The following is a 72,089-nucleotide window of genomic DNA, read 5'->3' on the forward strand; positions in this document are numbered from 1 at the left end:
GAACCATATATTCCCTCCTGGGCTTACTGGAAGGAAGGTAGGAAATAAATATATTAATAAATAAAAGAAATATATTAATAAATCATCCTCTTTGGGTCAGTGGGCACACTTGGAATTTTGAGCCAGTCCTGTGAGCACTCACCCTATGGCTGCCATTTGGGGCTTGGCCATTCATACAAGGGCTGTTATGGTGGGCATGGCTAGTCATAAAAGACTAATTTCCCTGGAGGCAACTGGTAAGACTGAACAAAAAGTAACTTGCCTAAGAACCTGAGCAAAAGGCAGAGATGGGGGCTGAGCTCCAAAACACAAATCCAATGAACCCAAATAAAGATGCTGCTGGAGGACAGTGTTTCTCTTTGTAGCAAGCCAGATTCCCAATTAAAAACAAACAAACAAAGAAATAACAGGAGGAACAGGGAGCCTGGTGTAGGGATACTGGAGAAATCCACAACTGAATCAAATGAGTTTGGATTTTTATAAATCCGACTAACAGATTCTGCAGTGGACTAGATTTCCCCCTGTCCAACTACATTTTTTCAGTGGACAGATGTATTCCACTGACTTGCAGACCATTTGTCTAACTTAGCAGAATTTGTGCGAATTTACTAATAGAAAAATGTGCAAAGTAAAATAATAATAATAATAATAATAATAATAATAATAAGGCAAAAATGAACATTTCCTCCATAGGCTAAAATCTAAAAATGCCGGGGAATTTCCACATTTTTACAAACATGAATTTGCACAAGTGCAAATTTGTGCAAATTTGGAAACTTTTTTTAAAAAAATCTGAATCCAATGCCGAGTGGATGACAAAATGAATGGCACCTGACCATTTGTGAAACAGAGATGGAATAGATTTTACATGATCTGTACATCCATAGCCTAGGGAGTGCCAAGAGCAGTGTCCAGGGGCACTTTGGAACCCAAAGGCACCATGTAGAAGAGCTCAGAGATAAATAATATCCTTAACAAAATTCAGCAAGAGCAGCTGGCTTTGGGCAACTGGTCTGTTGGACACAGATTCCCAAATAGCCTGATTACTGTTCTGGGCAATTTGAGGAGTCCGGGAAGAAATGGCACCAAGTCTGTAAATCATATGCTTATTACAAGCAGCATATTTTGTTTGTTTGTTCTTATTCTGGTCCAGGAAGGTTATGGGATTAGGCAACGTCGGAAGTCTGATGGATCGGGGAAAATGCATGCAGCTGCTGACTTCCATGATTGTAGCTTTTTGTCCCTTTCTGCTCAGATTTGGAGCAGATTTGGAGCAAAATTCAACCTCTTTCCCAAAGAGAACAAGGAGGGGGCATTCCTCATATATGTGTGTGTATGTGTGTGTGTGTGTGGGGGGGCTTCTCTGTGAAATTCTCTGCCACGTTTGGGGGGTGGGGAGAGAGGGGAGGGGGTCAGTTTCCTTTCTTCTTTCTTTTCAGTGCAAAAATAAAGAAATGCTGCCCTTTAGAAAATAGTGATCCTCATAGAATCATAGAATAGTAGGGTTGGAAGGGCCCTATAAGACCATCGAGTCCAACCCCTGCTCAATGCAGGAATACAAGTCAGAGCATCCCCGACAGATGGCTGTCCAGCTTCATCTTGAATGCCTCCAGTGTGGGAGAGCCCACCACCTATCTAGGTAATTGGTTCCATTGTTGTATCACTCTCACAGTCAGGAAGTTTTCCCTAGGGATGGCGGAGAATTCTACCATGGACTCCAATGAGGCCGGATTCTTTAGACGCCTTGAGGCTAAATGCCTGGAGTCCATGGTGGAACAGCCCCTTACCTCCACCACTCCGTGAAGTTTGACGTGGATGGACCCTACCTGCTGCCGGCTGGGTCCGGGTCCATCCGCTGAGTCCACAGCCACATACGCTGCTGGTCTGTGGACGCAAATGGCGTCTGGCATAGCAGACACCATTTATGTCCCTGCTCTTTGTCGTGATAGGCTGTGTAAATCTTTATGTAGCCTATCATGAAAAGAGCAGGGATGCAAATGGTGTCCGCAGACCAGCAGCGAACGGAGGTCCAGCTGCAGACAGGCCTAGCCAGCGGCTCTGCGGACTCACTGTGGAGCGGAGCCAGCTGGGGAGGATTCCAGGGGGAGGGATGGATCGCCTCCCCACTCGTGGACCCCCAGGCAGAATGGTGAGTGGGTTTTGTACAACCCTAGTTTTTCCTGTTGTTCATCTGGAATCTGGCGTCCCATAACTTTAGCCCATTATTCCATGTCCTGCATTCTGGGATTTAGGGATGTATGAAACTCAATTACCTTTTCGCGGAATTTTTTGCGGTGGGGGGGAGGCGCTCTGTTCCTCCCCCCAGAATCCTCAATGGGGGGGATGCGATCCAGTCCTCCCCCTCGGAATCCTGCCTGGCCAGCTCCGCTCCACGGCCAGGCTGCAGAACTGCCGGCCAGGGCCGTTCGCAGCCTGATTTCCGGCTGCGGACAGGCTGCTGCGGACACAAATGGCGGCCGCCGTAGCAGCCGCCATTTGCGTCCAGCCAGGCTGCCAAGATAGGCTATGTAAGTATTTACGTAGCCTATCATGGCAAGCCAATCCAAAAAAAAAGGGCGTATGCAAATGGCGGCGGCTACGGTGGCCGCCATTTGCGTTCCCTATTTTTCGCCATTTTAGTCTATGTTAGGGGTGGACGAAAGTCACTGACCTGTCATCGAAGCTTGTTCGCGGTGGGGGGGAGGCGCTTCGCTGCTCCCCCCGTGAAGTTCAGGCCAGGGGGGGAGGCTTCCCGCCTCACACGGCCGAAATTCAGGCCGGGGGGGAGGCTTCCCACCTCGCTCGGCCGCGAACTCCAAAGTTAAAAAAAAAAAACGCCCCTGTGATAGGCCACGTGACGATTAACTTAGCCTATCATGGCTAGATCTGCAAAGTCAGCCATGATAGGCTACGTTAATCATCACGTAGCCTATCACGGGTGACTTAAAAAAAAAAAAGCGTGTACGTTAATGGCGGCCCCCATAGGGAGCCGCCATTCGCGTTCCTTATTTGGTCGCTGTAGTCTACGTAAATCTTTACGTAGACTACAGCGACCAAATAAGGAATGGGAATGGCGGCTCCCTATGGGGGCTGCCATTATCCATACGCGCTTTTTTTTTTTTTTAAGTCACCCGTGATAGGCTACGTGATGATTTATGTAGCCTATCACGGCTGACTTTGCAAATCTAGCTGTGATAGGCTACGTTAATCGTCACGTAGCCTATCACGGGGGCATTTTTTTTTTCTTTGATTGGAATGGCGGCGGTGGCAGCCGGTTGAAAGACCGGCTGCTGCTCCCTCCCCACACGAACACCCGCCAAACCGCCGGCTGGACCCGCCACCGGGAGGGACATTCGGCAAAGGTAAGTCCCATCCCGGGAGGGGTGCGTGGGGGTGCGGAGAATTTCTCCCCGAAACTTGTTTGGGGGGCCGAACACGCTGGCGCTCGGCCCCCCGAAGTTTCGGGGAGAAATTCTCCGCCATCCCTAGTCTACGTAAATATTTACGTAGGCTATTATGCCAAAAAAAAGGGGAATGCAAATCGCGTAGTGGGTGCTATTTGCGTTCCTTTCCCCCCCCGCCGTAATAGTTTACGTAAATATTTATGTGGGCTAAAACGGCAAAAGATAAGGAACACAAATAGCGCCCACTACACTATTTGCGTCCCCCTTTTTTTCACCGTAATAGCCTACATAAATATTTACGTAGACTAAAACGGCGAAAAATAGGGAATGCAAATGGCAGCCGCCGTAGCCGCTGCCATTTGCTTATGCTGTTTTTTTTGGGGGGGGGGATTGGCTTGCCGTGATAGGCTATGTATATACTTACATAGCCCATCACGGCAAAGAGAAAGACCAGGATGCTAATGGCGGCTGTGGCAGCGGGTTGAAAGACCAGCCGCCGCTGCCGCCGCCAGAGCCGCCAGAGCCACCAGAGCCACCGCCAGAGCTGCCGCCGTCCAGAACATCTGCCCCAGGTAAACCTCATTCCAGGGGGAATCCGCAGGGGGGGACAGGCCGTTCCACCATGGACTTTGGGGGGCTGAATGCCAGTGCATTCAGCCCCCCAAATCCATGGCGGAATTCTCCACCATCCCTAGGGATGATCGAGAAGAGAACCTGGCCTTCATCTCTGTGACAACCTTTCAAGTACTTGAAGAGCACTATCATCTCTCTCTTCAGTCTTCTCTTCTCAAGGCTAAACATGCCCAGTTCTTTCAGTCTCTCTTCATAGGGATTTCTTTCCAGTCTCCTGATCATCTTTGTTGCCCTCCTCTGAACCCTCTCCAGTTTGTCTGCATCCTTCTTAAAGTGTGGTACCCAGAACTGGACACAGGACTCCAGATGAGGCCTAACTAGTGCTGAGTAGAGGGGAACTAGTACTTCCCAGGACTTGGAAGCTATGCTTCATTAATGCAGCTCAAAATAGCATTTGCCTTTTTTGCAGCCACTTCACATTATTGGCTCATATTCAGCCTGTGGTCTACAATTACAAGATCCTTCTCACTTGTAGTGTTGTTGAGCCAAGTATCCCCCATCTTGTAACTGTGCATTTGGTTTCTTTTTCCTAGGTGCAGAACTTGGCATTCATCCCTGTTAAATTTCATTCTGTTATTTTCTGCCCAGCGCTCCAGCCTACCAAGATCACTTTGAATTCTGTTTTTGTCTTCCAGCAGTATTAGCTATCCTGCCTAATTTTGTGTCATCTGCAAATTTGATAAGCATGCCTTGCACCTCCTTCCACAATGCATTGCTTTCCCCTCCCCACAACTCCCCCCCCCCAAGAGAAATTAGAAATGAAGCACCAGATTTTTTGGCAGGGGGGATTTAGCAACTTCCCAAGCTAGTAGAAAAGGTTTGCTAGGCTTAAATTATGATGGGGGGGGGAGGTAAGTGGATGGGAGAAGAAACAGAAGTGCTTGATCCTAGACTGCAGAGCTAGCATCGATAACTAGATCTACACCTTGTGTCATAGTGATACGATCCCATCATGGTGACGCTATATCCCTCTTTCAGATTTATACCTTGTAGGACACACAATAACATCTGTTATTTGGATAATAATAGAAATGATGCTAGAAAAGTGGAATACGGAATCCATAATATGCCCCCAAAAGTTTTCAGTGCACCTCAATGCCAATTAAAAAACACTAGTGTGGATCTAGCTCAGGACATACTGCCCTTTATCTAGCGAATGGGCCAGCTCTTTATCTAAATTCTCTTCTGAGAGCAAATCCCAATATGATCTTTATAGAATGGTGTCAGTGGTCTCAAGGACATCCTTTGGCTCAGGTATATATCTATTGTTTGTGACTTGGTCCCATCTGGTAACTTGAAAAGAACATGGCTTTCTCCGCTATGTGAACTACAATAAATTTGCAAGGTTTTTGTAAGTGAGCTTGAAGGGCTTGTTCACCAGAGCTTGAATTATCAGTCAGTTCCAAAAATTAGTTGTCATCTCTGGGAAGGGGAGAGATTCCAACGAGTCTTTCTATAAATCGCTTTCTGTCTAGTACATCCCAAACATCCAAAGTAGAGGGCCATTAGTATTTTGATTTGAATTTTCAGCATTTTATCATGCATGTCTAAGGGTAATTTCTTCCCCTCCTTTTCTTTCTCTACCCCCCCCCCCCAAGTTAGCTGGAGCAATTGCAAATACATTTTCAGAGATGATGTGCCTTAGCATGTGTAAAGATTAGAAGTCACCCAGAGTGGCCATTTCATCATTTGCAAATGAGTTCATATTTGACTTTCATTCCTGACTGGAAGGAAAGTGCAGATTGGGATCAAGCAAAGATTCTGCAGTATTTATAATGTATTTATAAATCACATTATCAGGTTGTTGTTGTTTTAATGATATAAGAATACGGCCTGCCAAGATGGAATCCCCCCCCCCCGACAGCTTTGGTTTCTTGTTTCATACTCGATTTTGTAGCATAGATCTAATCTAATCTGCTATTGTGGGTCTAGAAAGCTTGATATTTCTTGTGAATCTTCTAATGGAACATGATAGATTTTTAAATATTCTTTTATTAATACTGATATTATAACCTGTTGGGTGCAATACAAATGCCAATTCCCAATAGAGGCCTGAGTTACACATGCATATAGACTGAGCATAAATGGTTCCACTGTTTATGGTCCCCATTCACAGGCCATGAAATCTGACTATCTGAGTGTGTTTTGAGTTTGACTCTGTTTAGGGGGTAGGGTGAATATCCAAAATGGGAGTTTGAAATTCAGCTAGCCATCTCCTGGCTCATTGTTGCTGCCTGGCCACCATTTTTAATTCCCCAGAATGTTCCCCAATGAAATTCTGTTGGAAATATCTTTGTCCCATGGTGTCAGAGGAAATTAAAGTAGTGGCCAGCAAAATTCCACTAACAAAAGCATGAGAGAAAGGAATTATTTCCAAACCCTCTCTCACCATCAACCCTCCCGAATTCAGCCTGAAGACTATGTACAAGACTGGTTATTCTGCAGTTGTACAAGAGTGGTTATTCCACACTGATGTCTACATACTTCATAAAGACTTGCGTGTATGAATGGGCCACCAACAAGTTTCGTATTGCTTCACCGTATCACCTCCATTCACAACCTTTTCTCAGCTGACTCTGTTCATATCCTCAGCTGCTGATCATCATGAGCTGATTGAATATGTGTTTACATCACCTGGATTCTTTAAAATTTATTCCCATTGATTTATTTAACACCACTTTTTTTTATTTAGGAATTGTTAGCACATGGATATTTAACACTTGATTATTGCAACACTAGTAGCAGAATACTATGCTTGTCTGCTCGGAAGTGCATCCCATTGCATTTAGTGGGGCTTACTCTGAGTTAAGTGGGTATAGGATCGCAGAGTAAGTGATGATTTGTACATGTGAATGACCCATTGCAGACAGAAATCTGGGGGGTGGGGGTGCTCTCACAGGTCCTCAAACATAGTTCTTTTTGGGGTAATTTAAGATAGTCAGCTTTCAGCAATGGTGCAGTGGTAGGTTTTGAAGGGCAGGCACTCATCATGACAGCCTGCATAGCCACACCCCAAAAGAGAGTCCAAAATTGTAGATATCTATGTTGATCTATATCAATAAACCAGTTCTAGCATTTTTCATCTCCTCCAGGAACAGGTCTTTTGTAAAGCAAATGGGTCGTTTGCTTGATCTTGAATTGCTCATTCAAGATCAAGATCCATACACCCCCCCCCCCGCAATATGTTGCAGTACCACAGGGATAGTTCACAACAATATTGTTGTTGCTGGGAAAATGAATTACCCCTTCAACTACCGTGAGGATTACAGCTAACCTCAAGAGGCAACAGAGAAGACTGAGAAGAGTGGCAGATTATGCCATTGCCTCTGTTACTTGAAAAGTCCTGATGCTTTGACTAGGGATGTTGCTGTCAGGAGCGCCCTAGCTGCCTCTTGCAGTCCCCTCCAATAGCCAACTCAGGAGACAGATGACGAGGATTCTTTCCAAGGCTTTATTCCTTTATTCCTTTGTGACTCTTACAGACACTAATCACTAGCGACTAAGCAAGGAATGGCACTGGGGATAGATAGAAGAGTAGCCTAAGCTCCAGGTAAGGCAGTTGGTCCCCGTTTGAAGGAGAACCATGGGAAGACTCTGAACTTATGGGCTATGGAGAGATCCTCCCTCTTTCCCTTGGGTCCTCGGGATGCGACTGTTGTTTTAGTGCCAAACGAGCGGAGCGCCTCCTTTTGGCGCCCTCCAGCTGTCATCGCTCCTTGCGTCTGCACCAAATGTCCAGCAAGCCCCCCTCCAGCGCTCTCTCGCTGCCAGGGTCACTACCTATCCCAGGAATGCTGGCAGGAGGAATCTCTGCCAGCTGCTGTGCTTGTGAGAGATGAGCGAGCTCCTCTCCCATGGATTGCTGTTCTTCCTCAGAATCACAACTGCTCTGGGGCTCTATGGGCTCAGTGCCACCCTGACAATTGTGGGAGTTTGAGAGGGGAGTGGAGTCTGGTGGAACCCTCCCCACACACATACACAGACACTTGACCTCCAGGAGTCCACTCCGTGGACTTCCATGCTTGCCTAACTCAATGCTCACTGAGTCGGGCAAGTGTAGTGGTCCCTGCTCCCTCGCCGAGCCACTGTTTTGCACAAAATGGTGGCTCATTCTTTTTATGTAAAGGGGATTTTTATGCAAATGCTGGCCATAAAGGGGCAAATGGCCCCTAAGTGGTCATTTACGCCTGTAATGTTGCATAAATTGCCCCTTTATGGCTGTCATTTGCACAAAAAGAACGAGACAGTGGACAGCTACACACTGTTCGTTTGGCACCTGTGGACCAGCTGGCAACATGCATGGCAAACAGAATTGGGCAGCTGGTGGGGGTCCACTGAGTGGCACACAAGGCATACCCTGGTGAGTTGACCCTGCAACACTTGGCTTAGGGATGTACAAAAGTGACTTACCTGTTCACGGTTTATGTTGATGGTGGTGGGGGGGAGGCGTTCCGTCCCTCCCCCCGGAATCCTTGACGGGGGGGGGAGGCACTCCGTCCCTCCACCCCGGAATCCTCTGTGACCGGCTGTGCTCCACGGCAGCTCCATGGAGCAGCCGGCCAGGCCCAGCCAGGCCAGAGCCATCCGCAGCCGGATTTCCGGCCGCGGAGGGCTCTGGGGGGGGGGGAAACGCATACGTAAATCTTTACGTAGGCTAAAACAGTGAATCAAAAAGGGACGCAAATAGCGCCCGCTACGCTATTTGTGTTCCCCTTTATTTTCGCTGTCATAGTCTATGTAAATATTTATGTAGATTAAGACAGCAAAAAGAAGGAATGCAAATGGCGGTGGCCATAGCCGCCACCATTTGCGTACGCGTTTTTTTTTTTAACCCAGCCATGATAGGCTACATAAATCTTTACGTAGCCTATCACGTTTTTTTTTTAACCCAGCCATGATAGGCTACGTAAATTTTTACGTAGCCTATCACGTCGTGTTTTTTAAAATTTTATTTTACAAGACAAATGGCGGCGGCGGCAGCTGGTCGGAATATCCGCCCCAGGTAAGTCTTGTTCCAGGGGGCATCTGCGGGGGGGCAGGGGATGGCAGGCCGTTCTGCCACAGATTTCAGGTGGCTGAATGCACTGGCATTCGGCCTCACCAAGATCCGTGGCGGAATTCTCTGCCATCCCTACCTTGGCTCCACTACAGCTAGGGATGCTGGAGAAATTTGAGATGGACTAAAATGAGGTCAGATTTCAAAGAATCCAACCTGCAGAATCTGCTGTGGACTGATCTCCTAAGGCTGTGTGGAGTCCATTTGGATTTTTTTTTCTTTTTTACTTTCCCAAAATGTATGCAAAATTATTCGTAGGAAAATACGCAAGTGACCAAGACCCCCTGTGCAACTTCTTAAGGATCTCTTGTCTCCTTAAGAGTCCCACCTTCCTTCTTTTACATTCCCCTTTCCAATACCATGAGGTTTAGGCTATAGGCATAGGGTGATTGACACCCTAGACAGAAGGGTTAATCACAAGGGTCTTCTGATAAATTAGAGCAAGCCAATCACAACTAAAGGTATTTACACAATAGAGCTGAGTGGTACAAAAGGCATTAAGAGAAAATAAGCATTGAAAAATTCACGTTGCTTTACCCTAGCTGGACTTAGACTTCCCCAGGCTGCTTCTTCCTGTTCCCTCTTCAGGCTGTGGTCTCTCTGACTCTGCTCTTACTGGCTCTGTCACTCTCTTTATATACTCTTCTCCTTCAAAACCAAAAGTACTGTGAAAATACTCCTCTCAGGGATACCCCCTCCCAACAAAAAAAACCCTCATGCCTCTAAGCCTGACTCTTCCCCCCGCCCCTCCTTGCCTCTATAGGCCTGAAACCTTCATAGCAAGTTTCTGCTGAGACTGTAAATATACGTGGGGAAAAGTTGAATGGAATGGGGGACAATGCATTAAATGTTATGTACTAACATAAATTACGTCAACTGTTGCAAACTCTCTTACATAATTATTTGCTTCCCCCACACACACATAATGGGGGACAAAAATGAATCTGTCTGTGAATGGATGCTGGAATTAATGACACAGCACAATCCATGAAACACACACAGGACAGATGTCACAAAACACAGATATCCCTAACTACAACATTAGCTGCTACTTTAAATCAAACAATGTGCATGTTTTAGCCATTCATACATCAGTGGCAATTGAATGTATCTCTACTCAGAATCATTTTGTTTGATATAAAGAGATATAACAGAATGTGAAAGTTCTTAGCAGTATAGTATGTCAATTCATACCGAAGAGTCCTCACTTATTGGTAGAGTCATCACATGTTGAAAATGCAGATGTGTGAACCAGCCTCAAGGATTCACCAATAAAATGTAGAGAGAGAAAAGTATGGGCATGCATGTGTGAACCAGCTTTTGATGATACAGGGGGTTCATGAATCCTACAACCTAACCTTAACAAGATTATTTGAAAGCAATGTACAGTGAATTCAGTCAACATGCTTACATGGAATGTATTTAAAAAACAGGTGTTAAGGGTGTATGCTGTTATTACAGCCTGAGAACAGCCTATTGCTAACAATAACAATGGTTTTCTCACCCCCATAACATTTTCCCATTCAAATTATAGAATCAGACATGGAATTACCTAGTGCATGCATACAAATAACACCTGTGGGTGTTAATGGACATTTGAACTCAAGCATAGCAGAACTGAACTAGGGAAGCTTTCCCACCCACCTATGCACTACTCAGCCATAGTTGGTATCAATAAAGGATTTCAACAGAGAGAAGGCAGAATTCACCAAGGATATCACTCATGAAAGCTTCACTGAAATCAACTAGAATTGCACCAATGTGCAGAAGTGTGTTTGTGCAACTCAGTGAGGGTTGCAACAAAAGACAAAGACAAGAGGAGGTTGGGGGATGTTTACCTGGTGTTGAATGGGGCACGGCTACCCTTGAAAGACCAGGTCTGCAGCCTGGGGGTCATTTTAGACTCCCAGCTGTCCATGGAGACTCAGATGTCTGCTGTGAGCCAGACAGCGCTATACCAACTCCATCTGATACGGCGGCTGCACCCCTACCTTCCCAACCATCTGCTCCCATCGGTAGTACATGCCCTGGTCTCCTCTTGTTTAGACTACTGTAATGCGCTCTACGTGGGGTTACCCTTGAAGATGGTTCAGAAGCTGCAGCTGGTACAGAACGCGGTGGCTTGCCTGATTACAGGCAGCCGCCGGCTAGATCACATCACTCCAGTGCTGAAGGAGTTGCACTGGTTACCAGTTGTTTTCCGGGCCAAATTCAAGGTGTTGGTTTTGACCTTTAAAACCCTATATGGTTCCAGCCCAGCCTATCTTAAGGAGCGCCTCCAGCAACACCAGACAGGCCACTTAACAAGATCAGCCTCGGATGGCCTTCTCTCTGTCCCATCAGCCAGGACAGCTAGGCTGGTGAGGTCAAGGGAGAGGGCCTTTTCTGTGGTGGCCCCCACTCTGTGGAACTCCCTCCCTAGGGAGCTCCACCATGCCTCATCTTTAATGAGCTTCTGCCGCGCATTGTTCAGGCAGGTATTTGGGGTGGGTTAGGGTATTTTTTATAATGTTTTTAATGTAGAATTTTATTGTTTTAACTGTTTTGTTATTGTATATTGCCCAGAGTGGTTGGGTGACCAGCCAGATGGGCAATTAATAAATAAATAAATAAATAAATAGGCATTCCCAGTGGAGTGTTGTGCCAATAGTATCATTTATATATCATTTTAATGACTCGTATGTGACTTTTTCAAAGAAATATTGGTATCTGGATTTTGAAGTCAATGGGTCAAGATTAGGTCAGATTAAATTAGACTCAGCAAGGAAGCTCCCAAACTAAGGCAACTGCAAATAAAAATGCATTCCATTTTTTTCCAGTGTCCATGATATATCCATTGTCTCAATCCTAACGGTTTCTTTCTTTCTTTCTTTCTTTCTTTCTTTCTTTCTTTCTTCTTCTCTTTCCCTGCAGTTCCACTACGCTACAGTTCCACTAGAAATATTCAAGCTTTCCAAGCACGTAGTACAGTTAGGAAAGATTTTCACATAATCAAAGTTGGATATTTCTAGGGAGATCAAAAGAGTCTGTGAAGTGGAGAGCAGGTGCTACACACATCTTAGAAGATCTGAGAATGCAATTAACCAGCAAATGAGCCCTGGAAAAGCTAGCCTTCCTGAACAGATGAGCACAATAAAAGTCACAGAGAAATTAGATAGCCAAAGCACAGTAATAACAGCAGTGAGCTTATGGACATCTGCCCTGTTTCTTAACCTTTAGGAAAAGCAAGATACTCCAATACAGTACATGCAACGTGGCACCATTATGTAAATGTGGTATCCCCTTGGAAGAGATGAAAGTTTATTGATTTCTTTAGCAGAAGCTTGGTGAAACAGAATGATACTGGCCTCTCTCTTGTGTTTCATGTGATTTGGTACTTAGGGTGGCTTCTGGCTGGCTGAAAACACTGAAGTGGCTAATAGAAAATTAGAGAAAAACAAATGGTCTAAGTAACATCTCATTGTGGGAAACAGAAAATTTATACAGAAAATTGGTGATCTCGAGTTCTAGCAGTAGCAGGAGAAGTCTGGTGTTTGTTTAATTTGTTTGAAGTTACCACCACAATTTTGCTGAAACGTACAGAGAATGAGCAAGTTTCTCTCAGGTGGAAGATAAATGCAATTTTAAGTGAGAACAAATAAGTTTTGATAAGACCAACAAATATTGTCAAGAAGGAACTCTAGGTTGTCACAACATTTCACCTAAAGCTAAATTTGAAATGAATGCAGGGATTCCTCCTCCTGTAGAACATCTGAGGTCTGAGGAACTATGGAGGAAGCCAACATAATTTCAACATGTGTAGCAAAATTTCTGTTGGGATTTCTATATATTCCTAGGTCGTTACCAAATTTCACTGAAAGCAAAATTTGATATGAATGTGTAGGATAGAAAATGGTGAGGATTTTGTTTCTGTTCCTCTTTTCAGAATGTTTTTTAACAATGTTCACAATAGGCTTCATTGTTGGAGATGCCAATAACTTGAGGGTTGTTTTTGTTTTTGTTTTTTTAAAATGAATTATGGCAAATCCAAAATGGACAAAGCTCAGGGCTTTCAGGGCTTAGCTCTAGGGCTGTACAGAGACACCTCTGACTCACTTCAGAGGCTTCATTGGGGCTTTTGAGGGAGGCCTGACCCACTTCAGGCTGATTTGGGGGGGGGAACCCACTTCGGCCTTCAGAGCTGAAGAGAGATTCAGATAGTTGAATCCTGCTCCCCCCCCCAATTGCCCCACTACACTGCACAAGCCTGCAGCTGGGCCCTTGCAACATGAGCCAGCAGCTGTCTTCTTCTTCCACGGAGTCGCCATTGCCACCACCATTGTGACCGCCGCCAGCAACTTCCCTGGGCCTTTGGGATGCACACCAGCAGCTGTCTCCTTCTCCTTCTCCTTCTCCTTCTCCTTTTCCTCCTCCTCCTCCTCCAGGGAATTGCTGCCACTGCTGCTGTCACCAGCTCCTTTCCTGGACCCTCAGGACATGCACCAGCAGCCATCTTCTTTTTCCAGGGAGTTGCCATTCAAACTCCCTGTATTTCCAGAAATAGATCCTGCACAAATGGTGGCCATCAAGCCATCAAGTATGCTACATTAATGTTGCATACTCAATGGCTTGACAGCTGACATCTGCACAGGATCTATGTCTAGAAATACAGGATGTCACCATTTGAAAGATGGTGACTCCATGGAAGAAGGAGACAGCTGCCAGGGCGCATCCCGAGGGCCCAAGGTAAGGAGCTGGGGATTGGGCAGTGGCAACGGCATCAGCATGGCTGGGTTTCCAGTTTGCTCCGAACAGCCCCAAAGTGCTTTGGAGTAACCCAACCTGCCTCATGCCACTTCGTGCCCCCTCTGCCCTGCCTCAGAAACAGCCCAAAGCACTCCTCATTGGCTCAGAGTTTAGTCTTCAGACTGAAGCAGTGCACAGCCCTACTGAGCTTGTTAAAATCTGGGTTGGGATTTATTAGTGCTGAATTAGAGTTACCACCTCTTTCTTCTGAAAGGTTCTTTGTCTTTAACAGCTATCTGGCACACAGGCACAACATAGTGCTCTTCATGCTGGGCATAGCTGCACCTACTGCATTTTGCTGGTGCACATGGATGATAATTTCATCTCACTTTGTTTTTGTTAAGAACTCAACAACATTTGCAAATGGCTTCATATTTGGAATGGAAAGAACTTGACATTTTAAAATCTGATTGTGGGAGAAAGCAAAATTGGCAGATACAGCCATCACCCATAGAGAGTTCTGACCCAAATGTAATGCTTAAGCAATTGCAGGAAATGTCTCATGGACAAGACATCCCTGGTGTGTTCTGACATGGGCAAACCAAAGGGAGGCACACAAGCTCCCTCCATGCTTTGAATGAATGTATAAAGAAGGTCAAGCCCTATGAGGAGAGACTGAAAGAAGTCAAAGAACTGGGCATGTTTAGCCTTGAGAAGACTGAGGGGACATATGATAGTGCTCTTCAAGTACTTGAAAGGTTGTCACAGAGAGGAAGGCCAGGATTTCTTCTCCATCATCACAGAGTGCAGCACACAGAATAATGGGTTCAAGTTACAGGAAGCCAGATTCTGGATGAACATCAGGAAAAACTTCCTGACTGTTAGAGCAATATGACAATGAACCAATTACTTTGGGGGTTGGACTTGATGGTCTTGTAGGCCCCTTCCAACCCTACTATTCTATGATTCTACTAAGGAGATAGTGGGCTCTCCCACACTGGAGACATTCAAGATGAAGCTGGAGAGCCATCTGCCACGGATGCTTTGACTTGGATTCCTGCATTGAGCAGGGGGTTGGACTCGATGGTCTTATAGGCCCCTTCCAACCCTACTGTTCTATGATTCTAAGGGGCCATGTGGACTAGCTCCACCCTCTGCCATTGCCACACTCTGCCACCATGATTCTTCAATGAACATCCATTTGATATTCATCAGAAAGAGTTCTCTGTACATACCGATATAAATGCACAGAGCCTGTGACCCTCCTCTGTGCATCCATTTAATGTGCAGAGGGGGTTGTGTGTATTCCCTATAAATGATGACATGAACTTTACAAATGGGAGATTATTATGAGTCTTCTGTATTGCTTCACAACTCTTTGGGTTTCCTTTATGTCTTTATTCACATCCTCCTTCTCTTCCTCCTCCTTCTGAGAATGCAGTATCTTATATATTGACAAGGGACTAATCACAAACTCTACCCTGTGTCATCAAGCAGAGTAATGATACCAGAAGAACCGCCAGGCTTAAAAGGGAATTTTCTGACTTAAGGGATCAGTTTGTGAGAAAGTGGCAAAATCTTGTATGATACAAAAAGAGAGGGTTCAGGTTGATGGACCGAACTGGAGGTGTACTCAAGGCAAACAGCAAAATACTAGAAGAAAATGCAGCAGAAAGTGGGTTTAATAACCTGGCTTCTATTGATGGCTTCCTATGAGACCACTAGAATTAGAAAACACTTTCTTTCATCTCTCCAAGACTTTTGTACTTTCGGACAATTTAGTTCTTCCCTATCATTTTAACTTTCTAAGATTTTTCTGACACTTGATACAAAGGTAGGCTGACCTTCATACTATCCAGCTTGCCACCTCTTCTGCTTCTGCTTCTTCTCTTCCTCCTCCTCCTTTTCTTTTCTTTTCTTTTCTTTTCTTTAAGAAGAGGAAAATATAGCCTATATCCTAAGATTCTGGGGAGAAAATAAATTATTCTTAAGCCCTTGTGACTAGCTGGCTGCTGTGAGAAGTTCTGGATGCTTTGCCGAGTCTGAGCACATGGATTTTGGAAGCTATTTCTGATGGCATTTATTATCCCTCTGTAACCAAAGTCAAGTCCCTCTTTTAATTAAGGTTCTTGATTTGTTTTCCCTTTTGCCAGATATCCATTGTTATTCCTTCCCCCCCAAAAAAATAACCATTAATTACTTATTACATTTTAATCAATGTAGAAATGAAAAATGAGTGAGAGAGGAAAAATCTGTAATGAAAGAGAGACAAAATGGACGAGACAATAATAATTATTATGGATGGACTAATGGATGAAAAACAAAATGAATGATGCTGCAAGAAACAAAATGAAAAACACAATGAAAAGAGAGAGAGAAAATGAAGGGTGCATCCCTAGTACCAAGGAATATTAAACTTGCTTTAATTAGGCAGCTGGGTTTTAAAAGTGCCAGGAGGTTCAAAGTATGGAAGTAATTAGAACTTTGCTAATAAAGCTGAAATGCAGGGGAGGGGGTGTTGTTTGTTTATATCCTGCCTTTTTACACTGAAATGTCACTCAAGGTAGCTTTGAATTTGCTGTGATACATGTAGGCTGCAATCACAAATACTAGGGATATCCCGGATATGTGAATCAGCAAAACTCGAGGTCACCAAAGTTCTCCAAATTACATCCTGAAGCTTGTCATGACTGAAGTCCATATCAGACATGCAAACTTTGTGAGTTTTTTTCTTTCTTTTTGCATGAAAATCTATATATATTTCCATGTGTATTTTTCCAAATGTACACATCAAGTATGTGCGTATTTGAAATGTACACATTCTCCCATTGATTAAAGGGTATTTGTGCACATTTTTTGAAAGTACACATTTTTTTCATGTATATTTTTCAAACGTATGCATGCTGTTGAACACATATCCTCTACCCATTTAGCTGGAAACAATCCTCATTCAAGGCAAGTGGTTCTTATTCTGAGTCAGGGACAATTGTATTGTGCATGCGGGGGTGCCCCCTGCCACATCACCATGTTACTCACATATTTTAGGGATGGACGAGTGTCCCCCCATCCAGGTTCTCCAGGCACCTGCCCAGGCCCTGCCCCCACTTGCACACCCCTGGATCTGCACTTGAGCCCCACGCCCACTCACTGAGCCGCCCTCACTTACCTGGGCCCCGTCCTCCTCCGCCATGAGGAGGAGGACTTATCTGCAAAATGGCACCATGAATCTTTTATATATGGGTGACTCATGGCACCATTTTATGTAAGTCTATTGCCATGTGTAGTATTGCGATTGCCATGTTTTGAAAGGGGAGGAGGAGGAGGACGGGGCCTGGCTAAGTGTAGGCAGCTCAACAAGCAGGGGAGGGGCATGTCGTTGAGCAAGGGCAGGGGCTTGGAAAGAGTGGTTCATGGGGTGCGGGTGGTCCACCAGACTCCTAGACTGAGATGGGAGCCCGCACCATCCCTACTCAAGTTTTTTTTGAGCAGACTTTATCAATACAATAACTTGTTATTGCTGGCTGCTATCACACTGCCACTTCATTGCTCTATGTTCCTCTCAGCAGCCTTGCTGAGCAAATTGCTCATGCGTAGAACATACCCCCTGCCACACACCATTCAAAGGCATTGAGAAAAGCATTTTAACACAGGCGTCTGGGGGAATGCTCTCCTTGAAGCTTTTTTTTTTTTTTTTGGAAGATATTTTAGGCTCCTGCAAGCCATCAGAGCCAATCAGGAGGAACACATGCTTTTCATGGCCAGGATGGGCATCCTTCAAGACACCCCAGGCAATTTGTTTTAAAAAAACCCACACAAGTGGCCAGCTCTGGTTGGTTGTCCACATCACCAATCTACAGAGAAGTCACAAAGCTAGTCCTGTTGTGTGGAGGGTCAGAGCAGCTCCAACCATCTCTCAGTGGATCTATATTGCAAATATATATTATTATTTCCAAAGTATTTTTCTTCCATTAAGAGGAGAAGGAAAAGGAAGAAGGGAGAGTGAACAAGTGAGTTGGGGGGGCTGTATGCTTGGTTGATTTATATTATAGAGTTTGAGAAGAAGCAACCAACTCAGTCTCCAGCAAAATCCAGCACATTGCCATTTTTTAAAAGATATATCTCTGCATGTGACTTCATTTGTCAACTTTTGACTTCATTCAACAAAAATCATTTGTTTTTTAAAAGATATCTGAATCTATAATTAGATAGGTAGGTAGATTAGGTAGGTAGGTAGGTAGGTAGATAGATAGATAGATAGATAGATAGATAGATAGATAGATAGATAGATATAGATGGATGGATGGGAGGGAGGGAGGGAGGGAGGGAGGGAGGGAGGGAGGGAGGATGGATGGATGGATGGATGGATAGATAGATAGATAGATAGATAGGAAGGAAGATGTCTCTGGGGCCAATTTGATTTTTAAAAAGTGTTTTTCTCTCAGTGTTGGGTGGCCACATTATATATATATATATATATATATAGAGAGAGAGAGAGAGAGAGAGAGCATTTGTGTCTCTCTCTGGACCTTATTAATTTATCTTTAAAATAAAGCATTTGTGACTTTCACTGTGTTTGTATTGCACCAAATTATTCTTATTTTAATCCTTTGCCAAATGCGTGGCCAAATTCAATGGCTTTAAAAATCATATGCCTCTAAATTGACCAAATTTGGGGTCTTGTAAGGGAGGAGCTTGTGTAGCAAACTGGATGCAGTTGCCTCTGCCACTGGTGACCCCTTGGCTTCACCTCTGTTGGGCTACATTCCACCTCACCAGCTACAGTAGACACTGTCTACCACTGCTGTGTGTAGATATGTATAGGATTGCCTGTTAGTTTCTTCCTGGGAATCATATGCTATTTTTTAAAAAAGCCCAATTCATTTCATTAGTCGTTTTGCTGTGGAATCAGATGTAATATTCTACACTGAAGCAGGTGAACCTGTCTGTGTGGGTAGAAACCGGTATGCTTCCATTATATTTGTTAGAACTACATTGCATTAAATTGTTTGTAACTGTATTCAAGAATTTGTGCCAGTTTGTTTCAGAAATGAAGCCCTGATCTTGCTTGACTATGTGCTACTTACTTCAAACAAACTTTGCAAAGTAAGCTACCATAGTTTTCATCGCTGAGTACATTTTATTTCCCCCCTTTTAATATGTATTTAAGCCAATATTTCCCATTTGGTTGCACACAGTGAATCTAGTCTGTTCATTCTGTCATTCTACTCACAGCTTTTAGCAATGCCAATGGGAGTCAGGCGAGTTAAATAAATGTAGAATATGCAGTTGAGATCTGCAATGTGCATTGGAGAAGATAATTTTGCCCTTAGGATGTAGCAGAAGTCTGAAGCCAGACATTTTAAGGAATGCAAGCAGCAGAAAGACCGTTAATGATGGTGCACCCACTGTTTTAATCCAACGTGATTCACCTACTGCTTCTAACACCGTGTGTGTCTGACCTTTTTGTTTGATCATTTGTAGCCCTGTACATTTATTTTTACAATATAATTACAAAGGGTCCCATAGATGAGGGGGTGCTATGCTGAGAGTAGGTGAGTGCAGACAGCCATTTATTAGGGATGCATTTAGAATTCTTCTCCAAACTTCTTACTCAACCTTAGGATTCCAAATTATATTACAAATTACATGGTGGGATGTAATATTGGAATTTGATGGGATAAAAATTGGAATGATAGGTCAGTTCCATATGGGCCCGGGGGGGGGGGATATCAGGAGTTACAATGCAGACTAATGCAGGAAAACTGAAATAATAATTTGACATGGATGTGGTTGAGCCAGAGTTAAGCACTTTTAGTTCAACTGGCTTTGCATAGAGAGTTGAGCAAGTGCTTCTCTCATTCCCATTGAAATCAGCAAGACCTGAGATCTAGCGCTGCGCCCAAAACATCTCCCACATTTTTACCATTCTCATTCAATTTGATAGAAAAGAAGCTGCTTTAGAAAAGAGTTTCGAAGGAGAAGAACATTATGGATGAATTCTCAGATGCTAGGTTTGAGGCTCTTGCGCTTCCCTTACTTAGGAGGTGGCTGAGGAGTGCGCATGAGTGTCCTGTCTGTCATTATGTAATAATCTCTGTGGCAGCCTGTAGCCTCCTGGGTTTCCTGCCTTTCAGCTAAAGCCATCATGAGGAAGACATCCAGACAAGACATGTGTGAGTGTCGTGTCTTTCACTGTACAATCATCTCCCAACAGCCTACTCAACTTCCCACTTTCAATTATAGACCAGAGGGAGACACCACAAGGTAACTCCTCCCGTAGGACTCCCCCTCGCCACCCAAATCAGGTGGTGCAGACAGTCTTGGAGGCTTCAGAGCAATGGAGACATTTGTAATAGAAAGAAAGAACAAAACCACACAACACCCTTCACCACCTCTCAGTGAGCTTTTTTACATGAGGCTGTTAAGCCACTGTATCTACTTTTGATTTCACTGCAGAATTGAGATTCAAGCTCTACTCAAAGAGTGTTTCCTTTCCTGCTTTTCTGCTATATAACCTCTAAGTGACACTGTGGTATAGCAGAATGCTCAGTAACATAGGTGGAAAAAGTTTTCTTTTCCTTTCACGAATAAAACCACATTTTCCCTGCTCTAGCAAAAATAACCAGAAGTGCTGTTTAAAAACAGTAGTGATACTCGACAGTCACAATGTCATCAAAACAACATGTAAATAACAATGGGTAGGGAATGAGGAGTGCAAAATAAGTGCCTTGTGTAGAAAAGCTCAGTGATTTGATAAACTCAAACACACATACACACACACACACAATAAATTCTAAATAAATTATATAATGCCCTGAGAATGTGGCATAAAAATGAAAGCCTCTTTCATGGGGGAAGAAAACTTCCAGGGATATGGAGACAGGTTTTGGCACAGCACCAGCACCATTTCTTTCCTGGAGCTGGACACAAAATTGCCCCCCCTCGCCACTTGCATTGTGGAGGATGCAAAATAGGGACTTGGCTGACAACACAGTTGCTCCTGTTGCCACTTGCAGTGACAGAGCACACAGAAATAAATAAATAAATAAATAAATAAATAAAGCTGTGCTACAACAATGGTGAGCACTACCTGTAAGAATTTGTTGGAGAACTCCTCCTCCCCCTGGAGAAATTCAGTGAAATCCCCCCCCCAATTTCTCGGGCCACAAAAAACAAATAGGGTGCAGAATGTTGAGAAGCTGTTTATGCAGAGCTTTCCTGAGGACACAGAGAGACATTACACCAAAACTGGGTGTGCAGTATTGAATTTCCTCCTCTCTTTCCATAAAGTCTAGGTGTCAGGAGCGCTCTAGCTGCCTCTTACAGTCCCCTCCAATAGCCAACTCAAGACACAGATAAAAAGGATTCTTTCCAAGGCTTTATTCCTTTTACAACTTAATGATTCTTTCAGATGCTAATCACCAACGACTAAGCAAGGAACTGCACTGGGGTACTAAGCAGAGTAGCCTAAGCTCCAGGTAAGGCAGTTGGTCCCTGTTTGAAGGAGGAGGGTGGGAAGACTCTGAACTTATGGGCTATGGAGAGGTCCTCCCTCTTATCCTTGGGTCCTCGGGATGCGACTGTTGCTTTAGCGCCAAGCGAGCAGAGTGCCTCCTCTTGGCGCCCTCCATCTGGCGCTGCTCCCTGAGTCTGTGCAGAGCATCCAGCAAGGCCCCATCCCCTGCTCTGTCTCTGCCAGGGTCACTATCTCTCTCAGGAATGCAGACAGGAGGAATCTCTCCCTGCCGCTGTGCCTGTGATAGATGAGCGAGTTACTCTCCCACAGGTTGTTACTCTTCCTCAGAATCAGAACTGCTCTGGGGCTCTATGGGCTCAGTTTCCACCCTGACATCATCCCCACTCCCATGAGGCCCCCTCGTGCTCCCCCCCTTGGGGCCCAGGTTTGTGGGGGTACAGCTGGTGGAAATGCCTCAGCAGCAAGGGAGCATGCACATTTTCAGCGGGTTCCCAGGAGCGCTCGTCTGGGCCATACCCCCTCCAGTCCACCAGATATTGCAGGTGGCCACGAGAAAGGTGTGAGTCCAGGATCTCTGCAACTTCAAACTCCTCCTCCCCCTCCACCAGCACTGGCAGTGGCGGAGAGCCAGCTGAGCGATGAGGGTCTCCAGAAACCAGGGGGGACAACAAGGACCAATGAAAAACAGGGTGGCTCTTCATGGAGGGGGGGAGAGCCAGATGAAAAGCAACACGGTTAATCTGGGCCGTAATCTGGAAAGGCCCCATGCGATGAGGTGCACGCTTCTTTGTGGGCAAGTGAGAGGGGAGGTAATGGGTGGACAACTAAACCCAGTTCCCCAGTTGCAGAGATGGACCTGGCAGGCACCGCCGGTCTGCAGAGGCCTTGTAGGCTGTCTTGGCTTGCTCGAGGGAGTCCCATAAGAGGTAGTGTACCACTCGCAACGCCTCTAAAGACTCATGAGCCGCAGGCACCATAGAGGAAGCTAGGGTGGATGGGAAAGCCCTGGGGTGGTAACCAAAATTGGCAAAAAATGGAGTTTGGCAGGTGGAAGCATGGCAGGCATTGTTATAAGCAAATTCTGAAAGAGGCAGCAAGGAAAACCACTCATCTTGCTGGTAATTGACATAACAGCACAAATATTGCTCCAGAGTCATATTGGTGTGCTCGGTCTGACTGTCCATCTGGGGATGGTGGCCAGAGGAAAGACAGAGCATCACATGGAGAAGCCCAAGTAGCTCCCTCCAGAAATGGGCAGGGAAATCACCCCCCCTATCCGAAATGAGACCCTTGGGCCAGCCGTGGAGCTGGAAAACATGCGCCAAGTGAGCAGAGCGCCTCCTCTCAGCACAGTCCATCTGGTGCCGCTCTCTGTGTCTGTGCCGAGCATCCAGCAAGGCCCCATCCCCCACTTTCTTGCTGCCAGGGTCACCATCTCTCTCAGGAATGCAGGCAGGAGGAATCTCTCCCTGCCACTGTGCCTATGAGCGATGAGCGAGCTCCTCTCCCATGGGTTGTTGCTCTTCCTCAGATTCAGAACTGCTCTGATGCTCTATGGGCTCAGTTTCCACCCTGACACTAGGCAAATTTACATTCACAGCATGGGTGAATATCCCTAAATGTTACAGGGCCAGAGAGAAGAATTCCGTAGGGATGTACGAAAGGTACTTACCTTTCACAAATTATGTTTATGGTTGGGGGGGAGGCGCTCCATCCCTCCCCCCCCCCCGGAATCCTGGCCAGCCGGCTGTGCTCCACAGCGATTCTGCGGAGCAGCCGGCTGGCTCCGTCAACAGCCGGACATCCGGCCTCTGGCTAGCAGGGATGCAAATGGTGGCGGCCGTAGCCACCACCGTTTGCATCCCTGAAGTCAGCCGTGATACACTATGTAAATGTTTACATAGCCTATCACGGCTGAGTAAAAAAAAAAAATGCGTGTATGCAAATGGCGGCGCCCATGGGCGCCTCCATTTGTGTTCCTTATTTTGGCATGTCTTAGTCTACATAACCATTTATGTAGACTAAGACGGCAAAAATAAGGGGAACGCAAATAGCGTAGACGCTACGCTATTTGCGTTCCCCTTATTTTTGCCGCCTTAGTCTACATAAATGTTTATGTAGACTAAGATGTGCCAAAATAAGGAACACAAATGGCGGCGCCCATGGGTGCCGCCATTTGCATACGCACTTTTTTTTCTTTTTTGTTTAAGTCAGCTGTGATAGGCTACGTAAACATTTACGTAGCCTATCACGGTGTTCTTTTAAAATCTAGCTGTGATAGGCTATATAAATCTTCATGTAGCCTATCACTTTTTTTTTTTTTAACTGAAAATGGCAGTGGCGGCAGCCAGTCGGAAGGCTGGCCACTGCAGCCGCCGCTGCTGCCGCACTGCCACCAGAGCCGCCGCCGGAGCCGCCGCCACCAGGAAGATCCGCGCCAGGTAAGTCTCATCCCGGGGGGGCAGGGGGGCAGACAGTTCCGCCACTGAATTCGGGGGGCCGAATGAGCTGGCATTCGGCCTCCCCGAGATCCGTGGCGGAATTCTCTGAGATCCCTAGAATTCAGTGTTTCCACTGGGAGCCACTGGGGTGGGGCTCAAATTAGGAACCAACAAGTCTCAGTGCTGATTTCCCATGTGGTGAGCTTGAAGACTGTTGTGTTGCCTTAGAGGTGAAGTGTTTCTAGGTTCCTGCTCCACTATCACACCAGCCCTCTGACTTGGAAAGACTACACAGACTTCCAAGTCCAGCTTGGACATTACCTAGGTAATGGCAGTTTCCACTGCATCTCCTCAGTTTGTGTCTCCTCAGTTCCAGATCATGTATCTCTGACTCCATGTTTCTATTTCCCAGCTCTCATTCCATGGTGGCCTACAGACTCACACTGAAGAACACAAGAAGAACCTTGCTGGGTCAGAGCAAAGGTTCATTTCTTCTAATATCCTGTTTCCCACAGTGGCCAACCAGATGCCTCTGAGATGTCCACAAGCAAGGAACTAAAGCATCTCCCATTGTTGCTCTGCCTCTGAACCTTGACATTGCATATGGCCATCATGATTACTCAATAGACTTTCTGTCCATGGATTTCTCAAATCCCTCTTTAATGCATTCAAAGATGGTGGGCATTGCCAGTTCTTCTGGCAGCAAAAACCACAAATGAATTTGTCAAGATTGACATTTTCAGTGGAAGCTCTCTTTTGAGTATAATGTCCAGTTATCCCTTAACAGTGCTTTGCCTTGGCCAAACAATGTCCTAAGAATGGCACTCTGCTAGGGATGTCAGAGAATTCTGCCACGGATCTCGGTGAGGCTGAATGCCAGTGCATTCGGCCCCCTGAAATCCATGCCGAAATGGCCTGCCACCCCCCGCCCCCCACGGATCTCCCCTGGGACGAGACTTACCTGGGGCGGATGTTCCGGACAGCGGCGGCTCCAGCAGCGGCTTCGGCAGCGGTGGTGGTGGCTGGTTTTCCGACTGGCTGCTGCCGCCGCCATTTGCAATCTTGTGTTGTTGTTGTTTTTAGGGATGTACGAAAGTGACTTACCTTTCATGGATTATGTTGATGGTGGGGGGGAGGTGTTGCATCTCACCCCCTGGAATCCTGGCTGGGGGGGAGGTGCTCCGTTCCCCCCCCCCCAGAATCCTCGAACGGCCAGCTGCGCTCCGCGGCAGCTCTGCGGAGCAGCCGGCCAGGCCTGGCCCGATCAGGCCAGAGCTATCCGCAGCCGGATTTCTGGCCCTGGAGGGCTCTGGGTAAAAAAAAAATGCGTACGCAAATGGCGGCGGCTACAGCCTACGCCTACGGTAGTGGGCACTATTTGCGTTCCTTTTTTCCCCCACTGTATATATTTATGTAGGCTAAAATGGTGAATAAAAACGAATGCAAATAGTGCCCACTACGCTATTTACATTCCCCTTGATTTTTGCTGTCATAGTCTACGTAAATATTTACGTAGATTAAGATGGCCAAAAAGAAGGAATGCAAATGGCGGTAGCCATAGCCACCGCCATTTGCGTACGCATTTTTTTTTTAAACCCACCCCAACCATGATAGGTTATGTAAAGATTTACGTAGCCTATCACGTCTTTTTTTCTTTTTTTTTTAAACCTAGCCATGATAGGCTACGTAAATCTTTACGTAGGCTGTTACGTCTTTTTTTTTCCCCCACAAGCCTGGAAATGGCAGCGGCGGCAGCCAGTCAAAAGACCGGCTGCCACCGCCGCCTTCGCTTCGCCGGAGCTGCTGCCGGAGCCACCGCCACTGCCCGGAAGATCCGCCCCAGGTAAGTCTCGTCCCGGGGGGGGATCTGCAGGGTGGCGGGGGGGGTGGCAGGCTGTTCCGCCATGGAGTTCAGGGGGCCGAATGCACTGGCATTCGGCCTCACCGAGATCCGTGGCGGAATTCTCTGACATCCCTATTTTCTTTACATAGACGTGATAGGCTATGTAAAGACTTACGTAGCCTATCACATCTGGTTTTTTTTAAAAAAAGTACGCAAATGGTGGTGGCTACGGCCGCCGCCATTTGCGTTCCTTATTTTTTGCCGTCTTAGTCTACATCAGTATTTACATAAACTCAGACGGAAAAAATAAAGGGGAATGCAAATAGCGTAGTGGGCGCTATTTGCGTTCCTCTTTGATTCGTCGTTTTAGCCTACGTAAATATTTAGCCCACTATGCTATTTGCAATCCCCTTTATTTTTGCCATCTGAGTCTAAGTAAATATTGATGTAGACTAAGATGGCGAAAAATAAGGAACACAAATGGCGGCGGCCGTAGCCACCGCCATTTGCGTATGCTGGTTTTTTTTCCCTCCTGCTGTGATAGGCTACGTAAATACTTACGTAGCCTATCACAGCTCAATACAGGGATGCAAATGGTTGTAGCTACAGCAGCTGCCATTTGCGTCCCTGCAGGCTGCCCAGTGGCCGGATGTCCGGTTGCGGGAGGCTGGAGCCGGACGGCGGCTCCACGGCTTGGCTGCGGAGCGGAGCCAGCCGGGCAGGATTCCGGGGGGGAGGACCGGATCGCCTCCCCCCCATCAAGGATTCCGGGGGGAGGGATGGAGCACCTCCCCCCTAGCAGGAACCGAAGGTAAGTGTTCCGTCCATCCCTACACTCTGCTTGGCCAGGGATGTACAGGTTGCGTAATATCCATTCTGTCTGAATTTCGCCAATTGTCCGGTGCCTTTCATTCTTCTGTCTACTCAGCAATGGAATCGGATTTTTTTTAAAGTTTCCAAATTTATGCATATCCTCATTTGCACAAATTCTCACTTGTGAAAAGTTGTGGTTGAGAAAATGTGCAAATTCCCCCCAGGTGTGCAAATCCCCCACCCCATGTGCATTTTTAGGCTTTAGCCTATGGGGGGAATGTGCTAGGGGTGGACGAAAGTCACTTACCTGTCGTCGAAGGCCGTTCACGGTGGGGGGGAGATGCTTCGCTGGTCCCCCCGCGAAGTTCAGGCTGGGGGGGAGGCTTCCCGCCTCGCCCGGCCGAAATTCAGGCCGGGGAGGAGGCGCCTCGCCTCGCCCGGCCGCGAATGCGAAAGTAAAAAAAAAAAAAAACTTCCCCTGATAGGCTACGTGACGATTCACGTAGCCTATCACGGCTAGATCTGCAAAGTCAGCCATGATAGGCTACGTGAATCGTCATGTAGCCTATCACGGGTGACTTAAAAAAAAAAAAAGTGTGTACGCTAATGGCGGCCCCCATAGGGAGCCGCCATTCGCGTTCCTTATTTAGTCGCTGTAGTCTACGTAAATGTTTACGTAGACTACGGCGAAAATAAGGGCAACGCAAATAGCGTTGCCCTTATTTTCGCTGTAGTCTACATAAACATTTACGTAGACTACAGCGACCAAATAAGGAACGGGAATGGCGGCTCCCTATGGGGGCCGCCATTATCCGTACACTCTTTTTCTTTTCTTTTTTTTTAAGTCACCCGTGATAGGCTACGTGACGATTGACGTAGCCTATCACGGCTGACTTTGCAAATCTAGCCATGATAGTCTACGTGAATCGTCACGTAGCCTATCAGGGGAAGTTTTTTTTTTTTTCCCTTTCATTGCAATGGCGGCGGCGGCAGCCGGTCGAAAGACCGGCTGCCGCTCCCGCCTCGCTCGAACACCCGCCGAACCGCCGGCTGGACCAGCCACTGGGAGGGACATTCGGTGAAGGTAAGTCCCGTCCCGGGGGGGTGCGGGGTGCGGGGGGGTGCGGAGGAGATCTCCCCGAAACTTGTTCGGGGGGCCGAACACGTTGGCGCTTGGCCCCCCGAAGTTTCGGGGAGAAATTCTCCGCTATCCCTAGAATGTTTTGTTGTTGTTGTTGTTGTTGTTGTTGTTGTTGTTCTGTTTTTTTACTTCACATATTTTTCTATTACTAAAATTTAGTGCTGTGCCAATTTTCCCCACATTTTTAGACTGTTCTCATTCAATTTGATAGAAGAGGAATTGCTTTCTAAAAGAAATTCAGTGGTGGAGAAATTTCAGAGAAGTTCTTATGGGTTGGGTTTGGGTTTCCTGGGGTTACCTTACTTAGAAGGTGGCTGAGGAGTGAGCACAAGTGTCCTGTTTTTCATTCTACCATCATCTCTATGGCAGCCTGTAGCCTCCTCAGCTTCCCACACTTCAACTGAATCCCAGTTTAAGGCACCATGAGAGAATTCCTCCTACAGGGTCTTTTCAGGTCAGGATGTGCAGCCAGCCTGGGAGGCTAGCTGTGATTAGTTATGCTCAAAAACACCACAACAATGCATTATAAAACATCCTGAATGAGGCAGAACAATGTAAGCCTCTTTCAAGGCCCGGGGGGGGGGGACTTTCAGGAAATTGGTGGACAGATTTTGGCAGAGCACTAACTACACTTCATCACTGGCACCAAATGCAACACTACCCTATTTGCACTGCAGTTGGTGCAAACTGGGAGCCAACCTGCCAAGTCTAGGAATGCATGGACTGTCCAAAATCTGCTCTGTCTGTGTTTTGTGGAGTGTCAGGCACCTTTTGTTCCATTGTCCATTCACAGAGAGATTATCTATCTATCATCTATCTATCATCTATCTATCTATCTATCTATCTATCTATCTATCTATCTATCGTCTATCTATCTATCTATCTATCTATCTGAAAAATACGCAAATAATTACATAAGAATTTACATAATTTACCTTAGTACATAACACTTAGCATATTATCCCTCATTCTATTCAACTTTTCCTCAGCAGAAATATATGTATTTTCCTACAAATAAATATGCGTACATTTCGGGGAAGTAAAAAAATCATCCACAGACTCGGTGTGGCCTGAGGGGGTCGCTCCGCAGCAGATTCTGCAGATTGGATTATTAGAAATCCAAGCTCATTTTTGTCTGTATTGAATTTCTCCAGCATCCCTGTCCAAGACAACTGCAGCACAACTCCCCCCCCAACCCCTTATGAAAAAAAGAAAGAATCTGTGCTACAAGCCCTACCAATGGGGAGTCCTAACTGGGAGAAGCAGTTGAGAATTTATCCTCCCCACTGGAGAAATTTGGTGAAACTGCTTCCAGATTTCTCTGCGCACAAGTAAGGTGGAGAATTTCAAGTGACCATTTCCAAAAAGCTCTACTTTAAAGATATAACTGCTAGTTGCAGCTGCTGCTGCTGCTGTGCTGCTTCTCCTCCTCCTCCTCCTCCTCCTCCTCCTTCTTCTTCTTCTTCTTCTTCTTCATCATCTTCTGCTCCTCCTCCTCCTCCCCTAGAGTAAATGCAGCAGTCCTGATCTGGAAAATACACAAACGTCTGGAAAGTTAGAAAAATGGTCTCCAAATCAGCAAATCAGCATAAACATCTGAACTCTTTTGGTTCTGTTGCAGATTTCTCTAGGGGTGGACGAAAGTCACTTACCTGTCCTCGAAGGACGTTCACGGTGGGGGGGAGGCGCTTCGCTGGAGGCTTCCCGCCTTGCCCCGGCCGAAATTCAGTCCAGGGGGGAGGCTTCCCGCCTCGCCCCGGCCGAAATTCAGGCCGGGGAGGAGGCTTCCCGCCTCGCCCACCCGCGAACGCGAAAGTTTTAAAAAAAAAAAAACGCCCCCTGATAGGCTACGTGACGATTCACGTAGCCTATCACGGCTAGATCTGCAAAGTCAGCCGTGATAGGCTACATCAATCGTCACGTAGCCTATCACGGGTGACTTAAAAAAAAAAAAAAGCGCGTACGCTAATGGCGGCCCCCATAGGGAGCCGCCATTCGCGTTCCTTATTTAGTCGCTGTAGTCTACGTAAATGTTTACGTAGACTACGGCGAAAATAAGGGCAATGCAAATAGCGTTGCCCTTATTTTCGGCGTAGTCTACGTAAACATTTACGTAGACTACAGCGACCAAATAAGGAACAGGAATGGCGGCTCCCTATGGGGGCCGCCATTATCCGTACATTCTTTTTTTTTTTTCAAAGTCACCCGTGATAGGCTACGTGACGATTGACGTAGCCTATCACGGCTGACTTTGCAAATCTAGCCGTGATAGGCTACGTTAATCGTCACGTAGCCTATCAGGGGGCGTTTTTTTTTTTCTTTCATTGCAATGGCGGCGGCGGCAGCCGGTCAAAAGACCGGCTGCTGCTCCCGCCCCGCTCGAACACCCGCTGAACCACCGGCCAGACCCACCGCCGGGAGGGACATTCGGCGAAGGTAAGTCCCGTCCCGGGGGGGGGGGTGCGGGGGGCTGGGGGGGTTCGGAGGATTTCTCCCCGAAACTTGTTCGGGGGGCCGAACACGTTGGCGCTTGGCCCCCTCAAGTTTCATGGAGAAATTCTCCGCCAACCCTAGATTTCTCTGACATCCCTAGCTTGGCCTCCAGCTCTCCCATTAAAGCTCTCTATGAACAACCAAAATCCTGGTTTCAACATTTACGAATGTGTCTTTCCTTCTTTCTATGAATGCTTCAAACCTCAAGGGATCTGTTCTCTTACTAATCATGTTTCCTAATTATTTATTTATTAGGACAAGGGATATGAACACCTGGCAACATTTACTCTGGCAATTAGGAGCTCTTATTCTCTATACTAGAAGCCTCCATGTCCTGTTTGGATAAGCTCTGCAATAAGTATGTTGCTTCCACTTTGAAGAAATTAATGTGAAGGAAGCAGTAAAGAAAGGCTGAAGGGATATATATATATATATATATATATATATTCCAGCTGAGCAATGATAACCTGTATTTGATAATAGTTAAATTATGGCTGAGAAACTGGAAACTCCCGAGCCCAAACTGGCTGCCAGGCTACTCAATTGTTTAGAGGCGGGGGGGGGGAGTTGTGAGGGGGAGTTGTGGGGGGGATTTGGGAGTATTTCTCCTGTTCCATTCCTTTATTGGCAAATAAAGTAACTCCTCCCAAATTCTGGCTTAAGTAGTAAAAAAAATAATTCCAGAACTGGAGCGAGCACTGTTGGCTCCTTTTCATTATTTCGCTCTCCGCATTATCTATGTATACAGATACAATGTTCAAACACTGAAGAAGAAGAAAAATCAATTGGGCTGTGATCATAGGAACCTAGAAAGCTTCCTTATACTGAGTTAGACCATCAGTCCATCTAGCCCAGTACTGTCAACGCTGACTGGCAGCAACACTCCAGGATTTCAGGCAGGAGCTTTTCCAGCCCTACCTGGAGATGCTGCGGATTGAACCCGGGACCCTCTGCATGCAAAGCATGTACTCTACTACTTAGCTAAAGTCCTTCCCATGTATGATCGATCATAATATGCTTGCATCAAGATTTATTTTATGTGGTGTTTTATAATACACTGTGGTAAAATACTGCACAAATGTATCATTTGTATGATCCGATCAAGATTGTTTTTATTTTCTTTTGTGTAGTGTTGTATCAGTGTACACACTATCAATGGGTGTATGGGGGTAGGGATGTATGGAATATGTAAATTATATTCTCTCTGTGTTTTGCGGATGGTCAGGCACCTTTCATTCCATCATCCACCCATCGACAGAAGCAGGGTTTTTTTAAGTTTCCAAATTTGCGCAAATTCCCCGCAAAAGCACAAATTCCACCCAAATTGCATTTTCACACTTTAGCCTATGGTGGAAATGCACATTTTTGGCTGTTTTGTTGTTGTCGTTTGTTTGTTAGTTTTGTTTATATTTCTATGCAAATTTTTGGAAAGTTAGAAAAACAGTCCTGAAGTCCATAAAATCCTCCTGATTCAGGGAAGCTGGTCCACTGCAGAATCTGCAGGTCAGATTCATGAAAATCCAAAATCATTTGGTTCCATTGCAGATTTATCTGACATCCTTTTATGGGGGAGACACAAAAGAGCTCAAGCAATTAAGAGGAATAGCAATCTGTGCATCCACAGTACTCCATACAAAATATTGATTATTATATTTTTCTTTTAAAAAAATGGAATGAAGGTGGTTTGTTATGCATCAGTTCCACTGTCCATGGGAAATAACATGGATGAGATTTTCAGAAGCCATCAATGCATGAAAGTGGCATCAAGCCAAAACAAGGAACAAAGACTGTCCAAACTCCAAGAAAATTAAACGGTTCAAAACGAAGTGTAGGAAGAGCTCAATGGCTCAGAGGCTTGGCCTGGGAATGGAATGAAGGGAACACTAGTTTGGTTCTGGTGACTGAGTAGAAAACTTAGGGATGTTCCTTGCCCTTTAATTAATTTACCTCTAGCTGGCTATACAGAGTAGTGTAGTACAATATTACAAATAAATAAATAAATAAATAAATAAGGTGTCATTCAAGGGTGCTCAGATAGTGCTTGGCCTTGCTGACCAGTCTGGGAGGTGGTGGTGATTCAGGATTGGGCCATTTCCCCCCCAAGGCTTTTGTTTGTTCAATTCAAAGGCACTCTCATGAGTTAGTGAGCTGGATGGTGGCATGCCAGCCAGGTATTTGCATGTTTTCAGTGGTCACGGGGAACAACTCCCTTACATCTAATGAAGGAAGGTGCAAACATGTTCTATGATTTCTAAGCCACTGCAATAGCTTCTAAGCCTTAATGACATTCCTGGAAGGTTTTCAGTGTGTGCCTGCTGGTTACTAAAATGGACTCATGAGCCAAGGGCCTAATCTATATGGCACTGCTTTCACCTCCCACTGCCTCTCAACTAGCATCCCCTGCGATACCCTCGCGATTTACTGCGCGATCCCCTAAAAGACTCGCAGTGCCCTTTTTTGCCATCATACTTAAATGCACAGCTGTGCAGTCCCATGAGTGTGGGGGTGCAACACTTCATTAGCTGTTTTGTACATTAGGGGTTCTGTTGTGTCTTTCCCTCCCTCATTAGTTAAAAATTGGTTGTTCTGTGCTCCTTCATTTCCACGCCATCTGTTTGTCAGTTCCCCAGCCCAAGACTCTCACAATGGTTCACATTCACAAGTGTGAACGGTATGTGCCTACCCATCACTTGGAAATGGTGGCAACAGAGAAGATGGTTCTCCCCCAAGACACCCGCCCCTGGCCCTTGGGCATTGAGTCCAAAAGCAACCGTTGCAAAGATATGAAGCTGCAGAAATGTGCAATAGTGTGATTAAATAACTGAAAACGCCTCTCTGTGCCTCTGTGACTGCGCAGCTGCAAAGGGATGGGGGGAGGAAAGGGGCATTGCAGGGCAATGGAAGTACTATGCACGCCTACAACATGCCCACCACAAAATGCAAAGTCAGTTTGGGGAAGGGACAGATGGCCCATAACTGCAGGGAAACCCACAGCAAACCCCAAAAATCACAGCAAAAAGCTACCGCAGAAATCCCCAGTTTCCGGGAGAAAACCATGGACGGCTGCAAAATGGTGACTATGTCATCTATCCCAAGGGAACTTGATTCATAGCCACCCTGGAGTAAAAGGCTCATGTAGATGGAGCCAAAGTGTCAGGGTAAGGGCTATTAAAGCCATAGTGTAGATTATATGTATTGGAGAGACTGTACATCTGAAGCTCCTCTGTAGGACTACTCCCATCTGAAACCTTGGAGGGCTGCTTTCAGCAAGTGTAGACAATACTGAGCTAAATAAACCAGCTGTCTGACTCAATATGAGGCCATTTGCAAAGTCTGCTTGCATGAGATGGCAAGCTTGCTTTCATTTCTGCAACTCCATATGCAGATCTATCTATCTATCTATCTATCTATCTATCTATCTATCTATCATCTATCTATCTATCTTGATTTACAATATTTAGATACTACTCCACATCAAAAGGTTTCGGACCAGTGAACAGCAAAGGTAAAAGAATATGACACCATGTTAAAACAATTAGTGCATTGTAAAAGAAACATTTAAAAAAGATTTGTGGGTATTTTCATCTGCTTCCATTCTCTTCCTTAGGGAAATGGTAGAGACTGAGACCCTAACCTAGAAAATGCTGGCATATATTTTTTTCCAAGTCATGAATTGAGTTGGGGGGGGGGGTGTTGTTTTGTTTTGTTTTTGGTTTACTTCCACAGAGCTAGATTTGGTATTTTGTGACCTATAAGGAGCTAGAGCTATATAGCGTTATTCTTCAGAGAAGAGAGCAGGTGTATGTGAGCTTGCATCCCACCTGTCTCTTTATGTTTACCAATTTGGAACAATTTATCCCACCTCTCAGCACACACAGATAGAAAGTTTACTTCTGCCCCTTTTGCATCAGCTGAATCTTTCAGATCTCTGCCTCTGATGAGAAATGCTTCCGAGCGATAGAACATCTGGTGGCTCGCTAAGGCAGAACGACTGGGAAAAGCTGTAAATCCCTTGGAGAATGTGCAACATCTGTTTGATAGGCAATGAAAAATAAACTGGTAATAAGCTCATTTTTGCAGCAAAAAAGTATGACAATGTTTTTTTAGAAATGCTGTTTATTTGTTTTATGCAATGAGAATCGTGTTAGCATGCTAGACAACCATGACAGAACAGGTTTTGAAGTGTTCTATGTTAAGGATCATAAGAATCTGCCTTACACTAGGTCACATTCTTTGTCTATCAACCCAGTATCAGCTACTCTGACTGGTAGCAGCTAGCAGCAGGGACTCAGTCAGATCTCAGATGTCTTCCTCATCACCTTCTACCTGTCCCCTTTTTAACTGAAGATGCTATGGATTGAACCTGGAATCTTCTGCATGCAAAACATGTTCTCTTCTACTGTACTCTGTTCCTTTCTCAAAATACTAAGGGATGAATGATTCAGACATGTGTGTACACAACTTGATTTCTCAGCACTTGATAACTTAGGATTTGATGCCTACCAACTGAAGGTGCGAACACAGACAACCATATGCCCAGTGGTCACCTATCACTATGGGCATGTAACCATTTAGTAAACCAGTCATCTGTGTCACCATACCAAACTCCCATCTTACCCCTGGGAGGTGTGGATTGGGTACATCCATTAAAGAAACAAACCTATTGATAGAGTTACTTCCTTACCCAATCCTACCTCCATGTTCAGAGGCAGTATTGCATTGAATAATACTGCTTCCTAGGAGGTAAAGCCTCCATGTCCTTCTCTGGGGCTTCTTCAAAGCATCTGGTCGGCCTCTTTTGAAAACAGGATGCTGTAAAACACGGCAGAAAGTAGGTATCCAGATATATGGGACTTCAACTCTCAGAAGCCTCTGCCAGCATTGGCCAGGAAAGCTGGGAGTTGAAATATGCAACATCTGGAGATCTACTTGCTGCCCACCCCTGCTGTACAAGATGGGCCTTTGATCTTATGTATTTCTTTATTTGATTTATACCCTGCCTTTCTACCAAGACAATGGCACTCAAGGCAACTCACAATAACAATTTAAAATAGTCATTAATCATTAAAATACAATCACAACATAACAATTACAGAATAAAAATGGCACTCAACCTACAGAACCACTTACTGGCCAAAGGCCTTCTTGAATGAAGCGGTCTTTGCCTGCCACTAGAAGGATAGCAGAGAGCTAACAAATTAACCTCCCTTGGGAGGGAATTCTGCAGCCTAGAAATGGCCACCAAAAGGCCCTCTCTTGTGCTGCCAGCCTGCCACCAAATGCACCTTTGATGGTGGCAGTCTCAAAGGAAGGGCCTCTCCAGAAGATCTGAAGGACTGGGCAAGCTCATATGGGAAAAGGCAATCTTTCAGGTAGCCAGGTCCTGAGCCAAAGATCATAACCAGCACTTTGAATTCTGTCCAGAAAATTACTGGTAGCCAGTGAAGCTGCTGTAACAAAGGAGTCCCATGCTCCCTGTAACTGGCCCCAGTCAACTGTCTGACCACAGTATTCTGGAGCAGCTGAAGTTTCTCTCAACAGTTTTTAAAGGCAGCCCCATGTAGAGCTCATTGTGGCAATCCACATGGGATGTAATTAACACATGTGTGACCGTGGACACATCTCTAGGAGCCAGCATGGTGTAGTGGCTAGAGTGTTGGACTGGGAGCTGAGAGATCTGGGTTCTAGTCCTCACTTAGCCATGGAAGCTCACTGGATGACTTTGGGCCAGTCACAGACTCTCAGCCCAACCTACCTCACAGGGTCATTGTTGTGAGGCTAAAATGGAGAGGAGGAGGAGGAGGAGGAGGAGGAGGAGGAGGAGGAGGAGGAGAAATTAAGCTGCCTTGGGTTCCTTGCAAGAGGAAAAAAGGTGGGATATAAATGCAATAAATAAAAAAATAAAAAATAAAAAAAACAGGGACAGGGACAGGCAGAGTTGGCACACTAGCCACAGCTGTGCACTGCAAACATACTCCTGACCACCACCAAAACCTGGGCATCCAGGTTTAGGGCTGAGTCCAAGAGTATACCCAAACTGAGAGCCTGAGTCTTTGTCTCTAGGAACCGGCATAGTTGGCATGCTAGCCTCAGCTGTGCAAACACTCCTGATCTTCCAACACAATCTGGAGTAGGGATGTAAGAGAATTCTGCCATGGATCTCAGTGAGGCCAAATGCCAGTGCATTCGCCCCCCCGAAATCTGTGGTGGAACTAAGCCCCCTGCCCCACCACCCTGAGAAAGGCACACGAAATGGAGCACTTACCTGGTGCCGTTCGCGCTGCTTTGTGAATGGCAGCCACGTCTGCAGCCTCCTTTTGCTTCCCCATTTTTGCCGTGATAGGCTACGTAAATATTTATGTAGCCTATCACAGCAAAAAAAGGGAACGCAAATGGCGGCGGCTACGGCGGCCGCCATTTGCATTCCTGTTTTTTTGCCGTGATAGGCTACGTAAATATTTATGTAGCCTATCACGGTGAAAGACAGGGGCGCAAACGGCAGCCACTATGCCATTTGCACCCCTATTGTTTTGATGTGATAGGCTACGAAAATATTTACATAGCCTATCATGGCAAAAAAACAGGAACGCAAATGGCGGCCGCCGTAGCCGCCTCCATTTGTGTCTGCAGGCTCCGCACACCTGCAAATGCACCCGGTCAGCAGCTCCACAGAGTTGCCGCAGAGTGGAGCCAGCCAGATTAGGATTTTGGGGGGAGGTGCGGAGTGCCTCCCCCCCACTGCGAATCACCCCCTTCGAAAAGGTAAGTGACTTTCGCACATCCCTAATCTGGAGACGAAAGGTTCCCTATTCCGGGAGTAGAACATTGCCAAATGAAATTATCTGGAGTCCATTATTGAATATGGCTCTTGAAGAGAAATCTGATTATTTTCCTTAAAGGAATAATGCCTTCCCCACCCCTTATTGAAGTTTCTCTTCAGACATCATGCATAAGGAATGTTCCCCCCTCCCCCTCGCTTTACTACTCCAGACATTGTTTGGATCTGAGAACTCTAGGGAATTCAGTGAGCAAGCGTGACTCAGATTTCACTTTTTTAGCCTCTGGAGTTTTAAAAATAAATAAACAAACAAACAAACAAACAACTGTGCTTTGTAGAACGAGCATGCTACCAAAGATAAAGATGGTAACCATATCTGACACTGTCCTTGAAATGACAATTAATTACTGTCACAAGTGCTACTCACACACTAATAATTTAGAGACAGTATATTGATAATGTAATAATAATGTAAACCAGGAGAAGATGATGCAGATATTCTCTGCTACAGTCATAGCGATTAGATGCACCATTACCTCCAGAAAAGATAATTAATCATTTCCTCTCATTTGGTCAGTTCATGACAAAAATAAGCTCCTAGCGATTTATTGTCTGTATTCTATTGCCCCAACCTCTGCCCTTCTGGGTTGAAATTGAAAGTTCAATTATTCTAGGGGAGAGGAATCCTTCAACCCATGGTTCCTCTCCCCTAGAAGAGGTGTTCATGGCATCTATGTCTGGATCTAATGCAATATATTTGCATGTCACTTAAAAACCTTCAGCAAATTGTTTGGTAAATGGGTAAGATGAGGAAGTTCCAAAGCAGAGGTACCACAGCTGAGAAGGCACTGCTCCTCACAGCCCCTCACCACACATTCAAAGGTGAGAGTACTCTAAGCAGGACTTATCTTAGTGGTCAGGCAAGTAATGTTGCTCCAGAGGGCAGGACTAGAACTACTGGGAGAAATTTCAAGGAAGCAGATTTTGGCTAAAAATTTAGAGAAAAGTCCTCATGTTTGATAGTGGACCTATTTGACAGTGGAATTGTCTACCTGGGGAAGTGGTCATCTCTCTTTCATTGGAAGTATTTAAGCAGAGGCTAGATAGCCATCTGCCAGGAGTGCTGTAATTGCTTCCTGCATTGTGGATCCTGAAAAGAACAGAGAGTTGGACTAGATGACATCTAAGGTCCCTTCCACCTCTATGAATCTATATGGGAACGGGGGTCCTTCTAGTACAGAGTAAGTTCTTACATCACACCACCAACATGCAAGAAACTATTTCTGCTCCTTTCTGTGCTAGTCGGATAATATAAGGAGGCCCAGGCCACATGAAACCTCCCCATACCAGCACTACCCAGTTTCTAGGGACTGAGGCTAGACTGTGGAGGAGCCACAAAAGTGGCACTGGGAATATAGATGTCAGCAAAATCCTCAATGGAATTAAGTAAGTTCAAATTTCTATGAATCCGACCCACAGATTCTGCAGTTGACCAGCTTTTCACAGGTCACATAGATTTTATGGACTTGAGGAATGGGTTTTTTACTTTCTGTAATTTTACAGAAATGTAGTCATAGAAAAATATGTAAAACAACAACAACAACAACAAAACATTGGCTGAAAATAAACATTTTCCCAGTAGGCTAAAGCATGGCAATGCACATTTTGGGGGAATGTATTCATTTTGGGGATGATTTGCATACTGGGGGGGGGATTTGCACATTTTCACAAGTGCAGTTTGCACAAATGTGGATTTGCACAAATTGGGGGGGGGATCAGACTCTACCAATGAGCAGACGATGGAATGAAAGGCACCTGACAAACCATGAAATGCAGACACATACCTGGGAATTCTATATAGGAAGGAATAGTGCTGTGATACTTCCAGACTACAAGATTAATGTAAGACCCCACTGATGGCTTTTTCTTCACATGACACAGGATTAGGTGGTAGATTGCACTTTCAGAATTTTGGAACTGTACCATTACAGGCTGCCAGCATAGGGTCATGTTTCTGCATGGTCCCCCATATAAACAAAAACAAAACCTCCCTGCATGTAGTACACTGACAAGAAAGATTTAGGGTTTTTTTTTTTATTTTGTTTGTTTGTTTGTTTTTTAAATCATAGCTCTCTTTCTGATTTGCTTGTTTATTTCACGCAGGAAGCTTCTTACATGGGTGAACATTGGAAAGTATCTCCTGCACCTCCAGAATGCTACTCTCTTTGTGTTCTGGATAAAGTGTTGATTGGTTGTCAAAAGTGCTTGAGTTTGGCTGAATCATAACCTAAAAAAAAAAGAGGGGGGTAAGAACCCTTCCAACACATCTTCCCCATGGAAGAAGAAAGAAAGATGCACGCAAAATAAGAGGGGGAAGTAAAAGTTCCCAATAAATGCTGATCCTTTCCGTTGCACTTTTTCAGTCATACAAGAAGTATAGGGAGCTGATAGCTATTAGCATAGCAATTTAGCTAAGCACAACACTCTGCATGATGGTTATCTTGTCTGAATATAATTGGCTCATTAACCAAAACTCTATCAACTTGTTCTCAAATCAAAGTCAAGAGCAAGTGAAAATGTGAACTTTGACGGAAGTCAGTAGTCTGTAGAAACTTGGCCAGCTCACCACATGGCAACCTGCTGTGAAGATCTATGACCTTTAGAAGCAAACTACCCTATATATCAGAAGTCATCAGATACATCCAATTCTTCTTTGGTTGCATTGCACCCAGTGAAAACAGTACTATGAAGCTGCCTTATATGGAATTAGATCAATGGTCTACCAAGCTCACTATTGTCTAAAATGACTGGTAGCAACTCTCCAGATTGTCAGACAGGTGCATTTCACAGCCTTTCTTGGAGATGTGGGAACTGATGGGACTTCCTGCATGCAAAGCAGGTGTTCTACTACTGAGCCATGGCCCAGAAATAAAGCCATAGACTGGACCAGTTTTAACCTTTATTAACATCAGAACCCATCACTCTATCCAAGGCTGGATCAAGTATATGAAAGGGAAACATCCATATACTTGAATTCCATCCACATGTACTGTATGTCTTCGTTCAATATTTATTGCAGTGTTGGATGCTATGAACATTGTTATATCATTATGAATGTAATGGGTTCTAGAGGCTATAGTATTTGGTCTTTTATGTGTTCCTTTGGGCATCTGTGGCTTTTACTATGCCCTTTCACCATGGTTCCATTAAAACATATATCGTGGAGTGAATGTTGAGGTGTCCTAACTCCCTGCAGTGTAGGCAGGGACAAACAGTGGCAAGGTAAACTACTGTCACCTCTTAAGCCCACCTCAGCCTGAGCCAGGGGACTCCCAGACCTTACAGGGCACTTTTGAGGGTTAGAGAATAGGGGTGTAGCTGTATCCCCTCTATCCCCAAGCCTCAAGTCTGAAACAATAAATAGTTGCAAGTAGGGATGCTGGAGAAATTCGAGCCAGACTAAAATAAGCTTGGATTTCTAAGAATCTGACCTGCGGAATCCACTGTGGAGCAACCCCGTCAGGTCGCCCAGAGTCTGTGGGCTTTGATGATTATTTTTTTACTTTCCTGAAATTTATGCATATAAATTTGTAGAAAATACATATGTTTCTGCTGAGGAAACATTAAATGGAATGGGGGACAATACACTAAATGTTACATACTGAAGCAAATTATGTAAATACTTCCATAAATACTTACGTAATTGTTTGCGTATTTTTTTCCACATGACAAAATAAAAGTAAAAAATTGCATCCATCTGTGAGTGGATGACAGAACAAAAGGTGCCTGACAATCCTCAAAACACAGATGGAGCGGGTTTTACCCAGTCTGTACATCCCTAGTTGCAAGAAACCAAGCAGAAGGCTTCTGAAATTAGTACTGAGGTTTATGTGGAAGAAAGCACACCCAGCTCTAGTGGCAGAGATTAAGTTTATTTAGATAGGGTAAAAGAAAGGGATAAGAAGGTGTACAATAATCAGATAAACACTTGGAACAATAACAAAGCAATACCTAGACCTATTAGATATGTTACCCAAGTATGGGCCTTCCAATAACGGCAAAGCCCAATCCAGGGTCCAAGCTCACAAGCCCAAAAGCAAGTTAGCACAGGTAAATGAAGCCAAATGGGGATCTCCAAGCTTCCCCCTTTATGTTCACACCCTTGACAACTCAATAAAGATCTCATTTAGCCAATCACAAGCTGACTCCAGCTGCATTACCAAACCCTGTAAGGGAGGGTTGAAGTTCTCACAGGAATGCAGCTAAGACCATTCAGCCCAATTAACTGAGTCTTATTCTAGCCTTGAAGGCCAGAACTACCTCAGGATAACAGCCGCACAGGTGCTTGAATCACTACATGCTGTTTCAGCTTGGCCAAATGGAGTGGTGGTCACATAGTCAGAGAACACAGAAAGAAAATGGAGTTCTTGACATATGGCATTGTGTTAGTAAAGCCTATGAGAAGCTAAGAAAAATCCCTGCATATTGGCCTTATTAAGACTGTGGAATGGAATCTGATTTGGTCAAAACTGCTACTTTGTCTTTCTCCTTTAACTGTGGTTACGGATGGTGCGGGCTCCAGATTGGGTCCAGGTGTCCAGTGGACTACCCCCTGCCTGTTCCCCCAAGCTGTGCCTGCTGGGCCCCTGCCCCAATCAACACCCCCCAGGCATGCTTGCCAAGCACCCTTCCACTCACCTGGGACCCATCGCCCAGCACTGCAAGCACCATTTTGGAAAAAAAAAAAGTTGATTGCGAATATGTGCACATCTAGTTGTATGCAAAATGGTGCCATGATTCAGCCATACATACAAGATTGCAGACATAAATGGGCCATTTACACCTAGCTGCTGCTGCAGCTGCCACCACCACCAGGCCTTCCCTGGAGACTTCTGCCTGGCAGACCGCCAGTCCCTGCAGGACCAGGCCCCCAGGTACTGAGCCAGCTGTGCTGCTCCACCTGCCCTCCCTGGAGGGGCTACATAAGCTGGCTGGCTGAGATGGCCTGGGAGAGCCAGGGCCTGCAGAAGAGGCCACCACCATCACCGGGGAAGAGGCGCGCCTGCTGCTGCTGGGCCTGGGCCTGTGGCGGCAGCGGCGGCGGCGGCTGCTGCTGCCGCCACCGCAACCACCTGGCCTTCCTGGTGGACTGTGGCCTGGCATTATTTTTAAGGGGAATTTTAATTGTTTTGTGTGTGTGTGTGTGTGTGTGTGTTTCTTTTTCCTGGGGGATTTTGTTGTGGTTTTAGGGGTGGGTAGCCTGCCTGATAGGCGGGAGTGAGGGGGCATGTGTCCACCTGATGAAGGCAGTGGAGGGAGTGTTGGGGGCCAGAAGATACTGAGGCTGGGTGGCAGGTGCTGGCGGAGCACTAGGGACAGGCCATGCCAGGTAAGGAGAACAAGGGAGAGATGTGTAGTATCTGTTCCCTGCTCTGGGCCTGTCCAGAGCCAAAGAATGGCTGGGGGAGGCATGACCCCATCTTCTGGCCTTCGTTTACTGCTCTGCAATGCTAGTTCTGTTACTAGGGGCGGACGAAAGTGACTTACCTTTCGTCGAAGCTTGTTCACGGTGGAGGGGAGGCGCTTCGCTGCTCCCCCCGCAAAGTTCAGGCCGGGGGGGGAGGCTTCCTGCCTCGCCCCGGCCGAAATTCAGGCCAGGGGGGAGGCTTCCCGCCTTGCCCCGGCCGAAATTCAGGCCGGGGAGGAGGCTTCCCACCTCGCCCGGCCGCGAACTCGAAAGTTTTTTAAAAAAATAAGCGCCCCCGTGATAGGCTACGTGACGATTAACGTAGCCTATCACAGCTAGATCTGCAAAGTCAGCTGTGATAGGCTACGTTAATCGTCACGTGGCCTATCACGGGTGACTTTAAAAAAAAAAAGCGCGTACGCTAATGGCGGCCCCCATAGGGAGCCGCCATTCGCGTTCCTTATTTGGTCGCCGTAGTCTACGCAAAGATTTACGTAGACTACGGCGACCAAATAAGGAACGGGAATGGCGGCTCCCTATGGGGGCCGCCATTATCCGTACGCGCTTTTTTTTTTTTTTAAGTCACCCGTGATAGGCTACGTGACAATTTACATAGCCTATCACGGCTGACTTTGCAGATCTAGCCGTGATAGGCTACGTTAATCGTCACATAGCCTATCACGGGGGCGTTTTTTTTTTCTTTTATTGGAATGGCGGCGGCGGCAGCTGGTCAAAAGACCGGCTGCCGCTCCCGCCCCGCACGAACACCCGCTGAACCGCCGGCTGGACCCGCCACCGGGAGGGACATTCGGCGAAGGTAAGTCCCGTCCCGGGGGGGGGGTACGGGGGGCAGGGGGGTGCAGGGGGCGGGGGGGTGCAGGGGGCGGGGGGGTGCAGAGGATTTCTCCCCGAAACTTGTTCGGGGGGCCGAACACGTTGGTGCTCGGCCCCCCGAAGTTTCGGGGAGAAATTCTCCAACATCCCTATCAGTTACCCAGAAAACCTCCCTCATCCATGACATGATCCTGGATGAGGGTGCAGACCTGGCATGTATTACGGAGACCTGGCTGGCCGAGGCTGCTCCTCCAACCCTTGCAGCCATGTGTCCAGCTGGATTTTTGTATGCACAGCAGCCAAGGGCTGGGGATCGGGGAGGGGGAGTGGCTGTTATCTACAGAGAGTCCTTGGTCTTCACCAGACCCCCTCTCCGGGAGACCAAGGTTGCTGAGTGCATGTACTGGAGGTTGGACCCGAAGGGCAGTCTGGGGATTCTGCTCGTGTACTGTCCACCCCGCTGCATGACTGACTCCCTGGCCGAGGTGCTTGAGGAGGTCTCTGATGTGCGTGTGCAGTCCACTAACTTACTGGTGTTGGGGGACTTCAACGTACATTCGGAAGCCATCCTCACAGGAGCACCTCGGGACTTCATGGAGACCGTGGCCTCCTGGGAGCTGCACCATATTCTAACTGGGCCCACCCATGTAGCTGGTCATGCACTAGACCTTGTGTTTGTTTCTGGAGAAGTGGGGAGTGATCTGGAAGTTGGGGGTATATCCACCACCCCCTTGTCATGGTCAGATCACTATCTGGTGACGTTAGACTTCTCGGTTCCACAACCCCTCCGCAGGGGTGGAGGACCCATTAAAATCGTCCGCCCCAGGCATCTTATGGATCCAAATGGATTCCTGAACGCGCTTGGGGATTCTCTGGGGCATGCCAACGGCCACTCGGTCAAGACCCTGGTGGCTGGAATGCCGCAATCACTGGGGCATTAGATCAGGTGGCTCCGAAACGCCCTCTCCCCCTGAACAGGGCTTGGACTGCACCATGGTTCAATCCGTGGTTACGAGCTCTGAAACAGGAGGTGAGACGGCTAGAGCGCCGGTGGCGGAAGTCTCGCTCCAAAGACGATCAGACACGGGCTAGTGCTGTATCTTCAGCCTATCACGTGGCGGTGAAGGCAGCAAAAAAGGAATATTATGCTGCCTCCATCGCGTCTGCAGAGTGCTGTCCCAGGAGGCTGTTCCAAGTGGTCCGGAGCCTGGTCAGTCCTGTGGCTCCGGAACCACTGGAGCATTCTAAGGCCTCCTGTGAGGCCTTGGCAAGGCACTTTGCAGATAAAATTGATCAGATTAGGTATGTTACTCTGCACACTGTGGATACAGTTAGTGAGCAAGAGGCGGCCTTTGGGAAACCGGTTTTGTGGGATCGGTTCCAGCTTCTTCCTCCTGATGAAGTGGACAAGGTGCTTTCATCTGTAAGGCCGACCACCTGCTTACTTGATCCTTGCCCATCTTGGCTCATTATGAGCTGCAGAGAGAGACTGGGTGAGGGGATCAAGGCGGTGGTGAACGCCTCCCTTGAGGAGGGAGTGATGCCATCAGCCCTCAAGGAGGCAGTGATAAGACCGCTCTTAAAGAAGCCCTCCTTCGATCCTCAAGTTTTGAACAACTTTCGCCCAGCCTCAAATCTGCCATTTTTGGGCAAGGTGATTGAGCGGGTGGTGGCGGTGCAGTTGAAGGCACACTTGGAAGAAACTGATTATCTAGACCCATTTCAGTCGGGCTTCAGGCCTGGGCATGGGACAGAAACGGCCTTGGTCACCTTGGTAGATGATATGAGGAGGGCTCTGGATAGGGGTGAATGCTCCTTCCTTGTTCTCCTCGACCTCTCAGCGGCTTTCGATACCGTTGACCACGGTATCCTCCTGGACCGCCTGGGGGGGTTAGGCATTGGGGACACCGTATTGCGGTGTTTCCGGTCCTTCCTCTCCGGCAGATACCAGAGGGTAGCACTGGGAGAGGAGGTTTCAGACCCGTGGCCACTTACTTGTGGGGTGCCACAGGGTTCCATCCTCTCCCCGATGCTATTTAACATCTATATGAAGCCACTGGGGGCTATCATCAGGAGCTTTGGGGTGCAGTGTCATCAATATGCGGATGACACGCAGCTCTACCTCTCGTTTAAATCTTCACCAAGGTTGGCTGTAGAATCCCTGTCCAAATGTCTGGAGATGGTAAGTGGCTGGATGGGGAGGAATAGGCTGAAGCTGAACCCTGACAAGACCGAGGTACTTTTGGTGGGAGATGAGAGGAGGCTGGGGGATGTTGACCTGGTGTTGAATGGGGTACGGCTACCCTTGAAAGACCAGGTCTGCAGCCTGGGGGTCATTTTGGACTCCCAGCTATCCATGGAGGCTCAGGTGTCAGCTGTGAGCTGGACAGCACTGTATCAACTCCATCTGATATGGCGGCTGCGCCCCTTCCTTCCGACCATCTGCTCCCATCGGTAGTAGATGCCCTGGTCTCCTCTCGTTTAGACTACTGTAATGCGCTCTACGTGGGGTTACCCTTGAAGATGGTTCAAAAACTGCAGCTGGTACAGAATGCAGTGGCTCGCCTGATTAAAGGCAGCTGCCGGCGAGATCACATCACTCCAGTGCTGAAGGAGTTACACTGGTTACCAGTTGTTTTCCGGGCCAAATTCAAGGTGTTGGTTTTGACCTTTAAAACCCTATATGGTTCCGGCCCAGCCTATCTTAAGGAGCGCCTCCAGCACCAGACAGGCCGCTTAACAAGATCAGCCTTGGATGGCCTTCTCTCTGTCCCATCAGCCAAGACAGCTAGACTGGTGGGGACGAGGGAGAGGGCCTTTTCTGTGGTGGCCCCCACTCTATGGAACTCCCTCCCTAGGGAACTCCGCCATGCTCCCTCTTTAATGAGCTTCCGTCGTTTATTAAAAACGTTGTTGTTCAGGCAGGCATTTGGGGTGGGTTAGTGTATTTTAGAAAATGTTTTTATTGTAGAATTTTATTGTTTTAAACTGTTTTTATTGTATGTTGTACATCTCCCAGAGTGGCTGGGTGACCAGCCAGATGGGCGATTAATAAATTTAATAATAAAATAAAGAAATAAATAAATAAATAAATAAATAAATAAATAATCTTGTGTATATGGGCGATTCACGGCACCATTTTGAGTGCAACACTTTGTGTGTGCGTTTTCACGATCACCACTTTGTTTTTGTTTTTGCAAAATAGTAATCGAAACACTGGAGGATAGGTCCCGGGTGAGTATGGGTGGCTTGGTGAGCAGCAGGAAGGTCAAGCATGGGTCCAGGACTTTGTGAGTGGGAACAGGGGCTGGATGGGTGCCCAGAGCACCTGGATGAGGGGGAGCTCCCATCCATCCCTAGCAGGGGTGTATTATAATGAAAAAAGAAGCCTTGATAATATCATGGGTGTTTTGAGAAAGTTAAAACTTTTTTCACAATTGGAAATATATTAGATAAAGTAAGAAGAACCCTACTGGAACAGACCAAAGGTGTATGTATTCCATCATCCCATTTCCCATAGTGGCCAACCAGATGCCAATGGGAAGCCCACAAGTAGGACATGTGGACAATAGCTCTCATCTGCTGTTGTTCCCCAGCAACCAGTATTCAGAGGCATGCTTCCTCTAATCCCGGAGGTACATATAGCCATCATTACCATAGCCATACCTCTGATGAATTTGTCTAATCCCTAGGGATGTTGCGGGCACCCGACTGGGTCTGGGAATTTGTCAGGCTCCCCCCCGCTCACGACTCCAGAACTGCACTCACCGAAACGCTCCTTATTTGCCCCCCACTTGTGCCTGCTCACGCTCTCACTGTGATCCCGTTCAATGAGTGACCGCCATTTTTGCGCCTTTGATTTCTACATAAAACAGGAATTTTTTAAAAATGTGCATATTTAAATATGCACAGTTTGGAGCTGGGAAAGCTAAATAAGCTCTATATTAGAGGGGTTATACCTCTAATATTGTGCTTATTTAGCTTTCCCAGCTCCAAACTATGCATATTTAAATATGCACATTGTTTTTAACTTCCTGTTTCACATAGCAATCAAAGGCGTGAAAATGGCAGACACTCACCAAAAGGAATCGCAGTGAGCCCGGGGAACTCACCGAGCTCGTGGGCGGCCTGGTCATGGGTCTGGGGGGGGGTGAGAGAAGGGGTGCTGCTTCAGCAAGTGCCTGGAGAAACTGAGCTAGGGTGAATTCTTACATCCCTACTAATCCCCTTTTAAAGCCATCTAAGTTGATGGCCATCACTACATCTTCCGGTAGCAAACTCCAAAGTTTAACTATATGCTGTGTGAAAGTCTTTCCTTTTATCTGTCCTGAATCTCCCACCATTTGGCTTCTTCATTTGATGACTCTGGGTTCTAGTATTGGGTGAGAGGGGAAACTTTTTTTCTCTAGATTCCCTTTTTCCATAACATGCATAATTTTAAACACCTCTATCATGCCCCCTCTTCCTTGCCTTTTGTTCCTTAACAAAATACTCTTAGATGTGGTAACCTTTCCTCACAGGGGAGTTGCTCCAGCCCCCTGATCATCTTGTCATTTTGACTTTCAAATACTTCCTGTCTAGAAGTAATAGCATGCAGAGAGATTTTCATCCTGGGCTATTTCGATAATTCCAGATATAATACTCACTGCCATATTTTTTAATAAAAGAATACAATCTGGGACATAATTAAAGTATTGGACCCTGAATTTACATTATGCATTTCAACAGATGCTAAAATGGGCATTGCTTTTCATTGGGAGAAGTCATACAGACCTAAAATCTTTGATTAATTTATAAGAAATGGAACTTGGGCAGAACTAAACACACACACACACACACACCACCTTAAAAAAAGAAAAAGACAGCACCAAGTTTGACAATGACTTTCCACATCCGCTAATTTGACTTAATTTCCTGTATTTGCACTTTACATCTGACAGAATGGAAGTAGCATGAGCCTAGAAAAATCTAATGTTTCCGAGTTCCCTCCCCACTTGCTTCTGTTTTACATAAACTGCTTTTTTTTCCTCCTGATTTTCAAACTGTTAAGCTGTTCTAAAGCCAATTATCACCTCATCACTTTTTTTGGCATGCACAATTTTCTCATAAAAGACTGCTGCACAATCCGTGTGGCATAATGTAAATGTAAAACTCTCTTTTGGTATTCAGGATAGGACAATTACAAAGTGTACAATCTACAAACTTCTACAGATAAATTTTAATGGAAGAAAAGCCGACCCATCAACAATATTCTAAAAGACCCCAAATGACCTTCTACTCTAAGGGCTCATTCACTCTTCCCAATTTGCAGGAGACCTTTTTCTTTGCGCTAAGCTCCAATCCCAAGATTGCCTGGTTGCAACATCAAGCATTCCTGTGTTTTGGGGGTTGGCTCCATTTCTATGGAGAACCACCCAGATTTTAACAATCAGAAGCTAAAAGGGGTGGGAAGGCCTCTGAATCCCTGAGCTGGTGCTCAGCTCATGCACAAATTAACACAGGGAGGGACGAATTTGACTCACTGACCCTAAACCCAACTCCCATGCCTTCAAGATTTCTTTTGCAAATGAAAATGAAATATACTGAATTTACATTGCATGAACTCTTCATGCATTGAAAGCATGCTTGAAGGAGGTCATGGGGTTGCACCAGCCAGTTCTTCCTCCAACCCATGACATGCACACCACCATGCTCAGCTCCCATTATTGTGTTTGGTGGAAAGGGAACCCACACACTTCCTGACATACATGTATAGGACCTTTCCATTTGAAGGGGAATCCTGATTGGCCCAGGATTTCCCCTCATGTGGAAGAGCCCTATGGAAGTGTATACATCAGTATGCATGTTGGGCTCATTGACAATCCTACTGGATGTGCAACCAGCAGGGGGCATGGCCTGCACACACTTTGAGAGGAGGACAGGGCTTTCTGGTGTGACACTTAAACCCTCTCATGTGTGCTTTGAATCTATGAAAGGGTATGTGTGAAGCCTCCTGTAGTGAGCATACACACATTTAGATATACCCACCTAGGCCTCTATGTAAACGGGACCTTGAAAGCATGAAGGTTGGAGGTGAGGACAGTGGATTTGATCCTAGTCCTCCACGCACTCACACAATGATCATCTGTGCAGGCTCACCTTATGTTTATTTTGCAAAGTAAGGGAAAGGTCTCCAAATATTATAACTCAGAGCCTACAAAAACTAGCATTTTAATAGCTAATTCTAGCTATTAACTAAATTGCTTTGTTGTAACTGGCTATCCTAATCATACAATTATGCTCTCCAGTTCCTTGTGGTTTCAGAACTGCCAGTTTTTAAGACAACAACTGTTCCGGGTGACATGTTTTGTACTGATGTATTCCTGATATTAATTGTGAGCCTCTTTGGGCACAGCCCACAATGGAAAAGTGGCATATAAACTTAACTTAGCTAAACTAAGCTAAAAAGATGCAATGTCCACATGGACTGAGGATTCTACCTCTGGTGGTATAAGAAGGAACAGTGCTGTGATGCTTCCTGGACTACCAGGCTAATGTAAGAAGCCACTGGTAGCTTTTTCTTCACATGACACAGGATTAGATGGTAGATAGCAATTCTAGAATTTTGGAACTGTACCATTTTAGGTACTATCTCAAAAATGATAGAATGATCTCAGTATGAATCCAAGGCAAACCATTCAACATCATAGTAATTCAAGTCTGTGCCCCAACCACTGAGGCTGAAGAAGCTGAGGTTGATTGGTTCTATGAAGACCTACAACACCTTCCAGAACTAACAGCAAAAAAAGATGTCCTCTTCATCATAGGGGATTGGAATGCTAAAGTAGGAAGTCAAGACATAACCGGGATAACAGGCAAGAATGGCCTTGGTGTACAAAATGAAGCAGGACAGAGGCTAATAGAGTTTTGTCAAGAGAACATGCTGATCATAGCAAATGCTCTTTTCCAACAGCACAAGAGGCAACTCTACACATGGACATCACCAGATGGTCAATATTGAAATCAGATTGATTATGTCCTTTGCAGCCACAGGTGGAGAAGCTCTATACAGTCAGTAAAAATAATACCTGGAGCTGACTGTAGGGATGTACGAAAGTCACTTACCTTTTCGCAGCTTGGCTTCGCGGTGGGGGGGAGGCGCTTCGCTTCTCCCCCTGAAGTTCAGGCGTGGTGGGGAGGCTTCCCGCCTCACCCGGCCGAAATTCAGGCCGGGGAGAAGCACCCCGTCTCCCCGGCCACAAAACAAAAAGTAAAAAAAAAAAAAAAGACCCCGGGATAGGCTACGTGATGATTTACGTAGCCTATCACGGCTAGATTTCAAAAGTCAGCCATGATAGGCTACATAAATCATCACGTAGCCTATCACGGGTGACTTTGGAAAAAAAAAAAGCGCGTACGCAAATGGCGGCTCCCATGGGGACGCCATTTGCGTTCCTTATTTTGGCACGTCTAGTCTACGTAAAGATTTATGTAGACTATGGCGAAAATAAGGGCACAAGAAGGCCTTCTTAAATGAACAATGCAAAGAAATCGAGGAAAACAACAGAATGGGAAAGACTAGAGATCTCTCCAAGAAAATCGGAGATCTGAAGGGAACGTTTTGTTCAAAGATGGGCATGATAAAGGACAAAGAAGGCAGGGATCTAACAGATGCAGATGAGTTTAAGAAGAGGTGGAAAGAATACACAGAAGAACTTTAGGGATGTACAAAAGTCACTTACCTTTTCGAAGGGTGACATTCATGGTGGGGGGGAGGCACTCCGTCCCTCCCCCTGAAATTCTCTCTGGCCGGCTCTGCTCCGCAGAGATTCCACAAAGCCACCGGCTGGGGCCGCCCACAGCCAGACATCCATCCGCTGGGCAGCCTGCAGGGATGCAAATGGCAGCAGCTGTAGCCGCCTCCATTTGTGTCCCTGTATTTTGCCGTGATAGGCTACGTAAATATTTACGTAGCCTATCACGGCAAAAAAAACCCAAAAACCCAGCGGACGCAAATGGCAGCAGCTATGGCAGCCGCTATTTGCGTTCCCTTTTTTTTGCCGTTTTAGCCTATGTAAATATTTACGTAGCCTATCACAGCAAAATACAGGGACACAAATGGCGGTGGCTACAGCCACTGCCATTTGCGTCCCTAAAGGCAGCCCAGTGGATGGATGTCCAGCTGTGGGTGGCCCCAGCCGGTGGCTCTGCGGAATCTCCACAGAGATGGCCACTACACCATTTGCATTCCCCTTTTTTTTCACCTTACTAGCCTACGTAAATATTTACAAAGGCTAAAAAAGTGAAAAAAAAGGGAATGCAAATGGTGGCCGCCTTAGCCGCTGCCATTTGTGTCGGCTGTTTTTTTTTTGCTGTGTTAGGCTATGTAAATACTTACGTAGCCTATCACAGCCTTCACAGGGATGCAAATGGCATCCCTGCGTTATCCGTGATAGGCTATGTAATTATTTACTTAGCCTATCACGGCTATAATGAAGAAGCGAATGGCGGCCTCAGATGCGGCTGCCATTTGCAAGTCAGCACGGACGGCAGCAGGTAAGTGCTCCATTTTGGGTGCCTTTCATGGGGTGGGGGGGGCGGGGGGCTTCGTTCCGCCATGGATTTTGGGGGGCCAAGTGCACTGGCATTCGGCCTCACCGAGATCCGTGGTGGAATTCTCTGACATCCCTAAGAACTATACAGGAAAGATCTTAATGTCCCTGATAGCCATTATAGTGTGGTCACTGAACTTCAGCCAGACATCCTAGAGAGTGAAGTCAAGTGGGCCTTAGGAAGCATGACTAACAACAAAGCTAGCAGAGATGACAGTATTCCAGCTGAGCTATTTAAAATCCTAAAAGATGATGCTGTTAAAGTGCTGCACTTACTATGCCAACACATTTGGAAAACTCAGCAGTGGCCACAAGACTGGAAAAGGTCAGTTTACATTCCAATTCCAAAGAAGGGCAATGCCAAAGAGTGTTCAATCTACCGCACAATTGCGCTCATTTCACATGCCAGCAAGGTGATGCTCAAAATCCTACAAGCTAGGCTTCAGCAGTATGTGAACCAAGAACTACCGGAAGTACAAGCTGGGTTCCGAAGAAGCAGAGGAACTAGAGATCCAATCGCCAAAATTTGATGGATCATGGAGAAAGCAAGAGAATTCCAGAAAAACGTCTATTTCTGTTTCATTGACTGTGCTAAAGCCTTTGATTGTGTGGATCACAACAAACTGTGGCAAATTCTGAAAGAGATGGGGGTACCAGACCACCTTACCTGTCTCCTGAGAAACCTGTATGAGGGTCAAGAAGCAACAGTAAGAACCGGACATGGAACAACCGATTGGTTCAAAATTGGGAAAGGAATATGACAAGACTGCATACTGTCGCCCTTCTTATTTAACTTATATGCAGAGTACATCATGAGAAATGCTGGGTTGGATGAATCACAGCTCAGAATTAAGATTGCCAGGAGAATTATCAACAACCTCAGGTATGCAGACGATACCACCCTAATGGCAGAAATCGGATCTAAAGAGCCTCTTGTTGAGGGTGAAAGTGGAGAGTGCAAAAGCTGGGTTGAAACTCAACATTAAAAAAACAAAGATCATGGCATCTGGCCCCATTACTTCCTGGCATATAGAAGGGGAAAATGGAAGCAGTGACAGATTTTATTTTCTTGGGCTCCAAGATCACCGCAGACGGTGACTGTAGCCATGAAATTAAAAGACGCTTGCTCCTTGGGAGGAAAGCAATGGCAAACCTAGACAGCATAGCAAGAAGCAGAGACATCACCTTGCCGACAAAGGTCCGTGTAATCAAAGCTATGGTTTTCCCAGTAGCAATGTACGTCTGTGAGAGCTGGACTCTAAGGAAGGCTGAGCACCGAAGAATTGATGCTTTCGAACTGTGGTGCTGGAGAAGACTTTTACGAGTCCCCTGGACTGCAAGGAGGTCAAATCAGTCCATCCTAAAGGAAATCAACCCTAAGTGCTCATTGGAAGGACAGATACTGAAGCTGAAGCTCCAATATTTTGGCCACCTAATGCGAAGAGATAACTCCCTGGAAAAGACCCTGATGCTGGGAAAGATTGAAGGCAAAAGGAGAAGGGGACAGCAGAGGATGAGATGGCTAGATAGCATCACCCATACAATGAATATGAACTTGAGCACACTCCGGGAGAGAGCAAAGGACAGGAAGGTCTGGCGTGCTATGGTCCATGGGGTCACGAAGAGTCGGACACAACTTAATGACCAAACAACAACAACCATTTTAGGCTGCCAGCATAGGGTGATGTTTTTGAGTATTCCCCCAAATAAATAAAGCACGAAACCTCCCTGCGTGTAAGCACACTGAAGAGAACGGCCTAGTTTTTATCATAGCTCTCTTTCCTATTTGCCTGTTTATTTCATATAGGAAGCTTCTTACATGGGTGAGCATTCCCACCTGCAATCTGTAGTGGTACAGACCAGAATGCTACCCTGTCCCCATTCTGGGTAAAGTGTAGATTCTCAAAAATTTGCTTATCCCTTCTAATTCTCTTTAACCATGTTACACTTTGACCTTCATCTCACATTTCTCAGTGCCTTTAGTTTAGCCTCAAAAAAAGAAGTAAATATGAAAGTATTTGCTTTTAAGTTAAATAATAAATCCATTCCACTTAAGCAGGAATGCAGCTTTAGTAACTAAGCATCATAGAATGGATTTGAAATTACAGTGTTGTACACAATTCTACTTGCAAATGAAGTTTGCCAAAAAAAAGGAAAAAAAAAGCAGTCACCTCAGTTCTTCTACTGACCTCTAGTGATTAGCTGTGGGAATTATTTTCAAGTGATTCCTTTGTATTACCTTCTCTGTAGCCATGGCAACAGTGTCCCACCTCAACAGCTCAGGGAAATACTAATTCTCCAAAGTATCCTTTTCAAACAACACAACTTACTTCATTCACTTCTTTTCTTCTTTAAAAGCCAATTTAAAAGTTTCACTAGTTCAACTTGTTCTAATATATTATCTTGATCATTAAGTACAAGAAAGGTGAACCCACTTTCAACATTTCTCTTCTTCACGAGGAAAGGTGAGGCATAAGGTTAACCCACTAAAGCAATCATTCGTATTGTACTGACATCAAAGACTACAAGAAATCCAGATCATGCATGGCATTAAATGTGCTCAGCAAAGATGGCCACTCTTTGAAAGCCAATATTTTGCACAAATGCTCATTCTTTTTGCTGCTGAATAACCTCATTGGAAGCTATTTCTGAAATGGAAGCACTCTTTTCCACTTGAATTTACAGGTAACTTCTTCTAGGAAGGCAGCATGTTAGGTGTTCATAGCAAAAAACAAAATGGGCCCCTGTGACAAGCCAGTATGTCTACACCTCCAACCCTGAGAGACAGGGCAGCCTCTAGGACACCCATTGCCTATAGCATGGTGGGCAAAATGTGCTCCTCCATGGCCCTGAGTGTGGTCTCTGCCACCACTGCCCCACACTGCTGAAATCTGGCAGTGCGGCAACAAAATTTGGAAGCAAACCACCACAGAGACTCAAAAGTAGCCAAGTTCAGTTTGTTTCAAGGTAAATGTGTCCCCTTTGAGTCTTTGTAGTCTTTTGCTATTGAATTTCAGTGGAAACCACTTTCTTCTTCTTCTTTTTTGTCACTGCAGGTGATGTGGTAGCAAGAATGTGGCCCCAGGTGGTTCTAGGGGTTGCAAATTGCCTCCTTAACTGCCCAAAGTTGCCCACCTCTGGTCTGCAGCACGGGGGAATGCTTCCACCGCCCACATATTACTAATACTTATTTTACATTTAATATTTAATAACTCATAACCTAGACATATGGGAATCCAGGCATTTATATATGGAGAAGGATGTGCTCCTTTTCCAGAGCATCCTATAAACTCCTTAAAACCAAACCAGTGCATTGTCAAGCAGTCCAGCACATTAATGAAGCTAACTTTCTGACTAGGTCATATGAACTAAATCAACCCCAACATTCAATTCAGTATGTTTATTGAGGAACCAAGCACAGAGAAGTTCAGAAATGACAAGTTACTCATTTAAAAATGCAAATGGACATAAAAAATAGCTAACTAAACTTATCAGGATATTAAGAATAACTCATCCTAACAGCTCTCTGGTGGAGGGTGGGGAGATGAGGCCCACTTGGGTTCCAACCCTGGCTTGGTCTTGTCTTCATTCTTTGCTAGTCAGCTGGACACAAATAAATGATTTTATAATTGCAGGTATTTCTGTGGGGGCTGAGTAGCTTCCACAGAGGGAAATTGATACTGATGAATCAATAGCCTGGGAGCACTTCATCATGCATCTTCCAGGTGATTTCTACAGTGCCCTTAGCAGGAGACTAAGCCAGCCTGGAAGGTATACAAATGAAGATTTTGAGAAACGAAGTACAAGTTGTCTTATACTGAGACGGAGCATTTAGTCACTTTAGCCCGCTATTGTCAACACTGACTGGCAATGGCTCTCCAGAGTTTCAGGCAGGAATTTTTGTAGCCCTACCTGGATATGCCAGGGATCGAACCTGGGATCTTCTACGTGAAAAAAACATGTGCTCTTCCAGAGATCCATGTTCCCTCCTCTGAAGTCTACAGAAGGCTGGGCATGTTCTTTGGTTAGAGGCATTTCCAAAAAAAAAAAAAAAAAGTGGTGGGGAGGGAAGGTTTGATTTGTCACAGCTCAAGCCTATACAAGCTTATGCCATATTAACATTGTTGCAGGACTCCTTTTTATTTTTTATTTAACCACTCCAGTTCAGCACAGGTGCCGAACAACTCAAGTATGAGACATTGATTCCCTGCTCTCTGTCATATTGGGCTACAGGAGATCTTTCAGCAGGCTTAGCACCACAAACCAGAATCTTCTTAGTCTTGGGAATCAGATGACTATGGACAGCCAATCCCATGGTGCTGCTTGGTAGATAACAAGAAAAATTGCTGCACTCTCTAGACAGCCTACTCCCCCATAGAAGCCACTTAGGCCCTCTGTGTGCTCTTCTAGACATAATTTATGTATTTATTCATTCATTTATTCATTTATTTCATTTCTATACCGCCCAATCGCCAAAGCTTTCTGGGCAGTTCACAAAAATTATGGGTGGTTCACAAAAATTAACTGTTGTTCCCTACCACACTTCAGGTATTCTGACTTTCTTGCTATGAGAAATGGACTCCGTTATGGAAATATGGCTCTTAATTATTTCCACAATTTTGTCATGTCACCAAAACGTATTATTACGTATATAATTTATTATGGTCAACTGACTGTAAAATAATTCACTTTGTTCAGAATTCAAATTTGAATAAATGCTCATAAATGCTCAGAAACAATACGAGTCGACATGATTTCCCTCAGAGTTCTTGTACAGATCACAACAGTACCTAGGATTTTGCAGATGTACAGTGTTGGGTTTTTTTTTAATGCAAGTCTATTTTTTGGTCCACTTACTTGCTGTCCAAACAGAACTTTTGTTTACTATGTTTTTCCTCTGTTTAAAACTGTTAATGGCTTTATACTATGCTTAGGATGTTGTATTAAAAGGCTTTAATTTTTGTGATACACCTGAAGAGCTTTGGCTAATGGCTATTGGGTATTATAGAAATATCACACACACACACACACACACACACACACACAGAGTACAAAAAAAAAATAGGGGGAGGGTGTATGTTCAGCATCAGGGAAAAAAGTGGCACAATCTCAGAGCTTGCTTAACCCAGATTATGGAAAACTCATAACTCAAGTAGCCAGTAGATAAGTAAAGGCCTTTATGTTGGATATGCAAGTTATCCCCTTAGCCAATATTTTCTTGATCTCTTTAACTTGTAGTGAGAAGAAAGATTAAAAATAAAGAAATAAAAAAGTTCCATGCCTTGGCGTTTGGTACTTTTTCCAGGACTTGGGTCAAAAAGAAAATACACAATTTTCAAACCAATTCAATAGATTGCAACCAACATTGAGTCCATGCAAAACTATTTGGAAAAGGTGAATTTTCTCCAAGAGTTATCTAAAAATGCTTGCAATTGGGGAATCAAACTGAACTAAGAGCTCTCCATGGATAACTTTTGGCTCAAAAGGGGAGGGAAAACATTAAGGGTGGGGGGAGGGTGTACAATTGTTGGTCCCAGTGGCAGCATTTCTTTTCCTTTTTCTTAACCTGAATGTTTACTATTTTCTTTGATGGCAGAGGCAGCAACAGCAATATTTTCATCAGCTTCTGCTGGTGGCCCTACTTCTCTCCCTGCATCTATATCATGATGTAGCTTTGTTCCAAAGGGGCTTCTGTGGGTGGGGGGTGGTGACTGACAATGGCAGCTGACACTGCCACCCTGAACCCCAGAAGCTGTCTCAGAATGAGAATCAGCAAAACTCCAGCTTACCAAAGTTGCACAAATTCCATCTTGAAGCTCATTCTGAAATGAGTCTGTAACAGATTGCAAGTTTGCATGAAAATCTGTCTGTATTTCTGTGAATATTTTTCCAAATATACACATTAATTGCGTGCATCTTTGAAATGTACACATTCTTCTCACATTGATTAAAATGTATTTGTGCACATTTTTCAAAAGTATGCATTTTCCATGCACATTTTTCCAACGTACACATGCTGTTGAATGCTCTTTCTTTTTTGTCGGCGAATCAATGAGCTGAATAAATCCTTATCAAAAATGATCTGAAACAAATTTATCATACATCCCTACTCAGAATGATTCTTTGTTATGAAGTAGTATTGTTCTATCATTATAGGAGTATTCTGGGGCAGAAATAGCAACTGCCAGTCACAGAGATCAATTCGGTCGTCGCCACAGGTAGCAGTGAAAATTAAGTTCAGAAATGAAAGAAAGAAATGAACCTCTGTTGAGGTCTTTGTAAATTTTCACTCCTTCTTAAAACAAACACACACACACTTTCACCATCTCTGAATGCAAAAACCATCAAGGACATTTCAAAACAACACTGTTTGGGTCACATTTCTGAACTGAACTGGGGGATATTGTCTATCATAGTTTAAACTAGAAACCTCAACCAGCTTGATTGTCATGGCTCCTCAACCAAGGGAGTATCTGGATTATCATTCTAAGGGGGAATCAGGGACATTTAACAGAAAATCCTCAGCATTTATAAAACTATAATTTTCAGGTTAAACTATCTCCAGCAAGAACATGAGCAGCCACATTCTTTACAAGCTGAAGTTTCCAAGTCACCTTCAAAGACAGCCCCACATAAAGTGCATTGCAGTAGTCCTCTCTGGATGAAATTAGAGCATGCATAACTGAGGATAGATCCACTTTCCCTAGATAAGGTCACAGTTCATACTAGGGATGGATGAGCCCATCTCTGCCTGGGGTGGGGGGGGCGCTTGATGAGCTGGCCCCAACAGCATATGCAGCCTGGGCCTGCTTGGCAAGCTTCCTTGCTTGCCCTGCCTGCCTGTGAGCTTTGCGAGCTGCCCCTCTTCCTTGCATCAGCTGTCAAGGGTTGGTGCAGGGAAGGAGGGTGACAGCAGGCAGGCCCCAGGCTCTTGCCCTGGTCTTCTCTAGAGGAAGTTAGGGTGAGAGGGCTGGGGTGCTGCCGTCACCCTTCTTCTTCCTCGTGTCAGCTGTCAAGGGCCAGCATGGGGAAGGAAGGCGACGGCGGCCAGCCCCCAGCCTCTCACCCTGGCCTTCTCTAGAGGAGGTCTGGGTGAGAGCGCTAGGGTGCCACTGTCACCCCTCTTCCTCATGCCAGCTCTCAAGGGCTGTTGTGAGGAAAAAGTGCTTGGATGGCCAGCCCCCAGCCTCTCACCCTGGCCTCCAGCAGTTGGGGGGGTTGAGAAGAGGATAGGTGTTTCCTTCTTCCCTCTGCTCCCACATGCTACAGCAAGGGACAAGCTTGTCATTTTCCATAAGGCCAAGACAACTTATGGAAAGCAACCAGCCTCTCCCACTTCACTGCCGCTGTAGCAAGGATGGGGGAAGAAGGAGAGGCTCTGCCTTCTTCCCCTCTCCTTGCTGAGGGAGCGGGCATCCAAGCTCTGCCCGACTCAGCACGCTGCAAGTCAGGCAAGTGCTCAGGTCCGTGAGCTGGTGTCCGGAGGGCTGAACCATCAACTTCTCACCAGGCTTCGAGCCCCAACCAGATGCTCGCACCATCCCTAGTTCATACTAACTGAAGTTGGTAAAGGGCATTCCTGGCTACTGCCATCATCTGTCCTTCCACAGTAAGCAACAAATCCTGAAGGATCCCCAAGCTATGGACTTGGTTCTTCAAGAGAAGTACAACAAATACCAGCTGAATCCCTCTATTCAGATTAGAAGATTTCCCTAACTAAAGTATTTCCATCTTCTCTGCATTAAGCTTCAGCTTGTTCACCCTCTTCTATTCCAAGACTGTCTCCAAACACCTAGTCAGGAGTTTCACAGTCTCCCTGGCATTTATAGATAGAAAACAAAGGTAGAGCTGTGTGTCATCCACATATCTGTGACATGGCATCCCAAATCTCTGTATTAATTCCTTCAGCAGTTTCATGTAGATGTTAAATAGCATGGGGGACCTTGCAGTTTCCCATAGGTCAAAGGCCACAAAGCAGAACAGGAGACCCCCAGCACCAGCTTCTGTGGCCTGGTGAGGTGATTGGAGCCACTGTAACACCATGTTCCTAAACCAAACCCAGCAAGCTGATCCAGAAGCAAACCATGGTCAATGGTATTGAAAGCTGATGAATGGTTCAGAAGAACTAACAGGGTTCTGTAGGAGTTGAAGTAGAACTGCCACAGAACATATAGTCCAAAGATGAACTGATGGATGGCAAAGGGACGGGGGGGGGGGAGCTGGTTAGTGGCAAAAATCCTAATTCATCCCTAGCTGGAGAATGAGGGAAGGTGGCAATAGTGTTGCCCCCCAAATCCTCCTTGCACTGCAGAACAGTTTCTCCATTGTAGAGTATACACTCAGTCTTAGATTTGCAAAAGTTGTATACTATGATACCCTGTAAAAATAATATGCCATCTGAAATGGTGTGCATATTCCAGGTCATTAGCAGCAGAAAACAAGGAAAACATGCTTAAAGCCAAGTTAAATATTTATTAATGAATTATAGCAATGTAATTAGCATGAGATTAGGAGATACTTGAAATATGATTAATAGTTAATTAGTTTAACTCGCATGGGAAATCATTGTTTCTGTAAACTTCGTGAAGCTGATGATGGAAGTAGCTTTGCTGTGAATGAGCGGCAGGAGTGTAAACAATGCTATTAGCTTGTAAATGCTTGGCAGAAATCTGAACTCTCAAGATGGAATTATCTGAGGCAAAGGATGTAAAATGGACTTTAATACTCTGGGTTTGAGATACTGCACAATAGGAAACAACTACTCACAGGTCTGAATGCTATAGGCCCCAAGCCGCTGCCAAAACAGAAAGTGATTGGTGACCCCAGTCACTGGATTTCAATCCTTACCGCCTCTGGCTGGTGAACATTCAAGAGAATTAGATGTGGAAAGATAGCTATAACTCCAGTCTTACGTCGTCTTCCTTGGTACCCATTCGTTTCCATTATTATTCACTGAACAACCATAAATCTAAGCTTCATTCCATGTGCATTGTTGGGTTTGTGGGCAGACATGCACACCCCATCCCCTCTGTATTTGTGAGCTTGTTTAGAATCCACTTCTTGTTCAATCTTCCTTAGTTTCATATTATTATTCTTAACATTATATTAAATAATTAAATGCAACTATGACACATTGGTGTTCTCTCTTGTGCAGTGTGGGTGGCACATGCCTCTTCTCCTGGGCCTCCTTCACCCTCTCCACCATATGCTGGTTTTGTGGCCACAAAAATGTTCCATTCACATAACAACTAACATGGACACCCTCCCATGGCAACACAGCTTCAAGCGAACCATAATGACAGCTATGTTGCCACTGCTCACAGCACATACCTCTGGTTTGATGGTGGTAGCCTGACCTGAGATCCCCCAAATGCACTCATCCTAAATGCTTGACCATGGGGATTACTTGCCTGAGGAAGGCAGTGCTGGAGCTAAGTGTTTTGGTGGCCTCCAGAAAGAGCTTCAGGACCAACACCAGCTGTGATATGGCATCCCACTAAAACCTAGACAGTTGCCTTGGCACACTAAAGTTCTCCAGGTTCCAACTCCTGCACCTTGCTCACTTGTCCTGCCATGTGCCTCCAGCATCCTGTTTGTGGAGTTCTACCTCATACAGTGCCCTGCTGAGGAAGCCTCAGCTTTTCCTGTTTCTTCTGTAGCAGCCAAGTGTCCTTGACATAGGGATGGAACACATGTCAATGGTGTTGCAGATGATGGCAGAGTGCAGTGCAATGTTCCTCCTCCACCCACCCTCCAAAGCCAGAGCATCCCTCACTCAGGAGGTGATGGTGTCTGTGAGCCAATGCTCATAAACCCAGTCTCCTGCACTGCCCTTATATTCTTCTTGCTTTGATTTTTCTGCTGCCATAGAGGACTAGTCCATGACCTCAGCATGAAGGAGGGGTCACTCTGCAGTGCAGTCCATAATTGCTGGTTCATGATTGATGAGCTCTGTCAGGAAGCTGAGCCCTATGAATTCCACCAGGATGGTCATCCAATGCACCAACATCCTCCTTGGTAGAATCAGTGAACTATGGTGGTGCAGGAATGGCTATTCCATGAATCCTTCCTCCATCTAGGGGTGCATGAAAGTCACTTAACTGGTCTCGCAGTTTGCTTCGCGGTGGGGGGGAGGTGCTTTGCTGCTCCCCCTGAAGTTCAGGCTGGGGGGGAGGCTTCCCTCCTCGCCCGGCCGAAATTCAGGCTGGGGGGGAGGCTTCCCGCCTCGCCCAGCCGAAATTCAGGCCGGGGAGAAGCGCCCCGTCTACCCGGCCACGAACTTCAAAAGAAAAAAAAATGCCCCTGTGATAGGCTACGTAACGATTAACGTAGCCTATCACGGCTAGATCTGCAAAGTCAGCCGTGATAGGCTACGTTAATCATCACGTAGCCTATCACGGGTGACTTTGAAAAAAAAAAAAAAGCGCGTACGCAAATGGTAGCCCCCATAGGGAGCCGCCATTCATGTTCCTTATTTGGTCCCTGTAGTCTACGTAAAGATTTACGTAGACTACGGTGAAAATAAGGGCAACGCTATTTGCGTTGTCCTTATTTTCGCCGTAGTCTACACCATTAGCCGTACGCGCTTTTCTTTTTTTTTTTAAGTCACCCGTGATAGGCTACGTGACGATTAACATAGCCTATCATGGCTGACTTTGCAAATCTAGCCATGATAGGCTACGTTAATCATTACAAAGCCTATCACAGGGGCGTTTTTTTTTTTTTTTTACTTTGCTTGTAATGGTGGCGGCGGCAGCCGGTCAAAAGACCGGCTGCCGCTCCCGCCCCTGACAAAGACCTGCCGAACCGCCGCCGGGATCCGCCTCTGGGAGGGACATTCATGAAAGGTAAGTCCCTTCCTCTTTCACCTCCTGCTTCCTCACGCAGTGAACCTTCCATCCACCATTGCCTGCCTGCCTGCCTCCCGGCCTCCACCTGCCTGCTCTCTTAGTGCTGCCAGTCACTTGTTGCTGCCCAGTTGGTATCATTACTGCTCTCATCTCTTTCCCCTGCTACCATGGCTGCTGCCCATCACTGCCCCTTTAGAAGCAATCTCACACCACTTCAGGGCCCCAAATAGCCATGCCTTGTTATTTCCTGCTCTCCAGTAAATCATCAATTCATGACGCTTTCATGGCTCAAACAGTCAAACTATGCTGCGGTGGCTCAAAGGCTGACAGACATCTTGTGGGTTAAACAATCCAAGTACATGTTGTAGTCAGACAAACTTCCTGACTGTTATAGCAATATGACAATGGAACCAATTACCTAGGGAGGTAGTGGGCTGTCCCACACTGGTGGCGTTCAAGACGAGGCTGGACAGCCATCTGTCAGGGATGCTCTGACTTGGATTCCTGCATTGAGCAGGGGGTTGGACTCGATGGCCTTGTAGGCCCCTTCCAACCCTACTATTCTGTGATTCTGTGAAATATTCAAAGTATGTCTCTGTGGCTCCTGTTGTCTAGTAATCAAACAATGAAAGCATGTTGGAGGGAGCAATCCTATTGGCATAGGTAGAGATGTTAGAGAATTCTGCCATGGATCCCAGGGGAGCCGAATTCCAGTGAATTCGCCCCCCTGGAATCCGTGGTGGAATGGAGCCCCCTGCCCCTCCACACCAGGAAAGCCCCGTGAAACGGAGCCTAACTGGCTGCGGCTCCGTCTCCGGCTGAGGAGGTGGCGGCGGCTCTGGCTGCTGCTGGGCTGGTGCAGATGCAAATGGCGTCCTGAGTAGGGGATGCCATTTGTGTCCCTATGGTAGCCGATGATAGGCTACGTAAATATTTACATAGCCTATCACGGGCTACCATAGGGACACAAATGGCATCCCCTACTCAGGACGCCATTTGCGTCCGCACCAGCCCAGCAGTTGGGCTGGGGGTTGGCCCGGGCTGCGGGTTGGCCCGGCTGGCAGCTCCGCGGCCTGGCCACGGAGCAGAGCCAGCCGGGCAGGATTCTGGGGGGGAAAGGAACGGATCACCTCCCCCCATCAAGGATTCCGGGGGGAGGAACGGATCGCCTCCCCCCACCTGTGGAACCCAGTGAAGCCAGGAAAGCGGGGTTTCATACACCCCTAGGAGTAGGCAGCTGTCTCTGACAAAGGAGGCGACCACCTATCCAATGCAAGGGAGGCAGAGCACAGAGGGGATCTTCTCTGTGCTCTGGCCTCCCTGAATTCATGGCTAGATGGCCAATTTTGGCTGTCTAGCCATGGGACCTTAGAGCTTGGGGCGGGGGGAGGCCGGCCGATGCATAGGAAGCATTGTACTAGCACATCCATGTTCCCAACCCCCAGGAACGCCCTCTTTTGCCCTGCTCCATGCTGTTCTAATGAGCACGGGGCCCAGGGATGTTCCATGCTGCCTACAAGCTGGCAAGGGACGGGGAAGAGGAGGCAGTTCTCCAGGTACTGACCAATCCTATGGCCATCTAGCTATAGTCTAGCACCCATAGGATTGCACCCTTAGGGATGTACAGAGTCTACTACTCCTTCTGGCTTGAACAGTTCAAGTACACCTTTCTGACGCAAACACCGGAAATACAACTTGTGGCTCAAACTCAGGGATGGTGGAGAATTTCTCCACGAATCTTTGGGAGACCGAGTGCCGACACATTCGGCCCCCCGAAATTGGTGGGGAAATTCTCCGCTGGCCCCCCGCCCCCCCGGGATGGGACTTACCTTCGGCGAATGTCCCTCTTGGCGGCGGGTCCCGGTGGCGGTTCGGCGGCGTTTCGTCGGGGATGGGGGCGGCGGCCGTTATTTGCGTTGCCCTTATTTTCGCCGGAGTCTACGTAAATCTTTACATAGACTACCACTGTCCAAATAAGGAACGCAAATGGCGGTGCCCATGGGGCACCGCCATTTGTGTATGCGCTTTTTTTTTTCTTTCAAAGTCAGCCATGATAGGCTACGTGACGATTTACGTAGCCTATCACGGCTGACTTTGGAAATCTAGCCGTCATAGGCTACGTAAATCGTCACGTAGCCTATCTCGGGTGTGTGTTTTTGTGTTTTTTCTGTACTTTTTTTTTCGCAGCCAGGGAGACGGGGCGCTCCTCCCCGGCCTGAATTTCGCCGGCGAGGGATGGGGTGCCTCCCTCCCCGGCCTGAATTTCGGCCGGGCGAGGCGGGGCGCCTCCCCCCCTTGCCTGAACTTCGGGGGCAGAAGCAAAGCACCTCCCCCCCACTGCGAAGCAAGCTGTGGGATGAGGTAAGTCCCTTTCGTCCATCCCTACTCAAACTATCTAAGACGTCTGCCTAGGGATGTACGAAAGTTCCACCACGGATCTCAGGGAGGCCGAATGCCAGTGCATTCGGCCCCCCGAAATTGGTGGCGGAATGGCCCCCCGCCCCCCACCCCCCCCGGGACAGGATTTACCTTACGCAGATCTTCCTGGTGGCAGCGCCTCCAGTGGCGGTGCAGCGACGGCGGCTGGTCTTCCGACCAGCTGCCGCCACTGCCATTTCCAGGTAGGGATGTCAGAGAATTCCACCACGAATCTTGGGGAGGCCGAATGCCAGCGCATTCGGCCCCCCGATATCGGTGGCGGAATGGTCTGCCACCCCCCCGCCCCTCTCCCAGGATGGGACTTACCTTTGGCGGATCTTCCTGGCGGCGGCGGCTCCGGCGGCGGTTCGGCGGCGGCAGCGGTGGCGGCTGGTCTTCCGACCGGCTGCCGCCACCGCCATTTCCAGTAAAAAAAAAAAAAAGTGATAGGCTACATAAATGTTTACATAGCCTATCATGGCTGATTTAAAAGAAAAACACACACGCGCGTACGCAAATGGTGGCGCCTATGGGCGCCGCCATTTGCGTTCCTTATTTTGGCACGTCTTAGTCTACGTAAATGTTTACATAGACTAAGATGTGCCAAAATAAGGAACGCAAATGGCGGTGCCCATGGGCGCTGCCATTTGCGTACGCACGTTGTTGTTGTTTTAAATCAGCGGTGATAGGCTACTTAAACATTTACGTATCCTATGATGGCTGACTGTAGGGACGCAAATGGCGGTGGCTATGGCTGCTGCCATTTGCATCCCTGCTAGCCAGCGGCCAGATGTCGGGCTGCTGGCGGAGCCGGCCGGCAGCTCCGCAGAATCCCTGCAGAGAGGAGCCGGCCAGCCAGGATTCTGGGGAGGAGGAACGGAACGCCTCCCCCCCCAGCATCAGCATAATCCGCGGAAAGGTAAGTACCTTTCATACATCCCTAAGTCTGCCTTCACCGCTCAAACAGTCCAAGTCCAGCTTGTGGCTCATATCAGCTGGTCCTGCGGTTGCCAGTGCCTCTGACACTGTGAGATATGGGTAGCACCAGCCAGTAGCCCAGGAATTCATTACCTAGCCATTTCTGATTCCATCACAGCATAAGATCCTTCCTGCACCTTCAAGTTCCCAATATAAACTTGTGAACAGTGGTGTACCAGAGCCAGGGCTTTCAGGGATGCAGCACTGACACTTTTTGATTGCCCTTTTTGTCCCTGCCATTATGTCACCACCCCTCTCAGACTTCCCTGTTCTCCTTGAGCTTAGCTACAGGTCTCACAGTAGCAATGTGTGTGTGTGTGTGTATATATATATATATATATATATATATATATATATATTTCTGTGCATGGACCCCTCCGACCCGACTCGGAAGCTGCTTTGTGGCTTCCGAGGTGGACCCCATCTGGCTCAGGCAGATTGGGGGGGGCGACCCACTTTGGCCCTGAACCCAAAGCGGGATTTGGATGGTGACCCCCACTTCAGGTCCCCCCGCTGACACCCCCACACAACCCCCAGCTCCTTACCTGGGCTGCCTCCTCCTCTGCTGCTACTGCCACCACCTTCTCCATCAGCATGCCACTGCCTTCATTGTCTTCTTCATCACCGCTGCCGCCTTTGCTATCTTCTTCTTCCTCGCCTTCCTCACAGCCATCTCCTGAGGCCTGGACACACGATGACTGGTCTTCTTCCAGGGAGTTGCCATTTTTAAAATGGTAATCTCCTGGAAGTTCCAGGAAGTTGCCATTTTAAAAATGGCGACTGCCTGCATGAAGAGTCACCGCACATCCAGGCCTCAGGAGATGGCGGCAGTGGCAGCGGTGGTGAAGGAGATGATGACAGCAGTGGCGGCAGGTGGCGGCGATGACAGCAATGCAGCGGTGGCAGAGAAGGCATCAGTGCATCAGCGGTGAGGAGGTGGCGGCAGTAGTGGAGAAGGCAGCTCAGGTAAGGGACTGGAGGTGCCAGGGGGTGGGCTGTGGTGGGGGCCGAAGCTCCAAAGTGCACCAAGTGCTTTAGTGAGCCCCCAACCTGCTCCGGGCTGCTTCGTGCCCCCCCTCCACTTCACCTCAGAAGGGGCCCCAAGTGGCCCCAAGTGGCCCACTTCAACTCGAGGTTCGGGCCTTGGGCTGAAGCGGTGCGCAACTCGATATAGATATAGATATACATATACATATACATATACATATAGATATATATTTTCCAGCACCAATGTATTGTTCCCTGATGTAATGCATCAGGGTTTTTTGGGGGGGTGGCTTGGTCATGAATGGGCAATTAAAACCTTTGTAAGAGCTTTACAAAAGATCTACTCCTGGTGGAGATGAAAAGTGGTAGAACTGGTCTGTTGTGGATCAACACAGCTGCCTGATTTTTTGGACTCCCCTTGGGGGTGGGGCTATGGGGATTGTCATGATGGACTCAAGACTGGAGTTGCCATGCTGCCCATGCAACTATAGACTGCTCTAACAACCATGGTTTGCAGTTCTGCTATATAAGAATTCTATCTAGCCTCAGGTGTTCTTTGAAGGCAGGGGTGGTGTAGTTGCTAGAACAGGGGTGGGGAGGGAACTGATCATTTGCAGAAGGCTTTTGAAATTAGGCCAAGGGCTGCATGAAATTAGATTTAGGGCTGCACACTTGCCCACTCCTAGGTTATAGTGCCAAACTGGGAACAGGGGGACCTATGTTTGCATTCCCACTCAGTCACGAAGCTCAACAGGTGACCTGGGGCAATCTCTCGGCCCAACCTACCTCAGAGGGTGGTTGTGGGGATAAAAGGGGTAGGGGGAAGAACCATACCCTGAGCTTTTTGGAGGAAAGGCAGGATATAAATATAATAAATGTATACTGTTAATGAACATATAATGATTCTCTGTTGTTTTTGGACCATCCCCAAACACCAGAGCAGTATTAAATCCTCTCTCACTTTTGTTTTGTTTTGTGCCTCACACTACAGAGTTCCCCCGTCTCATCCATATTTTACAACTTACATGAGAAGTAATAGTTTGTGAGTAATTGTTGAGTATGAATGAGTTACTGAGACTTCTCTAGCCCCACTCTCATAACAATATTCATTCATCAGGTTAGTGAATGTAAGCTCTTTGTTTCATTTATTTACATTTATCATCCATTAATAAAGTCTTTCTTTCTTTCTTTCTTTCTTTCTTTCTTTCTTTCTTTCTTTCTTCCTTTTCTCCTGAGGTGTGTCTCCATTATGAAATGACAAGACACCAAGCCTGCCCTGTTCTCTGGAAGATATTTGAATAGAGTCCACAACAGAGAACTTCAAATGAAGGTTATGTCCCATTTATAGTGTGATGTCCACATAGACAACCCAGATGTAAGAATAAAAAAAAAATGTCACTAAGCTTGCAGCTTATGCCATCTAATATTATGTGAATAAATTTCATTTTCTAACATTATGGAACAGCCAAGAGTATAATAAATTACCTACCTAAGCCCTTTGAGAATTTTTGCATAATTTACCAAAACAAATTGATTTTAGCAGGAAAGCTGCTAATTTGCATGAGTGGGATGGGCTTTTCTTGGCATGATGAATTTAATTTCAATTTCCCTGTTTGCATGAATTCACTCCAGCAATTCATCACTGCTTGAATTAAATAGCAATGATATTTTAGGTGAAGAGATGCATAACTTATAATATATGTATGAATGACAGTAAAGGGATTGAAGGGTAAAATACTTTGTGAGATAGCAAGGACAAAAATCAGATAGCAATAACAATTGAGTTTAGCACTGTACTATAGTGATTCAGGGCCTGAGTGCCTATCACTTTGGAAGAGAAACAGGCCAACCAGACTTAAGGTAGTGATTTCTACATACTGAGGGCGCTCAATAGGCACAATGACACACACACACCCCCGGAACCTGCCCAGGACTCTTTAGAGAGAAGCTTCTTCAGTCTGGCAGCTATTTCTGAATTCCCATGAGACCACATGACCGCACCCCCTCCTATAGGTATTCAGGAAGGGTGCCCAGGCTGCAAATGGTCTGCAAAGCAAGAACAAATAGGGCTTTTGAAAATTCTCTTCTTCCTTGCAGCAACATAGGGCTCCTTCACACTGGGCTTTTATGCTGCGACTGAGATCGCTCTTTCACAGAAGTTTGCAGGCTCTTACATGTCGCAGTGACCCTGCCATGACCCTCCTGCACTAAATGCCCTTTGCTCCGTTTTTAAATAGATCGCAGATAATGAGCTATCAAATTACCCCATTGTGTTCCACTTCAGTTTCCTCCATCAAAAAAGGTAAAGCAGGAAGAAGTGGAGCGAGAACAATGAAAGATAATAATAGAAGACTCAGATATGGGGAGAAGGAGGGGGGAAGGCAAGGGGGAAAGGGAGCATGTGTAAAGGGAATCAGTTGCGATCCTGCATTTAAAAGGGAAGAAGAAAGCCCCATTTTAAATGCAGGATTTTAGGCTGGTGTAGAAATTAGGGATGGCACAGAATTCCGCCACGGATCTCGGTGAGGCCGAATGCCAGTTCATTCAGCCCCCCGAACTCCGTGGCTGAATGGCCTGCCACCCCCTCACCCCCCCGAGGATCCCCCCCGGGACGAGACTTACCTGGGGCAGATCTTCCGGGCGGCAGCAGCGGCTGTGGCGGCGGCAGTGGCAGCTGGTCTTCTGACCGGCTGCCGCCGCTGCCATTTGCAGTCTTGTCTTGGCTTAGTGGTTAAGACGCTGAAATGCAGACTGGAAGGTCGGCAGGTCAGCAGTTCGAGACCCGAGTGCTGTGTGACAGAGTGAGCTCCCGTCTTCAGTCCCAGCTTCTGCCAACCTAGCAGTTCGAAAGCAAGAAATTGCAAGTAGATAAATAGGTACCACCTTGGCGGGAAAGGTAACAGCGTTCCGTGCACCTCGGTGTTCAGTCATGCCGGCCACATGACCACGGAAGCGTCTTCGGACAGCGCTGGCTCTTCGGCTTAGAAACGGGGATGAGCACTGCACCCTAGAGTCGGACACGACTGGTTGGGGACACCTTTACCTTTACCTTGTAAAAAACAACAACAATGACGTGATAGATTTTTAATAGATTTGCTGGATTTTTAAACCCAGAAGATCATGGCTACTGAGTTAAAAAAAAAAAATGCGTACGCAAATGGTGGCGACTACGGCCGCCGCCATTTGCATTCCTTATTTTTGGCCATCTTAGTCTACATAAATATTTACATAGACTATGATGGCGAAAATAAAGGGGAACGCAAATAGCATAGCGGGCGCTATTTGCATCCCTTTTTGATTCGCTGTTTTAGCCTACGTAAATATTTACTTAGGCTGAAACGGTGAATCAAAAAGGGACGCAAATAGCACCCGCTATGCTATTTGCATTCCCCTTTATTTTCACCGTCATAGTCTACATAAATATTTACGTAGACTAAGACGGCCAAAAAGAAGGAACGCAAATGGCGGCAGCCGTAGCCGCTGCTATTTGCGTACGGGTTTTTTTGTTTTTATTTTTCCCGAGAGCCCTCCGCAGCTGGAAATCTGGCTGTGGATGGCTCTGGCCTGGGCTGGGCCTGGCCAGCTGCTCCGCAGAGCTGCCGCAGAGCACAGCCGGCCGTGGAGGATTCCGGGGGGGAGGAACGGATCGCCTCCCCCCCGTCGAGGATTCCGGGGGGAGGGATGGAACGCCTCCCCCCCCATCAACATAATCTGCAGGAAGGTAAGTGACTTTCGTACATCCCTAGTAGAAATGCCCATAGAGCAAGCAAGGTTTTTCTCTTTTTTTTCTAAGGCTCCAAAAGTCCCATTTGTTCTTGTTTGAAACAGCCCTGGACTCTGCAAAGCTTCTTCAGCCTGGGAATTCTTCCTGAATGCCTATTGGAGAGGGAGAGGTCATGTGGTCCCCTGGGAGTTCAAGAAGTGCTGGTGGGATGGAGATGCCACGCTGTAAAGGGTCTCGTGCTGGGGGCATTTTTCAATTTTTTTTTCTAAGGAAAGGAAGATCCTTCAGCCACCTCCCAAACTTAATGAAAAAGGTATATGGAAACCCTGTCCCCGTCCTCAAGGAGAAAATTATACGAAATTCTCTTCCTCCCTGTGAAAGAGGCAGAAAAAAACAATGTCTCTTTCACAGGGAGAGCAAAACCTCCCCCCAAAATAGGGGGCAGGATTCAGCACAGCAATAACATGACAGTCATGACATGATATGTCAATATTGATATGTCAATATCATGACAGTCCCCATAAACCCGGGTCACCCAGTGAAATTCATGGCTGAGTGGGAATGTAAACACAGGTCTCCCTGTTCCCAGTTTGGCAATATCACCTAGGAGTGGGCAAGTGCAGCCCTAAACCTAATTTCATGCAGCCCTCAGCCTAATTTCAAAAGCCTTCTGCAAGTGATCAGTTCCCTCCCCACCCCTGTTCTAGCAACTACACCACACCCGCCTTCAAAGAACCCCTGAGGCTAGATGGAATTCTTATATAGCAGAACTGCAAACCATGGTTATTAGAGCAGTCTATAGCTGCATGGCAACTCCAGTCTTGTGAGGGGCAACTTCACAAGCAATGGTGTAGTGGTAAATTCTGAAATGCAGGTACTCATCATGACAATCCCCATAGCCTCACCCCCAAGGGGAGTCCAAAAATTCAGGCAGCTGTGTTGATCCATCTCAACAGACCAGTTCTACCACTTTTAATCTCCACCAAGAACAGGTCTTTTGTAAAGCTAGTCGGTTTTAATTGCCCATTCAAGACCAAGCCATCAGGGAACAATATATTGCTGCTAGGAAATTAGCCCCCCCCCCAGCTACTGAGAAGGTTGCAGCTAAGCTCAGAAGGAACTGGGAATTCTGAGGGGGTGTCAGATGACATCAGCTTCCCTGCTAATCAACAAGTGCATTCCTGTGAGCCCTGGGTCTACTACACCGTGGTTCTCTTGTGGCTGGTCTTTTAGATAGACCCTGACTTCAGGCTTACAATCTTCTATTGATCTTTGTAATCCACTTGGAAATAAAGGGTGAATACTTAAAATAATTAAATAAGTTTGAATAATAACAACAGCAACAACAAACAAGCAAACAAAAAATGGTCCCCAAAGGACATGTGAATGTTAAGAACTTTGAGAATTGACCCTGTCACGATATGAAACTCTAGAGT

This window comes from Heloderma suspectum, chromosome 8 (assembly GCF_057233095.1).
Source record: "Heloderma suspectum isolate Gila_16-S chromosome 8, 16-S_ref, whole genome shotgun sequence".
Classification (NCBI taxonomy): Eukaryota; Metazoa; Chordata; class Lepidosauria; order Squamata; family Helodermatidae; genus Heloderma; species Heloderma suspectum.